Source organism: Engystomops pustulosus, chromosome 5, assembly GCF_040894005.1.
Source record: "Engystomops pustulosus chromosome 5, aEngPut4.maternal, whole genome shotgun sequence".
Taxonomy (NCBI): Eukaryota; Metazoa; Chordata; class Amphibia; order Anura; family Leptodactylidae; genus Engystomops; species Engystomops pustulosus.
In genome coordinates, this window is record NC_092415.1 from 154,420,279 (window position 1) to 154,492,367 (window position 72,089).

Sequence of the window (72,089 nt, forward strand, 5' to 3'; positions counted from 1 at the left end):
GTCACAGCCTCCAGCCAGTATATAGCTAGTCCCTGCCCCCCAGGATATAACCTGCAGCCCCTGTTCTCCAGTATATAGCCAGAAGCCCCTGCGCCCAGTATATAGCCAGCAGCCCCTGCCCCCCAGTATACAGCCTGCCAGCCTCTACAGTATATAGCCTGACTGCCCCGGTTCCCCCAGTAAATAGCCTGCCAGCCCCACCCCCTTAGTATATATCCTGCCAATCCATTCAGTATATAGCCTGCCAGACCCTGTAGTATATAACCTGGCTGCCTCCCGCCAGTATATAGCATGCCAGTCCCCATAGTATATATCCTGCAAGCCTCCCCCCAGTATATAGCCTGCCAGCCCCACCCTGTAGTATATAGCCACACTGCAGCGGTGAGAGGCTCTGGAAACACCCCCCAGAGCCCCTCAGGCTCATTAGCATAATTTTAAAAGTTTATTTTAGAAGGAAGGAGGCCATGGATAACATACATAGGAAGATTACTATAGTCATGGTCCCTGGACTGTGAGTAAGTGTCCCTTTTTTGATCCATGCTTGATTTTGATGTAAATATTCTTTAAGTTATATGTAACACTGCACATCCAGCATCTTTAGCAATAACCTTTTGTGGCTTACCCTGATTGTGGAGTGCGTCAATGACTGCCTTCTGGACATCTGTCAAGTCAGCAGTCTTCCCCATTATTGCCTCTGCTACTAAACTAGACTAAGGGACCTTTTAAAACACTTAGGAAGCCTTTGAAGGTGGTTTGGGTTAATTTTAATATGCTTAGGTAATGCCTTTCAGGTTTTACTTGGCTGTAAGCCATAATCATATACATAATTAAACACTTGAAAATGTTCACTCTGTTTGTAATGAGTTTCAATTTTTTAATTGAATGACTGAAATAACATTCTAATTTATTGAGAAGCAAGGGACCCCCCCCCATATATCATATATACTCCAGTATAAGCCAAGGCTCCTAATTTTACCACAAAAACTGGGAAAAGCTATTTACTCAAGTATTAGCCCAGGGTGGGAAATGCATTGGTCACAGCCTACCCAGTATATAGCCAGAAAGCCCCCAGTAGTATATAGCCAGCCCCCTATAGTATATAACCAGCCAGCCCTCTTTAGTATATAGCCAGTCAGCCATCTGTAGTATATAGCCACCAGCCCCCTATAGTATATAGCCAGCCAGCCCCCTATAGTATATAGACTGCCAGCCCCTGTAGTATATAGCCTGCCAACCCCATGTAGTATATAGCCTGCCAGCCCCCTGTAGTATAAAGCCAGCAAGGCCCAGGGATGCCCAGCACATGAAAAAATAAAACTGTTTACTCACCATTTCGACGACCCAGGGAAGATCCATCTTCTTACTTTATGTGCGCCAGGAGACCCCCTTATATATACATCTGAGCAGGAGGCTTCCCTTGTATTGGAGAAAAATTGAAGGAGTTCCAGAACTGGAATGAAAAATATTCAATGTTTTATTAGGTTACATTAAAAGAGTGACTACATACATATAGACAAGCTGATGCCTTTCAGACGCCCTTAGTCATAGCAGTTTTTCGTCTGAAACGCGTCAGCTGGTCTGCATGTATGTAGTCACTCTTTTAATGTAACCTAATAAAACATTGAAGATTTTTTTAGTCCAGTTCCAGAACTCCTTAAATTTTTCTCCAGTGTTTGTTTTGTAGGTGTCTGGACAACTTGTTCCATGCCACAGACCTTAAATGTGATCGGACCCAGAGCTACTGTACAAGGATCTCCAGGGGTGAGCTGTATTGGACTTTTTTTTCAATATATTCGCTTTCTCTATATATTTACTGTCCATTAGGTCCCCTTGAGAAAGACCAGCGGGTTGAAACGCGCGTTGGGGACTTTATACGCCAGGTAACTATGGTCACAGGTATCCCGCTCACAGTCACACATGTTGTGAACCCAATATACTTTATAACAGCTACCCTTATTGCAGCGACTGGGTTGATACCACTGTGTACCGGATGGGTACATATATTGTCTCGGTTGTTGTAATTGTAATAACATGCTAAAAGGTGATACCTTTTGTCATCCCAGAACAGGCAAGAAATACCAAATTAAACAATACTATACATGTATTTCAGCTTTTGTCATCTATCTGATTCAGTGTCCTTGTGGCTATTTGTACGTGGGTGAGACCACACAGGAGTGCCGCTTACGTATGAATCAGCACAAGTCCACGATCAGAACTGGCAAAACTGACTTACCATTACCGGATCATTTCACCAAGTACCATCACCATATTTCACAACTTCGATTTAGAATTATCGATGGGGTACCAAAACCCCGAAGAGGAGGTGATAGGGAAAGAATGCTCAAACGACTTGAACTTAGATGGATATATGAATTAAACACATTGGAACCTAATGGCCTAAACAGGGAATTTAAAATGGGTGGAATCCTCTAGATTTCCTGTAACTGCGTTTGCATTGTTTGTCCGTAATAATATGGTCCGTTCTTTGAAGCTGACGTGCCCGGTGACAATTTGTCTACCGTGTTTGTAACTTATTTTAACCCCAAAAAATTTTTTTTCAGCTAGTATATTTATTTGTTGATGTTTGTCTTTTTCACAGATATACCTCTATGAGCATGTTGCTCTGATTTTTTGTACGTGTACACTTATCTGTTTTCACTTTCGGACATCCATCCCTACTTGGAGCCGCTGCATTCGTCAGGTATGATTATATTATATCTTCTTGGATACCCCTATATATACCCTTTTTTTCTTTTACCATTTTTTCTATAGCTTGGAGGTGTATGTCTGGTAATTATAAATGTTCACGGAGGAGGACACACTAATAATTGGCCAATAATACTTGGACAAATACGTGGGTAGAATACCGGGGTATCGAATCCACGTGGAAGTGGTCGAAACCTGTCCCCGTGTATGCCCTACACGTTCAGTCCTATGAGCTTGCATTGAGTGCCGTTCAGGAGTTAACGTTGGGACACGATGGTGTGATTTACATCAGTGTGTAACCTGACTAGCTACTTGTGGCACGAACTATAGTCTCTTTAGGTGGCCTATACCATATAAGTACGTCTGGATATGATGAACGATTGTACCTCCGAATTAAGGATATAAAAATCCAGTACTTTTACTGAAAAACCTAGAACTATCTCTTTAATAACATAAGTTTTTTTTGTTTTTCTGTGGGGATCCATTTAGATATTTCGTTTTATTACCTACATTTGGCTGGTCCATAATTAGGGAAATATTCTTCTGTGAGATTTAAAGGTACCCTATGGACTTATGGATAGACCTGGGCCTGTGCTGTAATTTATTTAAATGTACCCACCTATGCAGACTAATCCCTCAAATCGTATCTATGCTATATAGTTCGTTCATTATACTTACCTAGAATCCTCGTCTGCCTTCTGGTCTCGGAATCCCGGAGGAGATCACATGATCGGAAAGGATGATGACGTCCAACTTGAATAGATCACATGACGAACTAGACTGCTATGGCAACCATGCCAACTACGCATGCGCACTGAAGATAGCTGGCTCGAAAATGAGGGGTGGTGTCCGATAATGAAGTTCACATGTGGAGTATTTGTATATGCATATAATGTCTGGTATTGTGAAGTATAATATAAAAATTTCACTTGAAACTCACATATATAACCTGTATTAATTATGGGAGATTTCTAACATCACCTTTTTAATGAAATTTCATGTTTTTGATCGCTCATTACGTCACTGGGGGAAATGATGTCACATATGTTTTTACTATATATATGTTTGTCTTGACCATGTTTGTTATGCTTGATAAAGATTCAATGTGAATCGAAACGTCGCAACTTTTTTTACCTGGATGAATTGTAAATAAAGAAATCGTTGGAACTTTACCCTTCCGGTGCTGTGGTCTTCTCCAATCACTACATATAATGTTGTAACATATTACATGGCTTACACCATAATGCCCTTCATTGTAAACTACTGACTTTTTGTATACTATGTTTCCTGGTTCATGTTAACTTCTGTCTCTCCTGTAGCCATCCCCTTTTTATGATGGATATGTTTTTAGCATGTATTGTAATTAATAAAGTTCATTCATTTCTTAAACACACTGCATTCTGGACTTTATTCCTCCTCTTTTCTTGTGTAATGTATAATTGTATATTTGTGAGGATAATTTTGAGTTTCTAATCATACCTTGTTTGATATTGACATAGGTTAGATTTAACCTTTGATACTTTGATATAGATATTTACCACTTGTTATGTGAGTAAATGATATAAAAGTAAATAAACTGTAAAAATCACAAACATGTTAATATGCCCAAAACACAACTTTTACACCATTTTACATAACATAAAAAATGTCTAAAAAGTTATCAGAAGGTTGCTTAGTCCTAAAAATGGTAACAATGAAAATGTCAGGTCATCTCACAAAAAATGGCACCTTAGACAGCTCCGTACACCAAAGTATGAAAGAGTTACTAGGGTCAGAAGACTCCAAAACCATTTTTTTTTCATACACATTGTTTCAATTTGTGAAAATGTATTAAAACACAATAGGGCCTATATAAATTTGGTATCACAGTGATTGTACCGAACTAAAGAATAAAGTATACGCAAATTTGAAGTAGTAAAAACTGAGCCCACAAGAAAGTTATACAATTGTGTTTTTTCACCAAATTCACTTTGTTACGCAGAAAATAAGCCCTCAAGGAGCTCTGTACACTGAAAAATGAAAGGTTATAGATTTTTGACTGTGGGGAGCGAAAAATGAGTGAAAAAAGGCTGACATACCAGTACATCAAACATTGGTTACTAGAGTATGAAAAGGGCTCAAAGGCTGAGCCTTCTACATAAAAGCTGGGTGCTGCATATTGTAGCAAACACATACCGGCTTCTAGCCCTTGGCAAAGACTTTACAGGCAGTCAAAAGCTTTGTTGCTCCCTATGACAGCTTCAGGTCTTCATAAAACCTGTTTAATTTTCGAAGATCTGTTACAATGTCATACTGTTGTACTGCGTGATTACATCAGGAAAGCTGGATCATCATAGGAAAGCTGGGTGGTTACAGTACTACAGGAAAGCTGGGTGGCTTCTACAGGAAACCTGGATGATTACAGTACTACGGGAAAGTTGGGTGGTTACAGTACTACAGGAAAGCTGAGTGATTACAGCACTACAGGAAAGCTGGGTAGTTACAGTACTCCAGTAAAGCTGGGTAGTTACAGTACGAAAGGAAGGTTGGTGATTACATTACTACATAATCCATCATTCAGTCATATGTTTCTTTCAAGCACAAGCCTCGGCATATGTAGGCAGGAGCGCACACAGTGCAGCCGGAACCTTTCTCCCTGAGCGTCTTGTTGCCGGCCGGAGGTACAGAGTGACGGACAGGAACAGCGTGGTGACATTCTCATGCCTCCGCAGAGGACAGCATTGCTATAACACTTGGATATATTCATTGCCCGTTATCGGTGGTAAAGCTGTGAGTGGCAATGGCTGCGGTGCTGGGCTGGAGGCAGTTGCCCGCACGATGTAAGGTCGTGGGCCCGAGCTGTGCTATCAAAGAATGGTAAGTGAAAGCCATAAGTGACATACTGTAGTCCTAAGTGACTGACATTGGTGAGTGCAGCAGTGGGATGCTCTGCATGTCTCTTATAGAGGGTCACCGTACCTCCTTATTAGATATCACCCTTAACAGCATAGCTGATGATACCAGGACACTGTCATTGGTGTCAGCCCGTGAACATAGATATGCAGCACTTTGCCGCGCGCCAGCCCCGTGCGCACTGTAGGAAACTGCCCAAGGAGCTCAGAGACAGAATTGTGGTAAGGCACAGATCTGACCAAGGTAACGAAAGTATTTCTGCAGCACTCAAGGGGGGATATTTATCAGGACTTCTGCGCACCGCCAGTGGCGCAGAGGCCCTGAAATAATCGCAAATGCTAGCTTATTGGTAGCTTTTGTAATTATTTTCCGTAATTCGCCACCTTCACGCCAGTGGGGTGTGAAGGGGGGGGGGGCGGCTGAGCGGAGGGCGCGGCCGGACGGGAGTGGGCTGGCGTGGGGCGTTACTGTCCCCGTCCCCGCGCACTCGCTGCTGCCGGCGACTTTTCATACGTGAAAAGTCGCCGGCTGCGTTTTATTTCTACGCCAGGCCCTGCCTGGTGTAGGATAAACGCTGCGCTGCTGGCAGCTCGAATTTGTAGCGGCGGGGCTATCATACGCTGGCGCACGAGCGCCAGCATATGATAAATATCCCCCAAGATTCCTAAGAGCACAGCGCCCTCCATAATCCTTAATGGAAGAAGTTTGGCCACAACTCTTCCTTGACCTGGCTAGTCAGCCAAGCTAAGCTATTGTGGTAGAAGAGCCTATGTGAGACGTAAAAAAACACCAAGATCACTGTGGTCGAGCTCCAGAGATGCAGTAGGGAGATGGGAGAAAGTTTCACAAAGTCACCTATCACTGCAGTCCTCCAACAGTCAGGGCTTTATGGCAGAGTGTGCCGATGGAAGCCTCTTCTCAATGCAACTCATATGAAAGCTGCATACGTATTGCAAAAAAAAACAAAAAAAAAACACATAAAGGACTCTCAGACTATGAGAAATAAAATTCTCCGTTCTGATGAGATGAAGATTGTACTTTTTGGTGGTATTTGTAAGTACAGGCGGTCCCCTACTTAAGAACACTCGACTTACATACAACCCCTAGTTACAAACGGACCTCTGAATATTGGTAATTTATTGTACTTTAGTCCTAGGCTACAATGATCAGCTATAAGAGTTATCAAATGTGTCTGTAATGAAGCTTTCGTGTTAATCCTGGTTCTTATGACAACCCAACATTTTTAAAATCCAATTGTCACAGAGACCAAAAAAGTTCTGACTGGGACTACAATGATAAAATATACAGTTCCGACTTGCATACAAATTCAACTTAAGAACAAACCTACAGACCCTATCTTGTATGTAACCCGGGGACTGCCTGTAGTATGTGTGGAGAAAATCAGACACTGCTCGTCACCTACCAAATACATTCCCAACAGTGAAACATGGTGGTGGCAGCATCATGCTATGGGGGTGTTTTTCAGCTGCAAGGACCGGATGACTGGTTTGCAAGAAAAGATAAGATGCCGCCAAGTACAGAGATATCCTGTAAGGAGAAAACCTCCTTAAGAGTGCTCTGGGCCTCAGGCTGGGCCAAAGGTTCTCAAGTCATGAATAAGAATGGGTGAACTGCTCGAAACGCGTTGACCTTTTATGTTGCTGTATACCTGGATGTCTCTTCTTGGGCCAAAGGTTGACCTTCCAACAAGACAATGACCCTAAGTACCCAGCTCTGGGTACAGACTGTACATTAATGAGCAACAAAAAAGAACTTTTTTGATTTTACCAATTGGCTGCGATGAAACGAGTGAAAAATTTAAAGGGGTCTGAATGCTTTTCGTACCCACTGTAGGTTGGAATTTTATCAAACTGTCAAGTAGCACCAGTTGTAGGAAGTATCAGCCTTTATAAATTGTTCCAAAATATTTTTATATTTAAAGTTGGATTATTTTTATTTTCACCTTTTTTTTTTTTTAGCCGCTGGGCTGCCAGTCTCTTACTAGTGAGATTCAACAGCAACAGCACTAACCCGAGCACTTGGTGGGATGAACATCTCTCTGAACAAAACAAAGAATATATGCAGCAGCTGAGTGGTCAGGAATACAAAGATATGACGGCAAGCAAGCTTTGTCCTCTGAAGGATGAGCCATGGCCTCTACATCCCTGGAAACCAGGTTTGTTAATGTATATCCATGCAATATATAATCCAAATTTATTTTATATGGCTTTTGATCAGGAAAGTCCATCAATATCTGATCAGTGAGAGGCCAACACCTGGTCCCTGCACACTCAGTAGCTTTTTAGATGCCACCAATAGCAGCCATCCCTGCCTTGTGTAGTGGCCATGTCACATTACTGCAGGCTAAATGGGACATCTGTGGCATCAATATATTAAAGGGGTATTCCCACCTGGGCATTTACATTTAATTGTATTCATTTGCCAAATGTAAACATTTCTTCAATTGGATGTTATTTTAAAAAAATGTTCCTGTTTGAAGATAATTTCTCATAAATGTTGTCCCTTAGAAACGAGATGGCTTCCACGGATACGGCCACCTCTGTCTGAGGGATTGCACAAAGAAACAAAAGGTTTTTGTACATGAAATGTCTGGGAGTTACTGCATGTCCCACAGCCGTCCTGTGGTAATGATTGCTGAATCCAGGTGGTCAGGTAGAGCTCAATAGCACATGTCTGGCCACCACTAGCAAAATGTTAGGCGGTTCATATCCGAGGAAACTATCTTGTTTCTAAGGGACAGAATAACTAAATTTATGAGAAATTGTCTTCACACAGGAACATTCTTTTTAATAACATCCAATTGAAGAAATGTTTACATATGGCAAATGAATTCAATTAAATGTAAATGCCCAGATGGGAAAACCCCTTTAATGATTAGTTTGACTGGGCATTAGGCGTGTTGGCACCTTGAGAATAAATATATAAAAAATGTGTGTAAAAATTGTAACATCCGGTGTTGCCATTTAAACCTATTTTCTTGAAAGAGACAGAGCTGTATACCGTATATACTCGTGTATAAGCCGAGTTTTTCACCACAAAAAATGTGCTGAAAAAACTCCCCTCGGCTTATACACGAGTCAAGTAAAAAATAAAAAAACTTAATACTCACCCTCCGGTGTCCGGATCGTTGGGGCGGGTCCCGATGTTCAGCGCTCGGCTCCCAATCTTCGGCGCGGGTCCCGGCGGCTCTTCTTCTTTCTTCTCTGCTCTCTCGCCGGCAGAGTCGCATCCATGCGGCGACACCGCCGCATCATAGTGTGCGACCGCCGCAGATCGCATGAATGAAGAGGAGCCGCCGGGACCCGCGCCGACCCCGCTATTTTTTTTGGCAGGGGGCTGCCTGTATACTACATTGGGGGGACTGCCTGCCTGTATACTACATTGAGGGGACTGCCTGCCTGTATACTACATTGGGGGGGGGGGGCTGCCTGGCTGTATACTACATTGTGGGGGGGAGCTGCCTGGCTGTATACTACATTGTGGGGGGGGGGGTGCCTGGCTGTATACTACATTTTGGGGGGGGCTGCCTGGCTGTATACTACATTGGGGGGGGGGCTGCCTGGCTGTATACTACATTGGGGGGGGGGGGCTGCCTGGCTGTATACTACATTGGGGGGGGGGGGCTTCCTGGCTGTATACTACATTGGGGGGGGGGGGCTGCCTGGCTGTATACTACATTGGGGGGGGGGCTGTCTGGCTGTATACTACATTGGGGGGGGGGGCTGTCTGGCTGTATACTACATTGGGGGGGGGGGGCTGTCTGGCTGTATACTACATTGGGGGGGGGGGCTGTCTGGCTGTATACTACATTGGGGGGGGGGGGGCTGCCTGGCTGTATACTACATTGGGGGGGGGGCTGCCTGGCTGTATACTACATTGGGGGGGGGGGGGCTGCCTGGCTGTATACTACATTGGGGGGGGGGGCTGCCTGGCTGTATACTACATTGGGGGGGGGGCTGCCTGGCTGTATACTACATTGGGGGGGGGGGGCTGCCTGGCTGTATACTACATTGGGGGGGGGGGGGCTGCCTGGCTGTATACTACATTGGGGGGGGGGGGCTGCATGGCTGTATACTACATTGGGGGGGGGGCTGCCTGGCTGTATACTACATTGGGGGGGGGGGGCTGCCTGGCTGTATACTACATTGGGGGGGGGCTGCCTGGCTGTATACTACATTGGGGGGCTGGTGGTGGTTGGTGGTGATTTATGTGTCACACTTAAGACTATAGGAACTGGACAGTCTTCTGCTGCGACAGATATATCTCTGTGTCTGATGCTTGATGATAAATCTGGAGTAGTTTAAGGGTACATGCAGACACCAAGATTGTGGCCACAATAGAAGTCTATGACTCCTGATCACAGTGTGGTGAGCACATGGTTTGTGACCGCACTGTGAACAAGTGGCAGCCATTTGTTTGCCTATGGATGGAGGAGGTGGAGGAGCACTCCCACCTCTCCTTTCTGGTCGTCTCAATGTACCCATAACTGTTAAGTCTAATGGTAGATAGAATGGAAGGCAAACAAAATATGACAAGGGCCAATCAGGGTTCCTGCCTCTGCTATGATGGCTTAGTAGCACATTATTTATCATGCTTGTGCCAAAAATTTTATAAGGCAAATCCAGACCCTTCAACCTTGGACACACTCTGAAGCTATAGAGATTTTCTGCTCTTCTTTAAAGGGAACCTGTCACCAGGGACCTCATTTTCACTAAAGACAGATTGTAAAAGCCCATGACACCTGCAATGCAAAACTGCCTCTCTGCCTTTTCTAAGCATTTGCATTACAATATAATTGTGTGTTATAACTTTCTATTGCATCCTGACAAAATTCTGGGGTAGTCCCAGGGGCTGGGCTTTGGTTTGGATGCATTTCAAAAAACAACAACATGTGATTTGTCTGGGCTGCAGGCTGCCTCCATCTTTGTGCTCCTGTACAGCTCGTCCCTCCCCCACTGATGTCACGCTGACCAGGCTGTGACCTCTGAGAAGGAGCAGGAGGTGGAGCTGTTGAGAGCTGAGGAGTGAGTAACACAGACAAGCCACATGTTTTTTAAATGCAGTTAAAATATGTAATAAAGTGATCAAAAGGCCGTACAGTGTTCAAAATGAAGCAATAATATAATCGCAAATAATTACATGTCACACAGTTCTGTACACAGAAGTATGAAAAAGTTAATGCCAGAAGATGGCAAAATAAATAATGTTTTTGTTGTGCAGAATGTTTTCATTTTTTAAAATGTATTAAAACACAAAGAATATAGAAGACCTGTCTTTTGGGGCAGACAGTGAATGGCGTAAAATCCAAGCCCAAAAATGACGAAAATTTTGATTTAGTTTTGTGTTTTAACCCCTTAAGGACCAGGCCCTTTTTCGTTTTTGCGTTTTTATTTTTAACTCCCCACCTTCAAAAATCTATAACTTTTTTATTTTTCCATGTACAGAGCTGTGTGATAGCTTATTCTCTGCGTAACAAATTGCACTTTGTAGTGATGGTATTAAATATTCCATGCCGTGTACTGGGAAGCGGGAAAAAAATTCTAAATGCAGTGAAAATGATGAAAAAACACATTTGCGCCATTTCTTGTGGGCTTGGTTTTTACAGCTTTCACTTTGCACCCCAAATGACATGTCTATTTCATTCATTGGGTCAATACGATCACGGGGATACCAAATTTGTATAGGTTTTATAATGTTTTCATACATTTACAAAAATTAAAACCTCCTGTACAGAAAAAAAATTCTTCATTTTGCCGTGTTCTTGCGCTAATAACTTTTTCATACTTTAGTGTATGGAGCTGTGGGTGGTGTAATTTTTTGCGACTTCTGATGACGTTTTCAATGCTTCTATTTTTAGGACTGTTCGACATTTTGATTACTTTTTATAGAATTTTTTCTATTTTTCAAAATGGCAAAAAAATGCCATTTGCGACTTCGGGCGCTATTTTCCGCTACGAGGTTTAACGCAGTGAAAAATTATATTTTGATAGATCGGGCATTTTCGGACACGGCGATACCTATTGTGTTTATGATTTTTACTGTTTATTTATATTTATATCAGTTCTAGGGAAAGGGGGGTGATTTGAATTTTTATGTTTTTTTAATATAATTTTTTTTTTACTTTTTTTTTTATTTATTTTTTTTACTATTTTACAGACTCCCTAGGTTACTTTAACCCTAGGTTGTCTGATTGATCCTACCATATACTGCCATACTACAGTATGGCAGTATATGGGAATTTTGCATACCATCTATTATAATGTGCAGATCGCACATTGTAATAGCCTCGATCATGACAGCCTCGTCATGGCAACAGATCGCCGCTCCCCGGTGACGTCACGGGGAGTGACGATCGGAGCCAAGATGGCCGCGCCCATGCGCCGCCGGCTCTTTAATGCCGCCGGCAGCTTTGCCGGCGGCAATCAAAGGGTTAACACCCGCGATCGGTGCAAGCACCGATCGCGGATGTTAGCGACGGGCGTTTGCTGCATTATGAAGCTAATGCCCGGTGAGTATGAAGAGGGCTCAGCCTGTGAGCCCTCTTCATACTTCCCCATGCGCAGTAAGACGTAAGGGTACGTCTTATTGCGCTATGGGGTTAATACATTAAAAAAAATTTTTTCCAAAATGAGTTGACATTTTCATTGCTACCATTCTGAGGACCTTTTGATCACTAAAAGTTTTTATACAGTACAGACAAAAAATTTGAACACGCCTTATCATTCAAAGGATTTATTGCGCTATAAATGGGGTTGGGACCATCAGTTGTGTTGTGCAGAAGTCAGGTGGATACACAGCGGATAGTCCTACTGAATAGACCTTTAGAATTTGTATTATCACTAGAAAAAAGCAGCTGAGTAAAGAAAATCGATTGGCCCTCATTACTTTAAAGGAAACCTACCATTTCAAATGGGTGAGCTGGTGCCAGTGCTTAGTATCGCGGTTTTAACACTTTTTAAACTGTATAGCAGAAGCTGCTTCGGCGCTGCGCGCGCGCAACGCCTGCGGCATTTCCTATGTAGGCGCACGCACGATCGTGCGCACGCAGCGCCGAAGCAGTTTCTGCTATAAAGTTTAAAAGTGTTAAAGTGCTTACACCTACCATTTGAAATGGTAGGTTTCCTTTAAGAAATGAAGGTTAGTCCACAAAAGTGGGAAAACTTTGAAAGTCTTTGTAGCGCTTGATGGGTTTTTCAACTGTACTTGGAGAGAAACTGGCTACCAGACACAAGCCCCGGACACGCTGCAAGCCGTCAAAGGCTAGTCCAGTTAAAAATTGGATTTAAGCTGCACACTTTAATGTGATGCAGGTGCTCCGGAGAGGGTCCCAATCCCATATAGTGCAAGAAAATCTTGGACTCCAGTCACACTGTATAGGTTGCAGGGAATTTTTTATTGATACAAACTATTATATGTGACGTTTCGGTCAACAATAGACCTTTATCAAGCTCTGTGGAGTATAGTACAAAAAATAAGTGGATCAGAAGTGTTATATAAACATCAAAAATGCTATTTACATATATACAAAGAGTCACAAATATATTGCGATACTGACATCTGATTGTGTCAGCAAGATCCAAAATAGGTATTTAAGTACAACGTTTGCAGTTGTCATGAAGTAACAAGTAATGTTAAAGACAAGTAATGGCTATAGATACACTAGTCTTCATAGGTCCATGAAAGGTATATCTGGTCCAATCTTAAAGTGAAGAAACACCTGTGGGAAATACATGCAAAGAATAGAGGTCAGCTTACCAGTCTGTAAAAATGGTATAGATGAAGGAAGGTTTGCATATAGCAATGTTAGCGCTGCCCTGGAGGGATGGCGGTCTGTGCCGCTTAGTGGAGTGTGGCGCTGGTCTCCTCCTATTGGCGGCGGCTATTTAAAGTCCAAGCCGTCATTATGGGAGTGTACTTCCGGTATCGTGCCGGCAACTTCCGGTATAGGACCGGAAGTTGTCATAGAGGCGTTCCATTTGCTGGAACACAAGCGCGGACATGCGCAGTAGTCTCAGAGGTATCCGGAATTGCGGTATCCGCGTTCCAGGTATGGAACGCAAAGAGGGGTATAATACAAAGTGGGAGAAGGTACCGGGTTGTAAATCATATTGGGGCATTGTGTAAAAATAAAAAGAAAAAATGATGAATGTTGGGCATCGATGATGGCTGTCAGCTAAGGGTATAAATCGGGTTTTGAGGCATAATGAACATGAAGGGAAAAGGGATATTGATAAAGAATGAAAATTAATGGAGAATTAAGGTAGACAAAAGGAAAAAATAAAAAATAAGGAAAAAATGAAAATTTGGAAAAATTGAGAGACTTAGGGTAGGGGATTCTTGGAAGAAGATTAAGGGACACACAGAGAACAGGCTTTTTTTACCCATCCTTAGTAGTAGTGTCGACGAGTCCGCATCAGGAAAATTCTACCGTCTCTGTAAAAAACAAACTAATTAGACATTGGAAATGAAGTAGGATCAACAGAAGCTTTGTATGTTATAGTCCAGGGCATGCTGAAAGCCGTGACGCACCAGCCCCGGGTGGGCTGAAACCAGCATGTCCTTGTGCGATGCAGAAAAGGTGAGCGAATGATCTCTACATGCCTGGTTCCCACTGTGAATCATGGAGGAGGAGGTGTGATGGTGTTGGGGGTGCTTTGCTAGCGACACTGTTGGGGATCAATACAAAATTGAAGGTATACTGAACCAGCATGGTTACCACAGCATCTTGCAGCGGCATGCTATTCCATGCGGCTTGCCTTTAGTTGGACCATCATTTATTTTTCAACAGGACAATGTCCCCAAACACAGCTCCAGGGTGTGTAAGGGCTATTTGACTAAGAAGGAGAATGATGGGGTGTTATGCCAGAAGACCTAGCCTCCACAGTCACCGGCCCTGAACCCAATTCAGATGGTTTGGGGTTAGCTGTACCGCAGAGTGAAGACAAAAGGACCAACAAGTGCTAAGAAACTCTGGGAACTCCTTCAAGACTGTTGGGAGAACATTTCAGGTGACTACCTCTTGAAGCTCATCAAGAGAATGCCAAGGGTGTACAAAGCAGTAATCAAAGTTAAAGGTGGCTACTTTGAAAATATGTCTAATATTCTAGGTTCTTCAGTTGTTTCACACTTTTTTTTTGTTAAGTATATAATTCCATATGTGTTAATTCATAGTTTTGTTGCCTTCAGTGTGAATCTACAATTTTTATAGTCAGGGAAAATACTGAAAACTCTTTCAATGAGGTGTATTCAAAATTTTGCTCTGTACTGTATGTTGCAAAATGAGTGAAAAGGTGTCGTTTGGTGTTGCGAAAAAGGTGTCGCTATTTTCCATTATGGGATTGAACGACGGGATTAACTTTTATATTTTAAGAGACGGTCGCCCTGGAGCCTTTTTGGCAACAATGGAAGCTCTCTCCTTGAATTCCTTGATGATGCGATAGATTGTTGAGGGTGTGTTCACATGTTGCAGTTAAAACTGCATCGCAATCAGCTTTGAGGTGGTTTTCGGTGCAGTTTTGTCAATTGAACAGGTGAAAGACATGAACTGAAGTTACAGGGTCGTGTCTGGAGGCAATTTAAATTCTTTACACCATGAGTGATGGAGACAGGTTGGACTTATATATGGGTAATGCTGCATTTTTGGTTATAACAGGGAATTAGTGATTGTGCTGTTTTGTTATCCTGAGTACATATAAGAAACTTGTGTTTGTGGGAAAACCCCTTTAACGGTTTTCTCATGTGCTCATTCCTCATCAATTTCTTATTCTGCCATATCTTCAATTGCATTTATTACCCAGTGTTATTTAAGCACCTGATGTCCACTCGTGGATCCGTTTTGTTTTTGTTAGACGTCATCGGTGACAAAACTAATTGCACGTAATTTTTTGGAAGACCCATATTTTTTTTTTTCGATGTTAGTGATACGCAAATGTGAAAAGAATAGGACGGGTTCTATGCTCTTTCAATGGACCACTGATCCTTCTAAAATAATGACAATGTCATGAACTTCAGGAGTGGAGAATTGCTTGTTGTCACACAATATAAGGTCATACCAAATGTAAAACTACAAATAAATACTTGCCTTGCTGGAATATTTGCTAAAAAGGGAAAGAATCGCTTTGATCTTAATGTTTCCTAATATTGCCTTATTCTGGAGTGTCTTTTCTGTCTCCTATTTAGAGGACGTGCCTCATTCACTGACCCCTGGCTCTCTCTATTGCCATTGACACTTTTCAAACTGCTCTACAGAGGCCAAATGCAGACCTTCTGTTACTGGAAATTGAGTTCCCCCTAATGATGTGCGTTCTAGCTTAAATGGTTCATCTGACAATACCCCTTTTAAGTTTGTCATTTTGGAAATGTTACTGGGAGAGTCAAATGATCTTTATTTTCTACACCTCCTTTCATTTGATTTATTGTGTGATTTCTGATTTGTGCGTCCTAATAAAACTGCACCTTATATTACAGGCTCCCACAGGGTTGGTATTATAGCAGTGAAACTAGGAATGATGCCATTATGGACCAAATCTGGGGAAAAGCATGCAGTTACCATGTTGCAAGTAAGTTCATATAAGCCATTTTCTCTTTTTCTGTGCCATGTTAATAGGCCTAGACAAACATGTCTGCTTTCTTCTGGAAACAGTGGCACATCTGTCCATTGCTGATCTCTGGTATCGCAGCTCGCATTTACTAAAATGATTAAGGATCGGCAGTTTGTGTAATAAAGTTGCCTTGTTTTTTAGGCCTGTAGAAACCCTTTATACCTGTCTGTTCAGGCTAAATAGTGGATGATATGTCCTTAAAGGACATCTACAACCAGGATGATTTTTACAAAAAAAGACTTTTAAAATTATGCAAATGCTCCTGAGGGGCTCCAGGCTCTACAGTATATGTGTTAATGGAGCCTGGAGCCCTTCAGGCTTATTTGAATAATTTTTTAAGCCTTTTTTGCTTAAAAAACAGAGCATAAGAAGCTTAAAAAAGAGCAAATCCTGCCAGAGGGGGCACACACCAGTATGTAAGGGCACTTGGTTTACAATCCTTCATCTTGGTGGTAATGTCCTTTAAGAGAATGCAAGAAAATAGACATTGTAAGGTTTTGGCCATGTTTATCTCGTACACTTGGAAAATGTTTGATGTTTATGCTTAAGTGGCAGACAGAGGCTTCATTTTTGCCAGAAAATGTCACATCCAGCAGGAAACAATGTAGCAGGCTTTTTTTCTATCATCCTGCTTGAAGTAAGCCGTATACGCTCAGCAGACACTGTGGGTGTTTCCCTGGTGATGTAACTGTCCAAATATAGACAGTTGTGTCAGTTGGGAGACACCTGGCATTTACTGCAGCCAGTCACCATTTGACTCCTCCCCCCACAATCAGAGAGGATGATATGGACTTGAGCTCATATCCCACTTTATAAGCATATAGTGGGACACGTTGTAGTTATCCATTGTATGGATATGTCGGGAATCCTCCTGTGGGATCCTTAAAACGGAGCGACAGATCTCGTGCTTGCACGGTAGTTCCCCAGCAATTTTTCGTGTTGACAGCAGTGACTGCCGTGGATATGGTTGAAGGGAAAAGTGATTCATTCATCACAGCATAAAAACAACGAAACTAAGTTTTCTAGAAGTCAACACTGATCAAAAGTGACACTTTTTGTTTACTGTGGAAAAAAAAACGAGGAAAAAAAAAACCTCTTTCCATCCTCTGCTGAGATGTCTCCTGCTGTAAATGATTGGCAGGCACATTTTGTCTGGCAAGTTCTCAGTGAATGCTACTGCACACGGGTTCTGGGAAATGGAAGTGTGAAATCTTCTATTGTTACCCAGCTTCATATTTTATTCTTGTTTTAATTCAGAGATACTGTATCTGTAATCGTGCTTTGTCACATTTGGTTAAATCCAAAAGGAAATTATGTACAAGAGTATACTTTAAAGCAACAGTGCCACCTACCTGTGCGATTCTCATGGTATGAAATAAGCCTCGGGGAAACCGAATCTGTGGCTTTTTGTGCTGGGATCTTTCAGATAATGGATAGAAAGTGCCTGAAAATTACCATATCTGCAGCTTTTCTCCATGCAGCTGTTTTGTCATACACGGTGCCCTAAATCAGGTCCTATTATTTCCAGGATGCTATACATTTCATATAGGCTTTAAGAGAACCAGCCACCCCACTAAACTTACTAGCCCCCTCGGGTCAGGTATGAAATATGAGATCAGTTTAGTGTTTGTAGAGGTAGTGTTACTTCAGAAACTACTTCAGAACTTTGGTTCTATACAACCGGGTAGCAGGTTCTTTTTAAAGCACTAACAAAAACCCAACAAACATACAGGGTACAGAAAGTATTCACACCCCTTTTAAATTTTTCACTTTTTGTTTCATTGCAGCCTATTGGTAAGCTCAAAAAAGTTCTTTTTTTCTAGCTTACTAATGTACACTTTGCACCCAATCTTGAGAGAAAACAAACAAATGTAGATATTTGTTAATTTATTAAACAAGAAAAAGTTAAGTATTCAGACCCTTTGCTCTGTATTGAGTAGAAGCACCTTTTGACCTAGTACAGCCATGAGTCTTCTTGGGAATGATGCAACGAGTTTTTCACCCCTGGATTCGGAATCCTCTGCCATCTTTCCTAGCAAATCCTCTCCAGTTCTTCCAGTTGGATGGTGAATGTTGGTGGAAGCCATTTTCAAGTCTCTCCAGAGATACTCAATTGGGTTAAAGTCAGGGCTCTGGCTGGACCAGTCAAGAAAGGTCACAGAGTTGTTCTGAAGCGACTGCTTTGTTATTTTAGTTGTGTGCTTCGGCTCGGTCTGAGGTCCAGAGAACTCTGGAAGAGGTTTTCATCCTGCATATCTCTGTTCTTGATGCATTCATCTTTTCTTGCAATCAGTCGTCCGGACCCTGCAGATGAAAAATTCCCCCAAAGCGTGTTGCTGCCACTACCATGTTTCACTGTCAGGATTGTATTTGGCAGGATTGAATTAACACCAAAAGTTCAATCTTCGTCAGAGAATCTTATTTCTTATAGTCAGTGAACTGTATGCAGGGGTTCTTCTTTACCTCTCTCTCTCCAAAGCTCTTATCCTATGATTGCTTTGTTTGGTTGGATGGCCAGGTCGAGGTAGAATTGTGATTGTCCCAAACTTCTTCCATTTAAGGATTATGTAGGCCAATGTGCTTTTAGGAACCTTTAGTTTTGCAGAAGTTCTTTTTTTAACTTTAGCCAGATCTGTACCTTGCCACAATTTTGTCCCTGACCACCTTGGGCAGTTCCTTTAGACCTCATAATTCTCATGTTCTCTGACATGCGCTGTGAGATCTTATATAGATAGTTGTGTGTCATTCCTACCGTATTTTCCGGACTATATGGCGCACATAAAAGCCTTGGATCTCCTTGGAAATCCAAAGTGCGCCTTATAGTCCCGTGCGCCCTATAGGAGGACAGCGGACATAGGTCCCCGCTACCGGAGACGACAGATCTCCAGCGGGAACCGCAGACCACGCGGCACGAACAACTTCTGCCGCGTCGGTCTGCAGTTCCGGCTGGAGATCTGCTGTCTCCGGTAGCGGGGACCTATGTAAGTATGGTCCGCTGCCCTCCTCCACCTTCCCCGCTCACCTTCCCCGCGTCGCCGCGTTTCGTCGGGTCTCGTCTTCGGGTCTCAATGCTTCTGTTCTCGTCGGGTATCCGCTCCGCCCCCGGACCTCCGCCACGCCCCCGGACCCTGCGCCTTATAGTCTGATGCGCCTTATATATGGAATTATGACATAAAGCTGCCATTGGCAGAGAAAATACCCATATCCGGACAAAGAAATGTGTGTCTTGTTGTAAAACGTCACTTTTATTAAACGTCAAATTAAAAAGGAGAAAAAATGTGTGTAGAACCATTGCTACAAATTGCTTTAGAGAGTGGAATTTAAAAGCACAGTAGAGTGGGCTCAATGGGTCAACGAGGGGTATTCACTCCCTATTAAAGTATCGCATTGGTATCATGCATGTAGACTGAGGTCTTCTAGGCACAGTTATAGCGTATGGGCAGAGTGTGAGACTCCGCTGGATTTCCAGCATAAGGGGTTGCTATTAGGTAGCTTGGTCTCCAGTGTGGTAACTAGGTATGCACCTGACCTCAATCCTCACAGGGAAAATACTGTATAGATTGAGATGGACATCTCACTGATATCCATGTATAGGAGTAGATGGACCAATTGCTACTGTCCCCCTGTAAGTGTATATGGGTTGGTCATATACAATGACCAGAGCCCTACACAGCAGGAGTCAGTGAGTAGATGACGTACTGCTAGTCAAACTATCTGTATCTGAGAGGTACATGCTAACTGATTGTATGCTGTAGATTTGACCCAGAGCCTATCTGTACTGCTGATTAAAAATAAGTTACACAAAAGCCCCCCGGCATGTTTCACCAGCAAGCTGGCTTCATCAGGGGTAGGGCTATTTTATATTCCGGTGCGCCTAATGGCCCGGAAAATACGGTAATCAAGTCCAATCTCGAGGAGGATCAGAAGGATATGAACAACATGTGAGTTAGTTATGAGTGTCACAACAAAGAATCTGAATACTTATGACCATGTGCTCTTATTGGAAACATTGCAAGGTTTCAAACGAGTGGCGGCAATCCAGGAGGCAGGGAAGGTATCAGGTCAACTGAGGTAAGGAGGCTGGTTTACATAACAAGGGGGCCTGGAGGGTTGGTGAGTGCTTAACTGTGGTACCCTAAACTCCACCTCCCTGACCGGTACCTCGTTGTGCATATAACTTTATTATTGAGGATAAAGGCATCTTTTGACCGTTATAAGGACATGCCAAAATAACACGTAACAGCCTCTATTAGGTATGTTTGTGGGTTTAAGAGCCATACAGCTGGTGACAGGTTTCCTTTAAATTATTTTATCACCTACCAACCAGCAAGAATTCTGGCTCTTAGGGTGCGTTCACACGTTGCAGTTAAAACTGCATCACAATCAGCTTTGAGGTGGTTTTAGGTGCAGTTTTGTCAATTGAACAGGTGAAAGACATGAACTGAACGGGAGAATGACATTTGTGGAGCAGGTTTCCCCATCAAAATCAAATTCTCCCGTTCAATTCATGTCTTTCACCTGTTCAATTGACAAAACTGCACCTAAAACCACCTCAAAGCTGATTGTGATGCAGTTTTAACTGCAACGTGTGAACGCACCCTTACAATTTTTGGTTTTCTTTTAAGAAGCTCCCCTACTCTGCACTCATTACCTATAATAATTGCATTTGTGTGAACTTGTTTCCTGTCCACACACTTAATCAGTTAACCTCTCGACTATAGCCATGACCTAAGAGGTGTCTGAAGACAAACGGAGCAAAACTGTAGACCACCACAAGACTTGCTTGGCCTACCGGACAATAGGCAAGCAGCTTGGTGATCAGACAAAAAATTATTAGAAAATGAAAGAAAACTAAGATGACAATTTTCCTCCATCTAGGGCTTTATTCAAGATCTGTCCTTGTGGTGTAAGGGTGATACTGAGAAACTTTGTGAATAAGTCCAGAACTACACAGGAGGACCTGGTAAATGACCTAAAGCCAATTGGGAACACAGTCTGAAAGATTACCATTAGTAACACACTTGCCCCATCATGGATTAAAATGCAGCAGGTGCCACAAGGTCTCCTTGCTCAAACCAGTGCATCTTCAGGCTCATTTGTAGCTCGCCAATGACCATCTGGTTGATCCAGAGGAGTAATGGGAGAATATGAGTCCAAAATAGAACCTTTTGGTATCCATTCAACTTGATGTGTTTGAAGCAAGAAGGATGAGTACAGCCTTAGAGAAGATCATCCAAAACATGAAGCATGGGGGAAAACCTCATACTTTTGGGAGTGCTTTTCAGTAGAGGGGGCATGATGACTGCAGTGTTTTATAGGGAGGACAAACAGGGCCATGTATCATGAGATTTTTGCCAACAACCTCCTTTCCTCAGTAGGAGCACTGAAAATGGGACATGCTTAGGTCTTCCAGTATGACAATGACCCCGGCAACTAAGGAGTGCCTCTGTATGAAGCATTCTAAGGTCCGGGAGTGGTCTAGCCTTTCTCATACCTGAATCTTTGGAAGATGTTGAAAGTCAATTTTGCTGAATATCTGTATGGAGAACTGAGCCAAAAACCCTGCAGTGTGTGGAAGCTTTGCCAAGAAATGCAGGATATGTTCAGTTTTTTCTATTGTATCAAATACTTATTTCATACAACATAATCCTGTCTCTCACAGTTGCGGTGTACCGACAATAAAAATTACAGACCTCTCCATTCTTTGTGGGTGGGGAATCTTGTAAAATCAGCAGTGTATCAAATACTTATTTTCCCCTCTGTATTGAGGAAACCGGGTGTGGATAGCTTTGTGTACCATTGACAGCTCTATACCATAGGGTTCTATAACCTAGAAGAATAGATTAATACAGCACTAAGATATTTGCAAGGAGGATTCCACTACAGAAGCCTATGGATATGACTCCATGAACAGTCTAATCCTATAAGCCTTCTGTTAACTTAATTTTCATTTGAAGGGTATTTTAACTTATTAAAGCTCCATATTTCCTCCTTCCTTATAGGTCCAAGACTGTCATGTGATAAAGTTTACTTCAAAAGAGGCGAGTGATGGAAAAAGTGCCGTTCTTACTATAGGAGGAAAAAATGTGTCCTCTTTCTATGTAAGTATATTGTAATTCATCAATGTAAATTACTAATGTTTTCTATGACTAGTAGTCTTAGTGTGATAAGCATGACAGTGAGTAAAGATGCAGTGCACAGTGTATCTATGGAACAGTGACATCTGCTGTGGTGCTCCAGCAGGAGATTCACAACCTTGTTGTGATCATATCCCCTAGGGTTCATTTCCAAACAAAATAATAATCATTACTGTAATATGATTTTCTTTTTGCAGAAACCACTTGTGCCAAAATATCTAATATTCTGATGGTAGTTCATGTTTTAGAGCAGGGGTGCACAACACGTGGCCCAGGGCCGCAGTGCGGCAGCAGGGCTAGAACTAGGGGCGTCAGGAGGGTGGAACTAGAACTGGGGGACAGCAGAGGGAGGGGGGGACTAAAACTGGGGGACAGCAGAGGGAGGGGGGGACTAAAACTGGGGGACAGCAGAGGGAGGGGGGGACTAAAACTGGGGGACAGCAGAGGGAGGGGGGGACTAAAACTGGGGGACAGCAGAGGGAGGGGGGACTAAAACTGGGGGACAGCAGAGGGAGGGGGGGGACTAAAACTGGGGGACAGCAGAGGGAGGGGGGGGACTAAAACTGGGGGACAGCAGAGGGAGGGGGGGGACTAAAACTGGGGGACAGCAGAGGGAGGGGGGGACTAAAACTGGGGGACAGCAGAGGGAGGGGGGGACTAAAACTTGGGGGACAGCAGAGGGAGGGGGGGACTAGAACTTGGGGGACAGCAGAGGGAGGGGGGACTAGAACTTGGGGGACAGCAGAGGGAGGGGGGACTAGAACTTGGGGGACAGCAGAGGGAGGGGGGACTAGAACTTGGGGGACAGCAGAGGGAGGGGGGACTAGAACTTGGGGGACAGCAGAGGGAGGGGGGACTAGAACTTGGGGGACAGCAGAGGGAGGGGGGACTAGAACTTGGGGGACAGCAGAGGGAGGGGGGACTAGAACTTGGGGGACAGCAGAGGGAGGGGGGGACTAGAACTTGGGGGACAGCAGAGGGAGGGGGGACTAGAACTTGGGGGACAGCAGAGGGAGGGGGGACTAGAACTTGGGGGACAGCAGAGGGAGGGGGGACTAGAACTTGGGGGACAGCAGAGGGAGGGGGGACTAGAACTTGGGGGACAGCAGAGGGAGGGGGGACTAGAACTTGGGGGACAGCAGAGGGAGGGGGGACTAGAACTTGGGGGACAGCAGAGGGAGGGGGGACTAGAACTTGGGGGACAGCAGAGGGAGGGGGGACTAGAACTTGGGGGACAGCAGAGGGAGGGGGGACTAGAACTTGGGGGACAGCAGAGGGAGGGGGGACTAGAACTTGGGGGACAGCAGAGGGAGGGGGGACTAGAACTTGGGGGACAGCAGAGGGAGGGGGGACTAGAACTTGGGGGACAGCAGAGGGAGGGGGGACTAGAACTTGGGGGACAGCAGAGGGAGGGGGGACTAGAACTTGGGGGACAGCAGAGGGAGGGGGGACTAGAACTTGGGGGACAGCAGAGGGAGGGGGGACTAGAACTTGGGGGACAGCAGAGGGAGGGGGGACTAGAACTTGGGGGACAGCAGAGGGAGGGGGGACTAGAACTTGGGGGACAGCAGAGGGAGGGGGGACTAGAACTTGGGGGACAGCAGAGGGAGGGGGGACTAGAACTTGGGGGACAGCAGAGGGAGGGGGGACTAGAACTTGGGGGACAGCAGAGGGAGGGGGGACTAGAACTTGGGGGACAGCAGAGGGAGGGGGGACTAGAACTTGGGGGACAGCAGAGGGAGGGGGGACTAGAACTTGGGGGACAGCAGAGGGAGGGGGGACTAGAACTTGGGGGACAGCAGAGGGAGGGGGGACTAGAACTTGGGGGACAGCAGAGGGAGGGGGGACTAGAACTTGGGGGACAGCAGAGGGAGGGGGGACTAGAACTTGGGGGACAGCAGAGGGAGGGGGGACTAGAACTTGGGGGACAGCAGAGGGAGGGGGGACTAGAACTTGGGGGACAGCAGAGGGAGGGGGGACTAGAACTTGGGGGACAGCAGAGGGAGGGGGGACTAGAACTTGGGGGACAGCAGAGGGAGGGGGGACTAGAACTTGGGGGACAGCAGAGGGAGGGGGGACTAGAACTTGGGGGACAGCAGAGGGAGGGGGGACTAGAACTTGGGGGACAGCAGAGGGAGGGGGGACTAGAACTTGGGGGACAGCAGAGGGAGGGGGGACTAGAACTTGGGGGACAGCAGAGGGAGGGGGGACTAGAACTTGGGGGACAGCAGAGGGAGGGGGGACTAGAACTTGGGGGACAGCAGAGGGAGGGGGGACTAGAACTTGGGGGACAGCAGAGGGAGGGGGGACTAGAACTTGGGGGACAGCAGAGGGAGGGGGGACTAGAACTTGGGGGACAGCAGAGGGAGGGGGGACTAGAACTTGGGGGACAGCAGAGGGAGGGGGGACTAGAACTTGGGGGACAGCAGAGGGAGGGGGGACTAGAACTTGGGGGACAGCAGAGGGAGGGGGGACTAGAACTTGGGGGACAGCAGAGGGAGGGGGGACTAGAACTTGGGGGACAGCAGAGGGAGGGGGGACTAGAACTTGGGGGACAGCAGAGGGAGGGGGGACTAGAACTTGGGGGACAGCAGAGGGAGGGGGGACTAGAACTTGGGGGACAGCAGAGGGAGGGGGGACTAGAACTTGGGGGACAGCAGAGGGAGGGGGGACTAGAACTTGGGGGACAGCAGAGGGAGGGGGGACTAGAACTTGGGGGACAGCAGAGGGAGGGGGGACTAGAACTTGGGGGACAGCAGAGGGAGGGGGGACTAGAACTTGGGGGACAGCAGAGGGAGGGGGGACTAGAACTTGGGGGACAGCAGAGGGAGGGGGGACTAGAACTTGGGGGACAGCAGAGGGAGGGGGGACTAGAACTTGGGGGACAGCAGAGGGAGGGGGGACTAGAACTTGGGGGACAGCAGAGGGAGGGGGGACTAGAACTTGGGGGACAGCAGAGGGAGGGGGGACTAGAACTTGGGGGACAGCAGAGGGAGGGGGGACTAGAACTTGGGGGACAGCAGAGGGAGGGGGGACTAGAACTTGGGGGACAGCAGAGGGAGGGGGGACTAGAACTTGGGGGACAGCAGAGGGAGGGGGGACTAGAACTTGGGGGACAGCAGAGGGAGGGGGGACTAGAACTTGGGGGACAGCAGAGGGAGGGGGGACTAGAACTTGGGGGACAGCAGAGGGAGGGGGGACTAGAACTTGGGGGACAGCAGAGGGAGGGGGGACTAGAACTTGGGGGACAGCAGAGGGAGGGGGGACTAGAACTTGGGGGACAGCAGAGGGAGGGGGGACTAGAACTTGGGGGACAGCAGAGGGAGGGGGGGCTGGAACTTGGGGGACAGCAAGGGAGGGGGGGCTGGAACTTGGGGGACAGCAAGGAAGGGGGGACTGGAACTTGGGGGACAGCAAGGAAGGGGGGACTGGAACTTGGGGGACAGCAAGGAAGGGGGGACTGGAACTTGGGGGACAGGAGGGAGGGGGGACTAGAACTTGGGGGCAGGAGGGAGGGGGGACTAGAAGGGAGTGAGGACGCCATCGGCTGGCGGAGACAGGTCCTCTTTAAACGAAGCTGATAATATGTGTAATTAATGTAGCTCTTTACAGACAATCACTGGATAGTCTAATTTCATCAAAGAGCTAAATCCTCAAGGTAAATTTGCTCTAATCATGGAAAAAGTTATTGATTTCTTCTTATCTTATCTGTCTGAAGTTGATGGACCTCGGAAAGCTTTCACACTGCTCACTAGAGGAGAATGAGCAGACAAAGCAGCTGCTAAATAACAATTTATAAAGTTTACTATAATCATCTAAAAGAAAAATGTTTTAAAGGTTAAGTTAACAAATGCAAGATTATGTGGAATTTTAAGACTAGAATACATAAACTAAGCAGAGGCAACAATTTCAGAAACTTCTTTGTATGTAAAAAGCTGCTAGTGGATTCTACCTTAAAGGGATTTGCCCATGACCGCAAATTCTCCAAAATTTAACCCCCTAGTGATGTTTACATAGTAAAGCTAATTTTGACCCCTTTTAATTTATGACAATGTTATTAGATTATCAGTGTCTTGGGTTTATCTACACTTTGATTTCATTTCTGAACATTCTTCGAGTATCTGACACATGGAAAAAGAGAGATGAGACATATCAGAAATGACAAATGATGAGATCCATGAGGTGGATATAAAACACAATGACACGCTCATCACTGCTACATCTTGGCTATAACGCAGTCAGCACTGCTAAAACTCCTTCCCCTGCTACAAAGATCTCATCTTGTCTGTAGCTTGAAGATTTAGTCTCCTCACACTGCTGCTTGCCGGCAGGAAGTATGTGTTTGTGTGAGGTGAGAGCTCGTCTTGGAATGCAGCAGGGAGGGGTCAATCTAGAGAGAGACTGAAGGGAGCAGAAAGGAGAAGATTTTTTCATTAGAAGAATCTGCCCTGTCCGACCCTAAGCCACAAAATTACGGTCGGATCCTGGGGCAGCCAAAATTGTGTACAGCAGGACTGATAGAAACAGGTTGGAATTATATCCGTGAAATGCTGTATTTTTGTTAATAACAGTGAATTAGAGAATGTGATATTTTGTTATGCTGAGTATATGTAAAAATGTTGTTTTTCGTGGGAATACCCCTTTTAATTTGCTGTAATGTGCTACAGCGACCATATACTAAATAATGGATTTTGTCTCCTGACACCCTCGGGTGCTAATGGTTTACAGTTTCCAGGTCAACATGTCTCCTCTTTACCTTTGTATTGGTCCCTGCGGCACATTGTCATTGTGAAAAGCCATTTGGTTAGCAGACGTAACCTGCTTACAGGTGATAACCCCTTCTGAGTTCTTGGTAATAACTCATTATCCAGCATGAGTTCTGGTGTTTCCAATGTTTTTGCCTTTTATAGGTCACTGTGGAGTTTCTGTTTTATTCTTCCTTCTACAGCATCTTGTGTTTAATAAAAGGATCTGGTGTGAATAAAAGGATTTATTTTATGTGACCTGTCCTAATAAATGGGATTAGCGAAGTGTGACACTACAGACAGCCCTCTAAATTGCTTTCCAGGAGAATAGGATTCTTCTTCCTATTCCAGTGGAGGCTCAATATCCAGCTGCAGGATCCTTAAGTGCGAATAGATATCAGTTGTAGGTAGTGTATGGTTTATATGGACATGTTATAGTGTGTGTATATAAAGTATATTGTCATGCATTGTTTTCTGCATTATAACTTTGTCAGCAGCATCTGCATTAAACATAAATTAACAGGAGGATCATGTCTTCCTGCACTTGATTGTGGTGTTATTTATGGCTGCAAACAATAGGCCCAAAATCCAATGCTTGCAGGCTTTGTCAGTCAGTCTATGGGCAGTATTTTCTACCATTGTTGGTATGTGAGTGGACCGTATGTGCTGATAATGGGAGAAAAGACTGAATAGGACCTGGTCAGAATTTGTGTCTTGGGCAGACTACTCTCAGACGGGGCTGTGACAACCAGCGACATGTGCTAGCCCTTGAAAGAACGACTAGCACACAGCAAAAAATAGTTGGCATCTATACAGTCGCCTTCTGGACACAGCTGCACCTTTAGGACCTGAGCACCAATTCTCGTAATCCACTTGAGAATCCATTCAACAAAAAAGAGAAAACCCTTTTTGATCTAGTTCTCATGCAGGCAGCATGTTTGTGTTATGTTGGGAATGTCGTTGGTGCCTTTTTCCATTTTCCTATTACTTTGGTCTAAAAGATAATCAGCATATTTGTAAAATAATGTTAAGTGTTTTTTCTTTTCACTGTCTAGAAACCAGAATCTATAATCGATTTTTACAGAGAAGCTGGAGTCCCACCTAAACAGAAAATCACCAGATGCAAAGTATCGGACAATGCCATTCTTAAGCCGGGTAAGCAATGCAGAATTTTGCTTTGAGATTACTTAAATGGACGTTCTGATCGGTAGAAAAAAAGTTTCCTAGAATTTATTTTAAAAAAGTGTCCTAGTACAATTTCTTAAAACCTGTCCCCAGGAAGGTAATTTTTATGGGGTGCAAGATTCCAATAGCCTCTGTGGTGCAGGGGCATCAACGTGCCAAAGGCATATTTAAAATCAACATGCCGAGCGTGTATTGGAACCTACTGATGCCAGGTTCCTTTTAATGGCAAGGACTAATAGAAGTTCTAAGATATGGAGGGTATTCTTCCATTACAAACAGTAAAGCCCCCATTATCGTGTCAGTTGGTGAAGCTGAGTTATGAGATAACCTAGAAGCTCTATGGAGAGGGGAGGGGGAGTAGTGAGTCCCAAGAGCAAAGTTTCTCCCAGCTGGTGAAAGTGGTCAACTAAATTGGGGTTAAGGTATCAGAGTTTCTTAAAGCTTCAACCTAATTGTTTGATTGGAACTACAGGGCTTTACACCAGATTGGAAAACTTTTTCCTACGAATTGCTTTTGTTTTCCTATCTAGGTACTCCTCTATATGCTGCGCATTTCAGACCTGGACAGTATGTAGATGTGACTGCTAAAACGTAAGCATGTTTTTTTCTGTGTTTTTTCTCATTTGTCCCATTGGGGTTTGTTGTCATTTTGTTTCGTGGTTCACGTCTAGAGTTGTACCGGAAACAATATGCAACATGTGCACAGTCTTAGAAGTTAGCCTTTAATTTATCACTGTTAAATTTAAAAAATCCATTACACAAGTTTTTTGTATAGTATTGTTCTGAGCTTTTAAAGAGGACCAGTCACCGCGGAAAACCCACAGACCAAATGTGCCCCCCATATTCCTCCCCCCAGCCCCTTTCTCCCTTGCCATTTTTATTTTTTAATTTATGTGCAGTAAATTGATTTAAAACGATCCGACCTCATGTGTGCCAGCGCACACATTGTACGAGAAGCCAACAGCATTGCAGCGCTGCCGGCTCTCCGTGCCGCTGTAAAGAAGCCCGGCTCGACCACAGCCGCTGACAGTGCGGTGCGGCCGGCTGGCAATGTGAATAAGCCAGGTTGCGGCCACAGCCGCTGTTAGAGCGGTACTCGTACAATGTGTGAGCTGGTGGGGGCGTGCTGGGGGTGTGCCGGCACGCCCCCTAATGAATAACACCTACTGCCAGCGCGCCAGATACACGATCCGACCTCTTATTTGGTAAGAGGTCGGATCGTTTTAAATCAATTTACTGCACATAAATTTAAAAAAAAAACAGCTAGGGAGAAAGGGGCTGGGGGAGGATTATGGGGGGCACATTTGGTCTCTGGGTTTTCCGCGGTGACAGGTCCCCTTTAAGTATAGATATAGTATTGCTTTTTCAATGATTTGTGGAATTTATCTTCAAACCTGTGGCAAGGTGACCATGACTTGTAGTTAGATGAATCCAGTTTTATAAAGCCACTGTCCAGTTATTTAGTCCCACTTGGGCAATTGCCCATCCCAGATAGATCTGCAGCTGTTTAATTGATCCGACTACTCGAGCTTTGTCAGTATGAGAAATCAATAATGTTCAGCAGCATTTTAATACAATACACAATAAATATGTCCACCGTGTAGCACCTTGGAGCAAAATGTTGCTTTGTGTTCCTCCTATTTAAAATGTCACTGCCTATTTAGGTTGTGTCCATATATCTTCCTGTCATGCCTAAAATGTTAGTAATTGACCAATTTAACATTTCTTGAACATTAAATTTTGCCACTGGATGAACTTGCAGGAAGGTTTTTTTCATGCTCGTATAGTTCATAGATCTGACATATTGAGTTGTGATATGAATATGGGCAATAGTGACATGTATTCAATAGTGTCAATATTTACCCTTTTTAGGTCCTGTATCATTATTAATTTTATAGTTGATCATTTTTTACAGTTTATTGTGCCATAAAATTGAGATTGTTAAAAATCTTTAACCATGACACCATGGTTCTCTGTCCTAAAAATAAGGAAGATATGGGTGCCTGAAGTGAGACTCCCCCTGCTGCCTATAAAAGAGACCCATGTCAGTGAATAAATGATTCTTCTCACTTTCTTTGGAAGTGATTGTTGTTCTTTTCATAGGTAAATTTCATGTTAACCTCTCCACAATTGCCATATAGGTATACAGGTCCTTTTTTTCACCTGCCTATGCAGCTGCCACGTATATGAATGTCATGACCGTTGCCCACGTATCTCCAGGACCATGGCACCTAGAAACACAATTCTGCAGAAACTTTTTAATATAAGGATTGTGTTTCCAAATATATTCACTGTTAGTGTTGCAATAGAAAATGTTTTTATAAAGGTACATTATATATATATCACCCCTGTAATATATAGCCCCCCATATTAGTATCCAGACCCAATATACAGATACCCCCAGTAACCTAATATACAGCCCCCACCCATTAGCATCCACCTCCCTTGTACATACATACCTCCAAGGAATATTATAAACAGCCCCTAAGTTATATTATATACAGCTCACCATAAATATATATTCCCCCCCCCAGTTATATTATATACAGACCCTTATATTAGTTTCAATCTGCTTTGTACAAATTCAGCCACAGTTATGTTACATATAGCCCCTTCCGTCCCTCCATATTAGTATCCACCCCCAATACAGATGTCCCCCATAAGTATATTATATACAGACGCCACTCATATTACAATTCTGCCCCCATATTCAGATGCCCCCTCCACAGGTATAATATGTATATTTCCCATTTCATATTGAAATAAAGCCCCATATACAGATGTCCACCAAGAATATTATATAAAGTCCCCTCTCATATTACAAAGCAGCCCCTACATATAGATGCCGTCCCCAGCAACATCATACACAGTCCCCAGGTATATAAAGCTACAAAAGCCCATCAAACCTGCAGTTCAAATCTGCCTTTCTGCCTTTTATATAAGCATTTGCATTATAATATAACTCTGTGTTATAACTTACCTTGCACCCTGACAAAATCCTGGGGTAGTCACAGGGGCTTGGCTTTGGTTTGGATGCATTTCAAAATAACAACATGTGACTTGTCTGTGTTACTCACTCCTCAGATCGTAGCCCCCACCTTTGTGAAGTAGCAGGAGGGAGCAGCTGTACTGGAGCACAGAGGTCACAGCCTGGTGAGCTGACATCAGTGGGGGAGGGAGCAGCTGCACAGGAGCACAAAGGTGGGGGCTAAAATCTGAGGAGGGAGCAGTACAGACAAATCACATGTTGTTTTTTTAAAATGCATCCAAACCAAAGCCCATCCCCTGTGACTACCCCAAGATTTTGCCAGCGTGAAAGGGAAGTTATAACACATAATTATATTGTAATGCAAATGCTTATAAAAGGCAGAGAGGCATTTTTGCACTGCAGGTGGATGGGCTTCTGCAACCTGTCTTCATTGAAAATGAGGTCCCTGGTGACAGGTTCCCTTTGAAGGCACAGATGCAATTAATTTTTTTGATGGGCGATTCGGGAAGCCATGGGCACCTGAATAAACCATGTTTTACATGTCAAAATACCGCTCCCCACAGGGCTCTAGCATCTGCCGCATAAGGCGAGATTCTCTTCTCGCCTCATGGCAGATGCGGCCTTGGTGATGGATTGAAACTTTGCACATTTATAACATATTTTGTTATGGCTTTCTAAAATTTTACTAATTTTTATTTATCAAAATGGTTTTTAATGGAAGAATTCTTAGAAATACCATTCTTTTCACATTTTTAGTTTTGTCTACTATCAATGAAAATTTTCACATGTCTTGTGGAAAAAAAAAACTAATTTAAAATTGTTGTTATATGTAAAACAGATCCAAAGATATCATCATTTAAGGAAGCGCAAAACAGAGCTGCAAAAATTAACCTGGACATTTGAACAACAATGACCCTTGGTCACTTTGGGGATAAAGAGGGAATTTTAGAAAGCAGATTTCATACCCTACTAGAAGGAGCTATAGTAGTGCAATTTTGGTAAAAATCTGTCCCTTTAAGTGCATAAGAGTGGAAGGGATGTATTACAGTGTTAAAAGTACTGGATATAATTTCTGTCAAATAGATGTGGGGCAAGAGATAGAATTTGCTTTCCAAATATTTCATTTATCAGACAGATTATACAAGCCATAATTATCTAGTTAGTAAACCAGCTCCCATCACTCACACCAAGCTCTGTAAATTTGCCATCTCTGACTCCACTTGGTCATCTGATCTGTCTATGCGCTGTAACGGTCTTCTTAAATATTATAGTTCTATTCATTATGAATTTTTAGGGCCAGCAATCCGCCTTTATCTCTGATGTGGACATTTTTGCAGCCTTTCTTGGAATATTCCTGGCTGCATGTTGTTTCCTTGATTATTATCCCTGAATTGCGCAGGATGAGAGCGGCAGTACGCGGCTCAGTGATTGATTGAGTCTGGCAGATCATTTCTATTTTATGAAGGTTTTCAGTCTTCCAGGGTGAACACTGAAAGTAGTTTTTCGCAGGCAGACAAATCATACTATAAAGATGGGAGAGCATGCACAGGACCCAAAGGAATTTATACTGTATTGTACTATGCAAAGAAAACCAAATGTGTCATGCCTGGTGCAGCATAGAAAGCAGGAATGTGGCAACTGGAAAGTAAGATTACTCCTGGCATTCTGCTACCATCAGCTGTATACTATTTTACTATAGCAATATGATGCAGATTGCAAATAATCTTATAGAGTTTCTGTTTTATCCAAAAGTACCCCAATCCTTCATATGTTCAGCAGGGTAAAAGCAAGATGCCTACAAACAACCTACTTTTTTAACCAACGATAGATGGCAACTGGTTTGTCTGTACTGTACATCCTTTTCATAGTGTTTTATAGATTAATCCTAATCAATGTACAATCTATCTATAGACTATTATTATTGTACATGAAGGGATTGGCCACTTATACAAAATTATATCAATGTAAAAGACCCATATAAGGGCTATCTACACTCACCGGCCACTTTATTAGGTACACCATGCTAGTAACGGGTTGGACCCCCTTTTGCCTTCAGAACTGCCTCAATACTTCGTGGCATAGATTCAACAAGGTGCTGGAAGCATTCCTCAGAGATTTTGGTCCATATTGACATGACGGCATCACACTGTTGCCGCAGATTTGTCGGCTGCACATCCATGATGCGAATCTTCCACCATATCCCAAAGATGCTCTATTGGATTGAGATCTGGTGACTGTGGAGGCCATTTGAGTACAGTGAACTCATTGTCATGTTCAAGAAACCAGTCTGAGATGATTCCAGCTTTATGACATGGCGCATTATCCTGCTGAAAGTAGCCATCAGATGTTGGGTACATTGTGGTCATAAAGGGATGGACATGGTCAGCAACAATACTCAGGTAGCCTGTGGCGTTGCAACGATGCTCAATTGGTACCAAGGGGCCCAAAGAGTGCCAAGAAAATATTCCCCACACCATGACACCACCACCACCAGCCTGAACCGTTGATACAAGGCAGGATGGATCCATGCTTTCATGTTGTTGACGCCAAATTCTGACCCTACCATCCGAATGTCGCAGCAGAAATCGAGACTCATCAGACCAGGCAACATTTTTTCCAATCTTCTACTGTACAATTTCGATGAGCTTGTGCAAATTGTAGCCTCAGTTTCCTGTTCTTAGCTGAAAGGAGTGGCACCCGGTATGGTCTTCTGCTGTTGTAGCCCATCTGCCTCAAAGTTCGACGTACTGTGCGTTCAGAGATGCTCTTATGCCTACCTTGGTTGTAACGGGTGGTGATTTGAGTCACTGTTGCCTTTCTATCAGCTCGAACCAGTCTGCCCATTCTCCTCTGACCTCTGGCATCAACAAGGCATTTCCGCCCACAGAACTGCCACTCACTGGATGTTTTTTCTTTTTCGGACCATTCTCTGTAAACCCTAGAGATGGTTGTGCGTGCAAATCCCAGTAGCTCAGCAGTTTCTGAAATACTCAGACCAGCCCTTCTGGCACCAACAACCATGCCACGTTCAAAGGCACTCAAATCACCTTTCTTCCCCATACTGATGCTCGGTTTGAACTGCAGGAGATTGTCTTGACCATGTCTACATGCCTAAATGCACTGAGTTGCCGCCATGTGATTGGCTGATTAGAAATTAAGTGTTAACGAGCAGTTGGACAGGTGTACCTAATAAAGTGGCCGGTGAGTGTATATCTTACTTTAACCTCATACACCCGGCCTTTATGGGGGCTGTAAACTGGTTGCAGAATTTATGGCCGGATCACGGCCCCCATTGAGGTCTATGGCCATAGCCTTTTCTTTCAACACACATTATAGAGCATGCTTCTGACCAGAGGTCACAATGACATTTTTCCAAAAGGGTAATAATATTCCTCTTACTATTTTTGAGGAGAATTTTTAGCTGAGGAGTATGACATTTTCAGGAAAAAAATATATAAATAACTAAGCGTGTATAGTGTTTATAGATGGATATTTATGAAAGAAAACCCATTGCCTCCTGTTTTCTGTGCTTACTGGCAAATAGCCAATTTAAGCAACTCTCATAATTTTATATCATGCATTAAAAAGTGATGAAATCAGAAAGATAGCATAATTTTTTAAAATTTTTACCAAATTTCCATTTTTTTTTTTTTTTTTACAAAAAAGTTCAATATATTTCAACTAGGCTATAGCCATAATGTGAGGTACAACATGTCATAAAAAAAACAGTCTGAAAATAAACTGCATATCGTTACACAGACAGATTTGAAAAATCAGGCTTTGTCCGAGGGGGTGAAAATGAGCTTAGTCCTTAAGGGGTTAAAAAACATGACTGTAGACTTTGGACCTGTGCCTGCTGCCGAGTTAAACAATGATGGTCTCTCGGCGACTGTGCTTATACAGAAGCACAATCCCATTCACTTTCCCATTTTATGCGCTCATTTAGTATGAATGGACGTTTTTGCATTGGATATATCACGCAATGTAGAAACCTATGTTGAACCTTGTAATATCTGCTTTACTATATGAAAGAAGCTGCTGTGTTCTACAGAAGGTTTACTTTTCAATATTTGTCCAAAGCTATTGCATCTTTGGTTTGGATAAGCTCCTTAAAATCGGTCCTATGAGTATGGGAAGTGATAAATGCTGTTCTGGCATGGCGCCTCCGGTTGTAGCAGCTGTTTATTTACAATGAAGTTCTAAAATGGAAAGGTCATTTCCCCGTGGTGGCTCTGTCTTTCTGGGTGAAAATGATTGTGCCAGTATCATGCCGTGCTTTGGAAACATTGTGATAGCACGGAGGTGACATTTAGCAGGTAATGTCTTTGATGTACAGTGGCACAGAATATCACTGTCCCTGCGCGCCACTGTTGGACTTGTTTACTCGGATGAAGCTGGTAAACAGCTGAGCTGGTAGAAATGAATAATTTCTGCTTGTGTAGAGCCTTTAGAGTGTGTATGGACATTAAGAAAAATATTTTTTTTCTTTTTTTCCACCTCTCCATTTATTAACATTTTTTTTTATTCACATATCTATCGTTTATTGGCCCTATATAGATTTATTTAGATTTTTTTTGGTAGAGAGCAGAAGTATGTCAAAGTATGGCTTTTATGACATGTGTAAAAACATTGGTTCTTTTAATTTAATAACACTCTAATCACAGGCCAAGTATCGGGGTAAAATCTCAATTTACATATATATTTTACTAGTCTTAAAGGGTTGGCTCACTCTTTTACATTAATTTCCCATGTTCCTTTACTGCTTTAATTATAATTCCTGATTATTCATCAAGTGATTCGCCATTCCTGCTGCTTAAATTTGTGCTGTCTGCAGACTCTCCATGCTTCTTTGTTTACATGTCTGAGCTGTGATGAATAGTAGAAACCTACAGCAGGAGATTATTCTGCTCTCCCCCTCTACTTTTCCTGTGTCGGACGGACAATGAAAAGAGAAACATAGTGGGTGACGCCATGAGGATTGGCTGGAGCAGTGGGAGAGAGAAAGCTGTATGTGTTCAGTGGGCAGCATGGTGAGAACAGGGAAAGCCATCAAAGGAGGCGAAGACACATGTACATGCAGAAACATGTCTAATGGAATAGATTTATTGAAAAGTGGCAAGCCCCTTTACTTATTACTTATGATTAGAGGGAAAATACTACTCTGCACTATATTTTCGTAGCAAATTCCACTGTTGGCGTATATGGGCATATAGTGCATTCATGATATGTAGTTTATGCTTGGCTGTTGAGGGTCAACTTTCTACCTAGTATTGTGTGAAGAGAAAAATCTGTCAGTCACTGGTGTGAGGAGAAGGCAGATCATAAATGCTTCAGACTTCTCACGGCAGCTTGCTATACGATGTAAGCGCTCCCAAACTACAACACATCAACAGGAATCTCTTGGCTCTGGGGTCACATATAAAGTACAGATATGCTGGCCTTGTAAGTCATGTTTCCTGAATCATAAGCATTATAAAAAAAAATACAAATTTCTTTCATTCAGGCCAGTTTTTCTTTAGTGGGATATGCTTAGGGCATTGAGGCCATATGTTTAATTTATATGTGACCTGCAGGCTATTGAGAATAACAGACCCTAATTTCCGCCATTGCTGTCTATGGGGATGTTTATGCATTAAAAACGTCCCTCAGACGGTCTTGTGAATGAGGCCTAAGAGACTGGGAGAGATTTCACTGGGGGAGAATAGCAATAAGCCCACAGTTGGCCTCCATAGACTCTTTGTAAAGACTGGAATAGAGCAGCTCACAAGGATTTCATCCCAGCCTTTATCCAGTCAATTCATACATTAATAATTGTGATATCATATTTTCTTTATTATGTAAATGGAACATGGAGAGAGGAAGTGAAGTCACCCGTGTTCCCCCTCCCCTCTCCTCCCCCTGCTCATGTCTGTGTGTAATGTATAGTAAAGCATTGCTAGTGCTTACATGTGTGAGAGACAGACATCAGCTACACAAGTACCTGACATGTTTTCCTATACACATGTGAGAGGCACAGATATCAGCTACACAAGTACATGACATTTTCTACTATACACATGTGAGAGACACAGACATCAGCCACACAAGTACATGACATGTTCTACTATACACATGTGTGAGACGCAGACATCAACCACACAAGTACATGACATGTTCTACTATACACATGTGTGAGACACAGACATCAACCACACAAGTACCTGACATGTTCTATTATACACGTGTGAGACGCAGACATCAGCCACACAAGTACCTAACATGTTGGTACAATGAAGGGATGGGGGCAATGCTTTCCAATGGCAGTTTCTGAAAGTATATTTGGTTTTGGGTGTTAATTTGCCTGACAGGTTCTCTTTAACACTCCCTCAACCCAATACTAAAAATGATCTTTAAAGTGTAACGAAACTTGACAAAATGTCATAAATCAATATTGCAAATTATAATAGTACAGTTAGAGACTTATTTATGCCTACACAGTGGGATATGACCTGTGATACTGTGACCTCCATTATGTTAAGTAAGACTCCAATTTACATTGTCTAGTAAAATATAAAGTCTGAATTTCAATTTAGAAATAGTTTACATGTAAAGGACATGCAGATGATTTGATTTATTATATTGAGCATTCATAATGTATGTATTGCCGTTTACATGTAACAGTAGAAAATAATAAGTTATTTCAGACCTGTTTACTGTATATCTGAATGCATGGATGGCCTCAGGAGCCTGTTTAGCCAGTCTCTTGGGAGAGTGAGGAGAGAACTTGACTGTAATTGATTGGACTTTTCTACTCTTCTCCAGGTTATATTAGATATGGATTTTTTCTTTTTAGAAATGTGACATTCTGTTCTATACTTTAACCTGTAAACTACATGTATAGCAACAGGAATTTCTTCAAACGCATCAAAAAAGTGACTAGTATTCACAGGCCAAACAATATTTTCTGCATACGGTAGTCCAATATTCTTCCATATCCAATTTTAAAAGATCGGTCCTGAAATTGTATTTTTGCTTCTGATTCCAAACAGACTTTTAGCTGAACAAAAGCTATAGAAAAGCCCAGCAGGAGTGACTTGTACAGGGAGGCTATCAATCTATTCCATGAATTCTCCGCATACAAAGGGCACAAATTGAAGTGAAAGAAACAATATATACTGCTCCTCACCCAGATGCTAGTAGGTGCTAATACATCAAAGTTTGGATGGTGGGATTTTCATCATAACCGGTTAAAGCTTTTAACTTCTATAACACAAACTAAGCCTCAAACAGATGTGCGGTTAGTCTCCTGTCTAATAGATGGCATTATCTGCTATTAGATCTTCTGTATGGAGTCCACTGAAATCCTATTGGAAGATAATCTCTATATCCCATCTTTATATGTCCCAGAGCTTCATCGCAAATAGTTCTCATGTTTTGTTATATTAAAGGGGTATTCCCACAAAGACCAGTTTCTTATATGTACTCAGGATAACAAAATAATTCACTGTTTTTAACAAAAATACTGCATTTCACAGATATAATTCCAACCGGTCTCTATCACTCCTGCTGTACACAATTTCAGTTGCCTGGGACCTGACCGTTGATTTTCTGACTTTAGGGCCGGGGAGACATATTGTCTGATATTGTCTCTCTGCAGTAGCCCTCACACTTCCATTCCAAGACGAGCTCATACACATACACAGACTTCCTTCCAGCAACAGCAGCAGTGTGAGGATAGGGGAAGGGGGGGCACAGCAGATCTGACAGTATGTTGTGCCTGAGATGTAGCAGACTGAGAATGTAATTGTGTGTAATATGCATCTCATAGATCTCATCGTCTCCTCTCTCTTTCTATGTGTCAGATAGTGCAGTGTTCAGAAGCTGTTCAGAATTTTGCACTGACCAGCCTAGTGAGTCATAGGAGCTAAAACGGCAACAAAACTCAGTAAAATTGTAAAGTTAGAGGTTGAAAATTATCTTTATTGTACAAACATCACCAGGGGATTGAAATGTGAGAATTGTCTTTAATGGGTAAACCCCTTTGATGGTAATAGTCCAGTCACTGGAGAGTTTTTATGTTTTTATGTATAGATGTGCGTTGTATTTATTTATATGAAATTTTTACTCTAGGCTGTGGAGTACAGTACAGCTGACAAGTACTTACCACTGCAACATATGAGAGACTATGGATTCAATGAAAGTTTGGTCAGCATATGTAAAAAGTAGTTTTTGCTGCATTACGGATGCCCATTGAAGAAAAGCCTATTAAAAATGTTACTCTTACATCAGAAAGAATTGTTTGAATAAGCCCTAAGATACCACTCCCTCTCTCTTCTCATGCATGGGCTCCACCAAGTGCTTCTGCTCAGCCTAGCCCCTCCTACCTCACAGTAGACGGCTCAGTCAGACACTCAATACTGCTGTTTTCCTTCAATCGGTGTCATCTCTCAGCAAACTTTTCAGTCTGATTTAGTATAATGCTGCTTACCCCCATTAGCCAAGCCCCCTCCATGTGTAACACTCACTAACTGCCAAATCTTTTGTCTCTAATATTGAGTGTGAGTAGATAAAAGAGAGATAAGAGAGTCTCTATATTTCCATATAACACAGGGGAGAGGGCAAAATCTCCTGGTATTGACAGCATTGATATGGGATCGCTGTTCGACATGCTGACGATTATGGCCCCCAAGTTAGTGAGAAGTTCCCTTCAGTACCATTGGGTGAAGCATGTTATTCCCCATACCACATAAAGGATCTTCTGATCGGGGGAATTCCTTTTTAGGAAACCCCTCCAAACACAAGATAAGGGATTGCAGCACTGAAACGCTATAAGTCAGAGCTAAAATGAAGGATGATGTATATCTACTGTATGCTTACTGTGGTATGCACACTATTGGTTGGCATCCAGCTTTTTCGGAAAAAATGCTGTAAGCAAGAATGGTTAATATTCTAGTAAAGTGCTGTTTCGGCATTTTAAGAATCAATACCTTATAGCCTGTATGTTAAACAAGCCAGAAACCAAAGCATACTGTGCATTTTTAGGTTATGATAAGAGAACAAAGCGAGAGAGAGATCCAATTAATTTGGGACATACCGTTCGCTTGCTAACCCACTTTCCAGATGATCTGTTTGTGGCATTATATAATGAGCACATTCTCTGCTTGGGCTAGCATCATCAGGTGAGCTGTCCCGGTGGGCATCATGTCTGCTAAAATACATCCAGATACTTACATAAGCAGCTGCACAGGACCCCGCTCCCCTAATTGGCAAATACTGCTGTTTGGAGGTCGTTCCATTTCGGTGCAGACTTGTTAAACACATTTGTACTGTTACACTGAACAATTAAGTGACACGTATTGTGACACTGACCTCATTTATCACACCTGATGCCAGCGTCTCTGCACCTGGGATATGTTCATATGTTGTGCCCACATAGTTACTGGACTCATTGTCATTTACATCCCGGACCGATCCCACTATGTAGTAGTATGCAATAACAGCGATATACACAATAAGAAAACAAGAAAATAGTTCTCAAGTGTTACTTTAATGGCTCCCTACTAGAAGAGAAAGTTTAAGCAGGCTTACTAGTCCCGGCAATGCTGCAGTTTTACTATAGTTAAAGGATGGGCTGCTGCAGATGAAGTGATAATGTGATAAGGTGACATATGAGACAAACCATTTGATCTGGTTAAGATATTGGGGTTGGACATTTCTGTACATTGAAGACATTCTGTAGTTCATTGCCTGGTACTAAATAATGGTATTAGTACATCCATATCATGCAGACATGACCTTATTTTCTAAGGTAAGTGGTTGGCTGCTAGATATGCAGTAAGGTTCTGACATACATTCCTTTTTATGTGTGTATGAATTTGTATTTGTAACATATGCATTGAGATGGGTGCCAACAACTTAGGGCCTTTTGTATAAAAAGTGTATATTTGTCCCTTTCTTCAAGTGATAACATTTTAAATGTATTGTTAGAAAAACAATTCCTGTATTGTACGCATTATGCACGCATGCTATCCAGGTGAAATACAAGTGGTCTAAAAAAATAACCACAAATGTCATCATTTGCACTATAACAACATGATAAGCAGTTGGCTGACAATTGGTTTTCCAAATGTTTTTCCCCTTTTTTTTTTTTTTTTTTTTGGTGTAATTTTCCTTAAAAACTTAAAACGTGAAGGTTTGTTTTTTTTCATAATTTTTGTTTTCTTTCAGGATCGGTAAAGGATTTCAAGGAGTCATGAAGAGGTGGGGATACAAAGGCCAGCCAGCATCACATGGGCAGACTAAAACACACCGTAGGCCAGGAGCTATAGCTGCTGGTGTAAGTTACTGAATAAGTTCACTACTTGTATGGCGAATGGCTTGTGTTTTATTCATTATGCAATAAAATCTACTTGTCATTTTCCCTGGCTGCCTAAATAAAGACGGTAATCCATTTGACTAGTCACCAAATTTTCAGTACTTTTAAAGGAAATCTACCACTGGTTTATAGCTATATTCGCGATTAATGCTGCTCTCAGCATTTTCCTGTAAATGATATGGTGGGCTCCGGGGTCAGAGTTTATTAGGAACTCTGCTTTTGTAGTTTGGTTGAAAATGAACTTTAAACTTTTTGTACATTAAGTGGAAGGCATCTGGGGTGGGGCCACCAATGCTGCTTCAGACCCCAGGGCTCTGAGGTGGGGTTACCAGTGCTCCTTCAGTCTCCAGGGCTCTGAGGGGGTGGTCACCAGTGCTCTTTCAGTCTCCAGGCCTCTAAGGTGGGGGCACCAGTGCTGCTTCAGTCTCCAGGGCTCTGAGGTGGGGTCACCAGTGCTGTTTCTGTCTCCAGGGCTCTGGGGGGGGGGGGGGCAACAGTGCTGCTTCAGTCTCCAGGGCTCTGAGGGGGTGGTCACCAGTGGTGCTTCAGTCTCCAGCGCTCTGAGGGGGTCACTAGTGCTGCTTCAGTCTCCAGGGCTCTGAGGGGGGTCACTAGTGCGGCTTCAGTCTCCAGGGCTGTACTAGCTGTACTACCATTATATGCCCCTTGCTGGAGCACTTCTCATTGTCCTCTCTTCCCCTTCTGTGTCTCTCCCCCCTCCCCCTTTAAAAGTAAATGCCACCTGCGCTGCTGTAATATTACAGCAGGCAGAGAGGGGAGTGGGGGAGTGCTCCAGGGGTGCTCCCCGAGTGCCCTTCCACTTTATTTACATAAAGATAAAGTTCATTTTTAACCAAACTACAAAGCTATCAACAGCATGAAGAGTGAATACAGCTAGATTTCCTTACATATTGTAATAGAGTTGTAGATAATCTTATCAGAGAAAAATACTTTCTTCTCTAATTACACCTCCTAATCGGAAATTCAGATATTGCTTCTGAAATCCCCAATCTCCACACATAACTGAGAATTAGAGCATGAAATGGAGAAAACTGCTAAAACAAGTATGATTTATCACAGATACGATACTTCAACCAAAATGCAGTTATAAGAAAAGATGTTCCAAAATATATATATAGATTTTTTTATCCTTGAAGAATACAATTATTTACTGTATATACTCGAGAATACACGTGAGGTAAAGTGGTCAACCCCTTTAAGTCGGGGACTGCTGTATCTGAGTATTATTATAGATGTTTATTTGATCAATAGCTTTGTAAGTAAATGTCTTTTGTTTTTTGTTTTTTAATGACACAGGATCCTGCTCGTGTATTCCCAGGTACAAAAATGCCGGGGCCATTAGGAAACTTCTATAGGACAGCTTATGCACTCAAGGTCTGTTTTACTTGAGACTTTTGGTCACATTTTACAAATTCATTGCTTTAATATATTGTTCACATTGCAATGTGTGATATTTTTTTATGTATATATAAATACTTGTGTATTGATATTTTATTTTCAGGTGTGGAGAGTGAATACAAAAAGCAACATCATTTACGTAAATGGCTCTGTCCCTGGACATACAAATTGTTTAGTTAAGGTAAGGTTTTTGTTTTCCTAGTGGCTATGGTATTGGATTTGGGCAAACAGGTTAGTCATTAAATGTCCCCATGAGAAGGACAGGGTCTTTTTTCTTTTTACTACATGTGGCACCGTACCGTTCCGTACCTGGTTAAAAGATAGGACATATCCTATCTTTCCCCGAAATACTGCGCCGTGTGCCATGTTTCTCTATGGAGAGGGGCGGGGGTGAGCAGGGGCACACGTTTGTGTGAATTTAAATGGATATTTACATTCAGAGATTTGCAGTTTGCAGAATTTTGTGTGGCTGAATAATAGCTGGAATGCTATTTAGACTTCTCACACTGTATCTACTTTTTCTGAACAGTAGAGATTAAAATGGTATTAGTGGAAAAGTTACATTTTGCACAATATTATTTACAGTTCGCCCCTTTGCACAGTAACATGTGGGGGACCGATATTCAGGGGCACAATTTGAAAACTGATATCGGTCCCCATAGACTCCTATGGCACCTGGCCGCTGTGTGGTTAACGCATGTTGTCTCACTGCACCATGACCATCTATGGAAAAATATTGGACGTGTCCTGTGGGAGACTTATGCAACAGTATAGGCATGTGTCCAGTTTAGGGGTGCACTAGTGGGCTTTAAAACTCCATATCAAACATTTGTATATTGCACAGCAAGTGGGACACCACCTCATAGGAGTTATCTATCTAATCAGTATAAATTTAGACTGTGCCAAATACATTTTACATCAGGCGGTGTGGAGGTCCATTAATTTGTTGCCAATTGACTTGTTATAGCAGTTGCTTTATCAACCAGCTTTGCTTTGGTGCTTCTTAATGTGCCATTTAAAAGGACTGATTGGTTTATAGGTGGATCACAGCTACTGAGATCCCTATATGTAAATGCACAGACTGATATGATACTGTTGTAAAATTTCAAGTTGCTGCATGAATGTATTCCGTGTTGATACATCTTGGACTTCGTCCTGTTGTGCTGTCTCTGGAATGGCACTTCTTTGTCTTCAACTGGGTAGGAGATGTGTAGCTCCGATGTCTTTTCACAAGAAAAATAACTTTAAACTGTACATGCCTTTGTATACAGTGAATAGCCCGTGACCTGGTTTTCTCTATTACAGCAACAATTTTCTTGCTAACAATCTTCACAGAGTTCAGCTCAGCATTCCTGTTTCTGTGTATACAGTTTTATTGAGGGGGATGTCTGTAGCTTTTCAAAGACTTCTTGTTTTCTGGAAACTGGATGCAATAACAGTATGCATTATAAAGAATTTTAAAGTGAAACTTTAATAATTTTTACTAAATTGTTATATGTGATTTCACAAACACAATGATGCCCAATTTGTGTTGCCCACCTTTTCTTTCCATAGCTACTCCATTTTACTTTTCTAAAGCTACTTTTCATAAATCTTCCTCAGTGACAGTTAAGTGGGTGGAGAATAAGTGCTTCCTTTTTGAGTTATAAGTTGTCCTCACTTTCCATGATGATTTCTGTTCTCTCATGAAGTAACTTAGCAGCAAATCCAGTGAGATTTCTACAAGTTAATACTATAAACCCAGCATAGTATATAGTACAAATCAGCAGTAAAAAGAAATGTTTAGTATAGTGTATGTTGGGTGAGAACTAGAGGTTAACAGCTTTCCTGCTGTGAAGATAGTGTCTGGAGAGCAGAGGCTAGGGGAGGGGACTGCAGAGGAGTATATAACCGCAGCTTGAGGGGCAGAGCGAGACAGACAAAATTATGCAGAATTGTAGACTGGAGTGGAGGGACTGATGGGGAATTGGGAGGTCTGACTATTGTGTAGGAGACAGCTGCAGACCCAAGACTCTCCTGCTAGCTACATACACTGAGCATCATATGACCTCCCTCCCTTCAAAATGAGAAAGGAGCAGCAGCCCGTCCTTGTAACAATTAGACTCCATAGAATTTCTTATCTAAACAAAGGACAGTGTCATAGAGATAAGTAGCCTGGGCTGTGGAGACTACTACTGCAAAGACCGGAAAAACCGAGGAAAACAGCAAAGAGACTGTTGGATATAGGTAATGAAAGTAATAGGCAAAGTTGTTCTACATCACAGCAGCTTTGGATATATGGGAAAAAATTATTCAGTTTGCTTTATGTGAGTGTTTTTTGTTTTTTTGTTAAGAAATTTCTCTATAGCCAGTGATGATGGGTAGAGCACAGTCTGCTTACAAAAACTGTAGTCCTTATAAGCTTGTTCAAGCTGCATAGTAGTCTGAATATGGTGCGAGCACTGGGGTTTGTTTTTGTTGTTTCTTTTAAGCTGGATAATATATTCCGTAGTTTATCAAACTTCATTGGTATTTGTAATGCTGATACTTTTTTAGATATCAATCTTTTTTTCCATGCTACCTCCTTTCTGGATTTAGATGGCAGCAATTTTCATAATTTAAAAAAAAAATGCCTTAAAGGGGTTTTGCTATGAAAGAATGCTTTCGAATTTTAATCCCCTAGTGATATTTACTCCATAAAGATAATTTTTAACTCCTTATTTTACTTTACTCCCTTTATTTTATTTTATTCCTGTTTTAGTTCCTATCACTCAGTGATGTCAATGTAAGATTCCAGGGTATGGACGGGGACTATAAGCAGACACTTCATGATCAGCTAGTTCTGTGAGCTGACAATGTGGTTAGATTATCAGGGTGCAGGTTTATATACACTTTCTTTTAGATTCTGAACATTCGACTTGTATCTGATACATAAAAAAGAGAGATGAGACAGATCAGAGATGAGATCCATGAGATGAATATAAAGCACAATGACACACTTCAGCACTGCTACATCTGAGCTATAGAACACACAAGAGGTGTGTGTGTTTGTCTTGGAATACAGGGGGGAGGGTCTGGAGTGCAGAGAGACTGCAGAAACTGCAGATGAGCAGAAAGGAGATTTTCATGAGAAGAATATGTCCTGCCCGACCCTAGACAGATGAAGATTTATGGTCGAAACCCAGGGCAACCAAAATTGTATACACCAGGACTGACAGCGACAGGTTGGAATTGGATAATAATAATTCTTTATTTATATAGCCTACAAATTATGCAGCACTAGATCGGTGAAATGCAGTAATAACTGTGAATGTGTTATTTTGTTATCCTGAGTATATGGAAGACTCTTGTGGGAGATTGTAGAAAAAAATGTATCCTTTGGCACCAGCTCAGTAAAACAGTGTTCCTTCCTTTATTAATCAATCCATAAAAAGATACAAAAAGTCCAAAAACATAAAAAAATGTGCACAAACATGTTAATGTAACACATTTCAGACCGCAACGATATGGTCCTTATTCATACCTAATCTTAACGTGACGAGGATGCCAACATATGTAGGAAAAGAAGTGGATTTGAAAATACAGCCCACTAGTCACATTACATGAAAACTTGCAGTGATAGGACAGATATATAGGAGAGGCAAGGTAACGAGAAGAGGCGTTAGTAACCACCCATAAAGGAGAATCAATAAATATACGTTAGATCTTTCTAGATTGAAGTCCCAGTGGATAATGTCTCCAATGTAAGTATCCATTTTGCCTCCCTTATAAACAAGTTTTTACTACGTCACCTTTTTGTTTGTCCAGTGTTGTATGATCAATGGCAATGACAGAACCTGCATGTTAATCCCTGAAATGTTTCGAGGCTCCTGTAATACAGCCAGTGCTTGCAATAGTTTTAGGATTAGCCCCTGTAATATGCTCGATATGCGGTCTTTGAGTTTACATGCGGTACAGCCCACATATTGGAGATTACAGTGTGTACATTCAATAAGATAGACCACCCAAGAGGTTTCATAATTCATGTGTCTGATGGTGGTGGAGGCTTGATGGTGTAAGATTTATAGGTGGTAGCTTTAGGCATGTGTTTGCAGATAGCTGCACCAGTAGCTGCCCTTGTCTGCAAGCCATGTTGTGACCTAAATTAAGGGACATGTTGTCCCTTTAGTTAAATAATCAGTGTAATATTTAAGAACTTTGTGAAAGACATTGTTGATTTCTTATTTTACTATGGGTGCAGTTACAGCTGGTTTATAATGAAGATGGTATATTCAGGCAGCTCACTGTATAAATCCAATTGTGCACGGAACAGTATCAGGCTGTGAGCGGTATGATCTATCTTGTGGGAGCTGAGCAGGGATATATCTTTCTGTTCAGCTACAGGAATACAAAGCTGTCAATCTCCTGTCAGCCCTTCACTTAGCGAGCAAAAGAACGACTCCTCTTCCTTTTATACCTATCTGCCTAGCAACATAAATGCATTCCTTAGGTAAATGCCACAATATTTGATTCTCTAGACGGATACATTCTATCCTTCTTTTTTGGAAATTTAAGTATTTGATCAATAGAACTATTCAATTCACCATCTCTCAGATGAGGACTTACATCCTAACATTTATTGTTAGTGAGATGAGATTTCCTGCCGATTCTATTAAGATACCGTTTTATCTCATCTTTTACATTGGATATTTCTGTGCTGTCGTCGATAAATCAAGTAATACCTCTCCATTCCTTACCTTTCCAGTATATTTTTTAAATATTTTTCCAGTATAAGTAATTTGTATTAGACCACCTGCACACAGTGTGGATATTAGAGTGGAAATCCCCTGTGTAATACAGTTCCAGCATAGCAGATGGGATGTATGCAAATCCCTTCAACACACTGCATAAGAATCTAAGGAGGACCCACATTTCTTCTCAGGATTCAGAGTTTGCAGTATGTCAGTTTATCTCTGCAGATTCTAGGTGCTATATTCGGTCTTTGCAATGCAAAAGTTAAGCTTCATAAATAGATGATACATGCCGATCCTACATCTGTGATGTGCACCTATTTCAGGTAATGGTCCACTGACCCCCTTCCCTCCTCGTGCTAAATGGAAAGTGTACCGTACATGAGCAGCCCTTCTCCATTCAGTTTTAGGGAGTGACAAAATATCCAAACCTATATGTTCTACACTGCCAGGGATGACACAAGGATGACACAGGGATGGCAAACTTTCTGTTCAGCCGGACTGTGAGAAAGGGGGTCACTCGAGGTAGCGGAAACCTCTCTCTATGACTTAAAGTGGCTTTGCTTAAATATGGAAAATTCTCAAGGGATTGGGGTAACAAAAAGAACACATACCGCTGCAGCTATATATGCTATAGCTTTTTATGCCAGGAATAAGCCGTTTCAGTAGTATAGGTCGATGTCCGTTTTCTGCACACAAAGGGAACAAAAAAGGCCATTAACTGGTTTAGTGTTATGTCTAGTGTCTAATCTCACTTCTAAGCCCCAATTAGTTGCAGGCTCTTTCTTAGTTGGTGATTATTAAATCATTTTTTCTTCAATTGTACTATAACAATTTAAAAGTATGAAACCATAAAAAGAAATAAAATTTTATTTAATTTAGTTACGTTAAGAACTTATTGTTTTGTGATTATTAAAAAAGATCTCCTGGGAAAGATGGATTTTCGTATATCCATTAAAACGATATATGCGTGTATGTGGTGAGTGTGTGTATTTGTATGTATGTATGTATGTATATATATAATTATATTGGTGTCCAATATATTTCTCTGGGCTGTGTCTTGCAGTACAAAAATAAGGTGTGTGAATATATATTTACTCCGCTAAAACAGCACCAAGCGTATAAAAGCCCTTGGTAATTTACTGGTTTAGACTTGTGCTGGTGGCTCTAGGCAGCGCTAGTGTTCACTGTGATCATGCAAAGGAGGAAAATATCACAAAGAACCATCAACAGGATTCAGCTCTCAGTGTGACAGCCCCCTGTCACAGAAGCCACTAGCCCGCTCTGTGGGGCTACGCAGGGCTGGCGCCTGCACTGGGCATACCTGGGCAAGTGCTGTGTATAAAATAACAATAAGAAGGCTGTTTGGTATGATAAACTTGGGAATATTTTGGGGAACAGGAGACTGTTTTAGTCTCTGAATTTTTTATGCTGCCACGTGAGTTCACTACAAAGGAGCCCACTGAGGCCCAGGGGCCTACTAAAACCTGGAGCCAACCCGGCCATAGCCCGCCCTGTGGGGCCCACGGTGGCCTCATTGTATTAAAACCAATGGGAGACTGAAGCAGTATGGTCGTGTGACCAAGCAACAGAGAAGGTGTAAAGACAATGTAGTGTTTATAGGAAAATTAAAAACTCTAAAACTGGCTCCCACCTACTGTGATATGTGTATGTGTATATATATATATATATATATATATATAGTAAAAAAGAATATAGCAGCACTCAAGAAATAGAAAAAATATATCACTCAGGTGCACGTTCCCAGAACCGGGATCACAGTTCATCCAACGTATAAAATAAGAAAAAATGGCAGCACTCCGAGATTCAATGTGGTCAAAAACATACTATTTGTTTCCAGCATGTGCCAAGCCTGAAAAAGGCTCCAGGCTTTGGGAGCTGAAACGTTGCTTGGCACATGCTGGAAACAAATAGTACGTTTTTGACCACATTGAATCTCGGAGTGCTGCCATTTTTTCATATATATATATCTATCAAATGTAATAATTAATATGTAATAATCAAAAACTCGCATAAAGGTAAATATTTTGTCTTTGGGCAAACAAGATAATCATTAAAAAAAATCAGTTATTGTGAGATTTAATGATGGCTAAAGTTTTTTGTTTTTGGGGAAAGAATGACAGAAGTACGTAGCGGGAATATTCATTACATAACTACTCTGGAATAACCTCTGATAAAGCTCATGTACCATAATCCTCCTTAATATTTGCATCTTATCCCATTTCTGATTTGGACAGTACATAAGTGCATTTTACAGATTTTGTACATTTAGCCTGTGGTCTCAGGTTTTGTTTGCTTTGCTATATGCTGCTCAGCACATTTGTTTTCTTGTGCCCTCATTTTTCAATAGCATTAAAACCTACAGGGAACTTTACTGAAGTTTCCATAAGGGGGAAAGAAATCTGTAGTATTCACAAACATAAAGGTTCCTGACAGACGTGAATAGATTTCAGATTGCACAAGCTGTTCTCTGGCAGCTGGGGAGAGTGGCTTCCCTTTGCTGTCGCATTCTGAGCAGTTCTTACATGAGGGCTGCTTACAGACGCAGAACAGGTGGTTGTTTAGGATTTTGGAAGCAGGTGTTGCTTTTTTGCACTTATTTTTAAACTGTAAAAATAAGCGATCCTTCTCTGTACAGGTTATGTCACATTCAGCAGGGCTGCATGTTTTCACCACTAAACTAACAGCGTCCTGTTTAGCATTTCCCCAGTTATGTTAAAAAATTGCCCAGTTCCCTGCAGAAAATAATCTGTAAAGTCAAATGAAGTTTTTTTTTGGAGGTAATTGGGTGATTTTTCACTTACAAAAGGAAATGCTCAAAATTATATTTCGTACCTCACCCAGAGGGTGCTGTTAGGTCAGCGTTGTAAATATTAGTCCTGTTTTTCCTATCCCACGTCAAGACCTCAACTTTACATATTCTTATGCATTTCAATACTTTATTTGGACGCTGTCAAGGAAACTGTGACGTTCGGGACACCTGAAGGGTACGCAAGGTCACTTAGTAATACTTTTATAGACACTCCCAGAACGCACAGGTTCTGAGAGGCGCAAGAAGTGATTTAAAGATGTCCACACAACTTCCGGATATGACACAACAATAAATCCCAGTCCTGAACTCAAGGAGCTGCCACCATTTCTCCTTTAATGTAAGCCCGGTCCGTAACAGGATTATATAGGGTGAGGAACCTACCTGGTAGCATCTATATAAGCGAGACTCGGACGTGGAAATTTGTGGATCGAAATAAGAGACACAGATTAGATTTTATATTTAATTGCCTTAAGGGCACACTAGATGAAACAATATATACAGTACAGATATATGCAGTTACACAGAGTACAAAATACAAGGTAGCACTACGAGTAACACCAGTTCAGTAAGTTTGTTACCTTGTGTATGGTGGGTCTAGTGGAACCTTTTAGTCCACACCTTAAGATCCTTCTCTGCTCTTTATGTTAAAATGGTTCCCAGACAATGTGGCCTAAGAGGTGCCTGATTATATCAGGTGGGGACACACCTCTGCCCACCCAACAGGAGGATTAATGGGTCCCTCATACCCGGTATTACAACCAGAGCCCTGGAGAAGCCATAGCTTCTCAAAAGGGAAGTCGTAGGGTCATGGTTCTTGTATCATTGGATCTGAGCGAATCCCTGGATTGCATTGATACCAAACCTGACCCATGTGCTATGGTCCTATCCCTCTAGACCCAAGTGTTCTAGAGCCCCGGAAATTGCACCAGTGTGATCTCCTGAATATCAAAAATGTATTTGCCCATTGTGTGAGATGAACCATAACTGCCCCTATTCAACCTATTGGTTTAAGAGTTTTTATGGCCCTTTCTCTGTTTGATTTCTGAGAAAATCAAAGGATTTTTTTGTGCTATGAAAAATACGGTAGCTGAGGCTGTGGGAAAGTGGTACATTTGCATACTATAAGGCCTCCCCTCCCCCTGGTCACATTTATCACAGACGCCTTTAACAATAATTATGCATCTTTTTGCACCATAATGGAAGCAAATAGTTGCAACAATCATTGTTGGCGCATTATTCGGGCCATGTAAAAGGCCCAGTAGTTGTAATCGACCTTCTAGACATTGTTATTTATTGTCTAGTAGAATGATGTGTAAAGTGGCTCTTCATTCTTTATTCATACATTCTTGCTTACCCAAAGGCTTCTACTAGTCTTCTTTTTCCAATGTTCCCAGTCTAACATGGCTAACAGCTTCCAACTCAATTCTCTCAATTTATACCCACCATCACCAAAACCAGCTATATTTATGGAACATCACTTTAAATCCATTATTTTTATAGGTAATATATCTGTTTTAGGTGGAAAAATATTTCACCCCTACTTTAACACTTTAAGAGAAAACCTTCTCTTGGCTGTAGTAAAACCTTTACCACCTTGGATGAAAAAATACATTAGAGAGATTCAATAACCAAAACTTAAATAAGCCTCTGAAAGGATCCTCAGGGCACGGATCTGGAATCTCATAACTTTAAACTCTGAGCCTGAGGAAATGCCCAGAGCAGGATTTATGTGGACAAGTAATTCTGTTCAAAGTGTTTTCAGAAAAACGGATTTCCTTTATAGTGTTAGACATGGCCTTGAATTAAAACAAAAAAACTGGTTTCTTAAATACGTCCGAAGGGGGAAAAGCACATGATTTTTATTAATAAGATTTTTTTAAAAAAACATTTATAAAGGGTTAATCCAGGTATCAGCATACTTCATATTGGGTAATGGTTACTTAAAATATAAGCAAATATGTAATTAGTTATATAAAATTTTGCTCCCCTTAGCAGAAAAATGCTGTTGAAATAATGAAGAATTAAAATGCTACTGGCCCTATAATCAGTCCGTTGATTTTCTCCCCGTGGAGCAGACATAGGACAGAAGATGGCTGCTGATCACATGTCCACATTTTTTCTTGCACTTGCCTGGGCAAGTCATGTGATCATCACCAAGTTTGCCTGTATTTGGTTGGTTGCAGTGCATCCAGTATGACCAGTGTTGTGGTGAAACCCATCTCTGTGAAATAATGTGCAATGATGACAGTTACACATCATTACTATGGTAACAGAGCAGGACAGGCTGTTACATCATTAGTGGGAGCACAGCATAAGAGGGAGGAGGAGTTACTGAGAACTAAAGGATCATGGGACTTGTAGTTTCCAGTGGCAGTCATCTTAATCATAACTCTGCATACTTTTAAAAAACCATAAAGGTTTGTGAATCATAAAATCAAACTATTTAAGCTCCATTTTGAGACTTATGATATTGAGTTTTGTTACAAAAACCCAAGATGCTATAAATTAATCGAATGTATCAGACGTTCATATTCCCAGAATACCCCTGTCATGTCTGTTAAGAGAATGTTTATACTACATGAATATGCATTATGTGAACATGTCACTACTTTTCATATGCATACCATTTATGCTCGAGTATAAGCTGAGGCACCTAATTTTACCACAAAAATACTGGAAAGACGTATTAAAGTATAAGCTTAGGGCCAAAAATGCATTGGTCACAGTTCCCCCGAGTAATGATATGCCCCATGCAGCCTTCCCCCAGTAACGATATGCCCCATGCAACCACCCCCAGTAACAATATGGCCCATGCAGCCTCCCCCAGTAACTATATGGCCCATGCAGCCTCCCCCAGTAATGATATGCCAATGCAGCCTCCCCATTAATGATATGGCCCATGCAGGCCTCCCCCATTAATGATATGGCCCATGCAGGCCTCCCCCGGTAATGATATGGCCCATGCAGGCCTCCCCCCGGTAATGATATGGCCCATGCAGCCTCCCCCCGGTAATGATATGGCCCATGTAGCCTCCCCCCGGTAATGATATGGCCCATGCAGCCTCCCCCCGGTAATGATATGGCCCATGCAGCCTCCCCCCGGTTACCATGTAAGGCAGTCCCCTTAACGTCGAGCATGACTTTTTCAGAAAGCCGAATGGTTTGATTTGGGGAAAAAAGGCAAAGCAGTATATATATATTCCCAAAGTAACAGGTTCCCAATTGTGGATAGCGCTAGCCAGCACAGTGAGGGGATCTGGTTTGATTGTAACATACAAAGGGCTGAAATTGTGAAGTTGTCGGATATTCTCTATTCTCTCCTGATCTCTGGTGTTACAGCTCGTTCATGGGTGACATGAGTGCACTGTCCATTCCCGCACTGTGCTTCTCCGCACTGTACTTGTCCGCACTTGTGCTGTCCACCTTGTGATTGATTATCTGTATATATGGTACATTTATTCATTGGCAGGTATTGGGGAATAACTTTGATGCTTTGTTGTATTTTTTTGAGAAGTTATTTTTAGGAAAGTTCTTAAATGTGTGGCCTTTTTTTCCCCTCTGGAAAACAATTTTACTATGTGACTAGAGACTAAATATGGAAATATGGACCATTCTACGTAATCACAGTAAAGTTTGTGTTGCACATGTCTTCATGACGGGTTATCTGTATTGTCCTAGCCTAGAAATAGCAGTGCCCAAACAATTATATTTATGTATTTCATTACTCCGTTTCTTTTTAGGTCAGTGACACAAAAATTGGTGTGAAACAAAAAGGCTTTGAAAATCTTCCATTCCCTACATATTTTGCTGATGGCGATGAAGAACTGCCAGAAGACCTTTACGACGAGGAGGTATTCCAGTTGAATGAGCCCTCTGTCAAATACTCTTAGCATATCTGACATCTTCATTCACATAGGTGTTGTCACCAGATCACTGTGCGTCTGTCATTTTATGAAGGACAACGGGTTTCCCTTTCTAGTGCTGCCACTTCTGTGCTTGGGACATGTCATTATCGGTGGCTATTCAGATGGATTCTGTAATGACAGTCAATGCACAGTGGATTTTATGGTTCTTGTACATACCTAAAAGCCATTGATCTATCTGTACCATCGCTTCCAAAGCACTATGATGATGAAATAAAGATATTTTGTTTGCCTTTTCATTTGTTGCATTTACATTTACTTTTCTTCAATCCTTTCAAGCATATGTGCAAATATAGGAAACCTATAGTGTTTGGAAATCCATAACCATGCGGTTTTGCCAGCTTGGTATATATGCAGAAGTGACCACTGTACCTCAATGGGATGTTTCTATGTGTAGGGGTCTATAGGGCCCATTTCACATCTCCTACAGGACAATGCCAGGAGTGCTCAGACACCTTCTCTCTGTAAGGACGTGTTATGTATCATGGAAAGACTTGCATCTGTTCTGTGTGTTTGCCTCTTCTAGTTTTGGTTCTCAATAACTGAAGACCTTAAAGACAGGTGAATTGGCCTTAAATAGGAAATGTATGTGGGCTGTGAATGTGCGGTCAATAGCATTTTATAACTTTATTTTAACGTTACTGGATTTCTATATAAAATAATGTCACAGATTCATTTAGTGACACAAACACGGAGTATAGTATAATATGCCATACAAGTGTGAGGGCAGGTATGCAGGATTCAGAATTTTACAGGTTAAATTATTGCAGACTTAGCCACAGACTTTTGAGGTTGATGTATTGACATTTTGTATTTCAGATTTCAAGAAGTTATTGTACTGCATACAATAACGTTTTAATTGCAGGTTCAGTCCACATCATATCATTTATTTATGCGAGTTTCACTTCAGTTTTTAACCTAAGCAATGTTTACTTCATGTACAGGGTATATGCATAGGGCTCCATTTATCCTGTATACAATACAGAATAATTGTATTTTTTTCTAAAGGATTCTGTTTATTATCTGCTTATTTTTGGTGCTTACCTAGAAGCCCAAATGCCTTTAAAAGTGTCTTTGACCCCTGGTGATCACTAGTGACTGGTGATCACTATCTGACATCATATTTTCCCAGCAGTGACCTCTACAGGGTAAATGTAATATTACATGGCCACTATTGTACTGAAAGTCCATTTATAATGAATGAATGGGTCAGTGACAGTACAACAGGACTCTTCTGACTTATTGGGGGTGGTCACACATATGCCTTTATAGGTTTCTACAGTGGTTATCTGCAAAACTGCTATACTAATACTTTCTTCTAAAAATAGATGATACAAATTGTTATGCATTTCTTTTGCTATAACAGCATAACTATAATCCTAGCAAATATACAACTGGTCAGTTTTGTGCTGTCCAAGACTCCTGGGACATTGGATACCAGATCTAGTTGCATACATATTGGTCACGATTCCTGCAAGTATTTAATTACCCTGACCCAGATTGCTGGAAATAAATGTATTATGGTCTTTTCTCCTTGTCCTCTGTTCCTGTGATAAATTATTGTATCATGTATACATAGGACGGCATATGTTTAAGAACATTAGAACAAATACTTAGTCGCGATCTGGCTCACTTTGACTTCATTTTAATGGTATTTACTGTAAATAAAAATAGTACAACTTAAGTTGCTTCATTAGTTTTTTTTTTTTTTAATTATTACTAATGAAGTGCCTTGAAGAGAATTTATTATGGCTTACTGATTCAACGGTCATGTCCTACATAGGTAATAAATCCCCCTCATTGTATGGCCCCAGGGGCAAATGCTGAATATTTAAGGGAGGGTTTTTAAACCCGTGTTATCTATCCCTGCTAATCCCTTCTTAAATTTTCAGAAGCCAACGGGACTAACTTCAGGGCAAGGATGATGTGTCCTATGAGTGAAGTTGTTCACTTCCCATTTTCTGTTTCTGACCCAGAACACCTGTATTTCATATCCCCATCCTGCAGCTACCCCTGATATATAATATAGAAATCCCCTTAAAATAAATTAGAATAATCTAAAAATAATGCCCTTTAATATTGCTCCAAAAAAGATATATTCTTCTAATACATTTCTAATATTATACATATTAGTTACCAGTTATTTAAGAAAATGCTCTCCCATATCTAATGCCGTTAACATTGTCCCAATATAAATAATGCTCCTTTTATCTATGAGTAAGTGTTCCTGGCTTATCATACTCTAATTTGATGGTACATTTGCTGGACATTTGTGGTGCCCCTTCTTGGTGTTTGTGGCCCTTTCAGTTTCTTAGACCTGCAGATGAGAGCGGATTTGCAGTGGTAATGGAATCTATACAACATGGATGCATTTTTCAATAGTTTCAATATGCCCTTAGTTTTATCCATGCAGAAGATCTGCTGACAAGCATCCAGTTGTACCTGTAGAATTTATCATTGCCTTGCTTGTGGAAATAATTTTCTTATTTAATAACTTACTCATCCTCTATGGTTTTTATGTGTGTATTTATGTAACTGATCTTACACATCACATCCATTATTCTTAAATATGATCATTAGATTGTATAGAACAGATCCAATTCAGAATTGTGTGCATCAGGAATTTTGATTGTATGAATAAATTGTGTATCTTGATAGTTATGTTGTCATAGGGAAATGAGTAAGAAAACAAATTCACCTGAAGGCATAGCCCAGTGTTGGAGTCTATTTCAAACATCCATTTATCAGCTGCAAATTACAGGACTTGTAAAAGCAATATTCACTATAAAGCTACACTTCAAGATATTTACAGCTATTGATTTTCTGGAAGTAGTACTCTAATGGAGAACTGTGGAAATCTTGATATTTAGCAATAGAATTACTTGGGTTTGCTAACTGCAAACTGCTGGCAGCAATCTCGGTGGTTGGGGTCTGGATTTGGTTTTGTTGTCTGATTTTTATTTTTTTTTGCATCTCCCACCCCTCTGGCTTCGCCAGATACAAAAGCACACTCATAAACAAGATCCCTCTTGAAGTATAAGTATATATATACTCACCGTCACTTTATTAGGTACACCTGTCCAACTGCTCGTTAACACTTAATTTCTAATCAGCCAATCACATGGCGGCAACTCAGTGCATTTAGGCATGTAGACATGGTCAAGACAATCTCCTGCAGTTCAAACCGAGCATCAGTATGGGGAAGAAAGGTGATTTGAGTGCCTTTAAACGTGGCATGGTTGTTGGTGCCAGAAGGGCTGGTCTGAGTATTTCAGAAACTGCTGGTCTACTGGAATTTTCACGCACAACCATCTCTAGGGTTTACAGAGAATGGTCCGAAAAAGAAAAAACATCCAGTGAGCGGCAGTTCTGTGGGCGGAAATGCCTTGTTGATGCCAGAGGTCAGAGGAGAATGGGCAGACTGGTTTGAGCTGATAGAAAGGCAACAGTGACTCAAATCGCCACCCGTTACAACCAAGGTAGGCAGAAGAGCATCTCTGAACGCACAGTACATCGAACGTTGAGGCAGATGGGCTACAGCAGCAGAAGACCACACCGGGTGCCACTCCTTTCAGCTAAGAATAGGAAACTGAGGCTACAATTTGCACAAGCTCATCGAAATTGGACAGTAGAAGATTGGAAAAACGTTGCCTGGTCTGATAAGTCTCGATTTCTGCTGCGACATTTGGATGGTAGGGTCAGAATTTGGCGTCAACAACATCCTGCCTTGTATCAACGGTTCAGGCTGGTGGTGGTGGTGTCATGGTGTGGGGAATATTTTCTTGGCACTCTTTGGGCCCCTTGGTACCAATTGAGCATCGTTGCAATGCCACAGCCTACCTGAGTATTGTTGCTGACCATGTCCATCCCTTTATGACCACAATGTAACCAACATCTGATGGCTACTTTCAGCAGGATAATGCGCCATGTCATAAAGCTGGAATCATCTCAGACTGGTTTCTTGAACATGACAATGAGTTCACTGTACTCAAATGGCCTCCAGTCACCAGATCTCAATCCAATAGAGCATCTTTGGGATGTGGTGGAACGGGAGATTCGCATCATGGATGTGCAGCCGACAAATCTGCGGCAACTGTGTGATGTCATCATGTCAATATGGACCAAAATCTCTGAGGAATGCTTCCAGCACCTTGTTGAATCTATGCCATGAAGAATTGAGGCAGTTCTGAAGGCAAAAGGGGGTCCAACCCGTTACTAGCATGGTGTACCTAATAAAGTGGCCGGTGAGTGTATGTGTATATATATATAAAACTTACTAATAGGTTGATTATATTGTGAGCCCCATCGGGACCAGGACTGATTTGGCACACTCTGTGTGCACCTTATAAATAAAGGAATTATTTTTATTATTATACTTTTTTTTTCAAATGAGCTGCAAAATGAATAGAAAAATAGTCCAGACATGGTTTTTTGTTTTTTTTTCATCTGAAAAATAGTTTTCTCCTTCATTTGCTTTCATCAAAGAATGCTCCCTTTGCTGCAATTCCAGCATTTTGCATACCTTCTAGCTGTTTATTTGGTGAGGTGGTCTGGAGAAATTCCTCCCCATGCTTCCATCAGCTTGATGGCCATTTTTGTGTACCATAGGATCAAGCTTCTCTTACAACAGCTCAATAGGGTTGAGATCTGGTGACTTGGCGGCCACTCCATCATTGTCCTGTTGTAGGATGAAATAGGCTACTATCAAAGGCTCTCCACAGGGCATGGCATGGCATTGCAAAATGGAGTGATAGACATCCTTCTTCAAAATCCCTTTGACTTTGTACAAATCTATGACCTTGTACATATCTTTGCCAGCACCAAAGCAACCACAGACCATCACATAATCTCCATCATCCTTAACAGTTGGCATCATCCAGCATCTTTTCAGTGTTATTCTGTGTGATCCAAACATCACAAACTTAGATTTATCTGTCTATAATACTTTTTCACAATCTTCCTCTGTCCAATGTCTGTGTCTTTTGCCCATATTATTATTTTCCTTTTATTAACCCCTTAAGGACGCAGGGTTTTTTCGCTCATTTCTCGCTCTCCACCTTCAAAAATCCATAACTTTTTTTTACGTGTACAGACCTGTGTGAGAGCTTATTTTGTGAGTGACAAATTTTACTTTTCCGTAATGTTATTTATTTTAACATGCCGTGTACTGCGAAGCTGAAAAAAAATTCCAAATGTGGAAAAATTGTGTGCTCAGTTTTTACGACTTTGACTGTGCACTCAAAATAACACCTCAGCTTTATTCTTTGGTTTGGTGTGATCGCGGTGATACCAAATTTATATAGGTTTTATTGTGTTTTAATACATTTTCAAAAATTAAACGTGTACAAAAGAGAAAAAAAAATTTTTGCCATCTTCTGAAGCTAATAACTTTTTCATACTTTGGCGCACGGAGCTGCGAAATGAGCGTTTTTTGCGAAATGAGCCGAAGTTTTCATTGCTACCATTTTGAAGTCTCTGCGACATTTTGATCCCACTTATCTTTCTACTCTGGTTAGAGCCCGTTTGTGCTCTCCTCTGAAGGGAGTAGTACACACTATAGGGTAACAAGAAAAAGAGAGAATGGACGGCACTCACCATTCTTCTACAATGTTCAGTATTCCTTCTCTATTCGAGTAAAAGCAGGTACATGCTCACAAAACTGACGTGCAAGGGAGGGGGGTAGAAGCAGAATGCCCAAAAGAGGCAACAGCAGTTTCGCGCCACACAGCGCTTCTTCCGGCCTCTGTCTTAGAGACTGAGTAGTGCACACTGTTGTAGGAAATCTTCAGTTTCTTAGAAATTTGTTGCATGGAATGGCCTTCATTTTTGAGAACAAGAATAGACTGTTGAGTTTCACATGAAAGTTCTCATTTTCTGGCCATTGTGAGAGTTACATAGAACAAAAAAAATGTGATCCTCCGGATTCTCAACAAGCTCGAAGGATGGTCAGTTTTTCTAATCAGCCAAACTGTTTTGAGCTGTGCTAACATACTTGAACAAGGGTTTTAAAGGATTTTCTAAACATCCATTATCCTTCTTAAACAGTTGGCAATGCACCATTTACCCCTTAGTGCTCAGTGCTGCACTAGTACGGCGCGGGCACCCGCTATTAGCGCTCAGCGCTGAACCAGCATCAGTAGTTGTCTACCGCTCACATCCCCGAGTAACACCGATGGTCGAAGTGTTTAACCCAACCTCGGCATTTAACTTGCCTTTGGGGTAAATTTTTTTTTTTTTAAATAAACGCAAAACTTATCAGCCACAATTTACCACTAAAATGAAGTACAACATGTGAGGAAAAAACACTTAGAACCACTTTGATACTGTATTTTTCAGACTATAAGACGCACCATCAATAAATGCCTGCTAAAACGTCTAGGTTCATATATGAGGTGCATCGGATTATAAGGATGAATGAACAGCAAGTGGCAGACCTGTGCACAGTTCAAGGCAGCTGTTGTTTGTAAGTACTGTTCATATATAAGGCGCACCTTTGATTTTTGAGAAAATGAAAGGATTTTTGTGAGCCTTATAGTCGGAAAAATATGGTAAGTAACAGTGTTCAAAAGTTATAACCATATAAAGCGACGCATCTCAGAATACAAAAAGTGGTGCTGAGCCTTAAAGCTATAAACTGGCTGCGTCCTGAGGGGTTAAAACACTGGAGTGGTGGTTGTTAAAAATGGCCTATATACAAAGTAATTAACCATGTAAACAGTATATAGAGTGTTTTTATGATTCATTTAAATGTTAGCTTCATTAAAAGAAATTAGGGGGGTTTATAAAAAATGTCTAAGAGCAAAACTGTTCTACTTACCCACGACAGCCAATCAGATCTTTGCTTTTATTTTCACACAGCTGTTAATAATTTTGCCCTGCCTCACATTGTAGTTACATGTTGCTAGAAGCAGAGGTGAAATTCAGAATAAAATGTGCATCACATTTGACACGGACAACCTTCGTTCTGTCAAATTTTCAATTTACCATCTTGTAGATTAAAGAAGACCTATGTGTCCTCATTCAACTGGGCTATAAGCCCTCACCGGATTTGTGTCTGATGAATGATACACAAGCCCTGCAGTTTATGTTTCTTATTGATAGGAGGTAGTGTGTACGCTCTGCCTGACAAGCTCCTGCAGGGAGGTCCAGAACACAGAGCCATCTATCACACACGCAGCTCGCTCTCACCGGACTCCAATCCTATACTGCAATAGTTTATTATTAGGTGATATAATATTATGTAGTAGGTGGAGATTAAACGGTTATGATATGTTTTAAGAATAATACCGGTATAGCTAAAAAGTAATATAAAATACAGTGATTTGTTCAAAAATGAAAGACTGAAAACAATACAATATTGTCTTTGAAATTTACCATCAAAATTTAGCATAATAAACCACGGACACTTACTCATAGATCCATGCACTGTGACCGTGGTACTGAACCAGAGAACGTATCCTACTATGTGAGAATACACTGGGATATGCTGTAGCCCAGAATACTGACCTGGCCTACATTTCATTTCTGTGCACATGGTTGGAAACTTTTTAGTAAATGTGATATGTCATGTGCTGGCTCCGGGATTATTAGGTGCACCAATATTATAGGAAATCTACCATGAAAATCCATAAAAAACCAGGGACACTTGCTCATAGATCCTGGCACTGTGAGTGTGCTAATCTTCTTATATTTGTCATCCATTTCCTCCTTTCTTCTAAAATCAACTTTTAAAATTATGTTAATGATCCACAAGGGCTACTGTGCAGTTCCCAGAGCCCCTCCGTGCTGCAGATTCACTGTTACTGTTACACTTTAACACCCTACCCCTTGCTCTCTCAGCACTTCCCCCTCCCTCTTCCTGATGCAATCTCTGCATACAGTTGGAGAGTGAAGTGCTCCTGCTCAATGTAACAGCCTGTGAATCTTCAGCACAGGCTGTGGGAACTGCCCCAGTAGCCCTTCAAGTTCATTAGCATAATGCATTTTAAACGTTGATTTTAGAAAGAAGGAGGTAATAGATAATACATTGAAATTTACCACAGTCACGGTGTTCAAATACATAACTAGCATATGTGTTGGATAAGGTGTATGGTTTTTATAGACCTAGTGTCTCTAAAAAGTGGAGGGAACTCTAAGAATGCTGTGGTCCCACCAGCTCTGTGGAAGTGTTAACTGCTTGCTCCGGCCTCCCCCCACACACATGGTAAATGACACTCTCCAGCCTGTCTTACTGACTTTATTATGTGCTTCAGATAAGGCTGGGGAAATTGAGTGACATGTCCTGGCACTGTTTAACAAAATGCCCCCTGGCTGTATGGTCTATATTTTCATCACAGATGTGCAACAGGCACAGTTTTAAAGGCTGCATTCAGACAAACGTATAGGGGACGCACAAGCTTGCAGCAGTACACACATCCCCCATAGACGGCACTGGTCGCACCATACGGCACTGTACCACTCCTTACATGGGGAAAAGATAGATCATGTGCTATCTTTCCCCGTGTGCACGGACCGTAGGCCATGCATTTCTATGGAAAGGGGAGGAATCATGCGGCAAAACGTTCGACTAAATGCAGACTTACGCAGAAATAGATTTCTCTAAGACAATAACAAGCGACATTTGCTCCACATTATATATGACACCAGTTTACCATTTAGACAATGAGTAATACATGGTCTCTTTTATTTCTTGATTCTCAATGATACCAGTGTATCTTAAAGATATTGTACTGATTCATGTAGTAAAGTGATAGTTTCACAGCCTGGGGCAGAGGCCACATGACAGATTGTAAAGGACAGAACCCCAGTTATATAGGTTGTTTCCTATTTTAAAAGCTGAATGAAAGAAAATAATAAGAAATATATATATGTATAGAATAGCAAAAAAATCATTCAATGAAAGGCCAATTGTTGCAAATACCCATGAAAGTGCCCATGCAAGAAATAAAATAACATTCAAACACCTGCACAATGAAATAAGATGTAAACATACAACATCATTTCCATGTTAGGAGCAAAACAGATTGTACACAGCGCAATGCCTCTCTACAGGTTGTCTAAGGCAGTGATTTTCAACCTGTGTGCCGCAGCACACTAGTGTGCCGCGACACATGGTTGAGTGTGCCGCGGGGAAAGTTCCCCGAACCATGGTGTCCATGTGTTTCTGCTCCCATACTTACCTACAAGCCCCGCGTCGGCGATCCGCCCATCTTCTGTAGCTCCTGCGCCGCACGGCCCATGTCACGTGACCAGAGGCGCGCGGTGCAGGAGCTACAGAAGGTGGGCGGATCGCCATTAGGAGTGAAGGTACGTGGAAGAAGACATCAAGGGTAAGTATATAAGGTTATTATTTGTATAGGGAAGGCAGCTAGGGTCTTTTTTTATTAGTAAAGAGAGGCTGGGGCTTTTTATTAGTTAAGGGGGGCCTCTAGAGACTTTTAATTAGTAAAGGGGGGCTTCTAGGGCCTTTTAATTAGTAAAGGGGGGCCTCTAGGGCCTTTTAATTAGTAAAGGGGGGCCTCTAGAGACTTTTAATTAGTAAAGGGGGGCTTCTAGGGCCTTTTAATTAGTAAAGGGGGGCCTCTAGGGCCTTTTAATTAGTAAAGGGGGGCCTCTAGGGTCTTTTAATTAGTAAAGGGAGGCCGCTAGGGTCTTTTAATTAGTAAAGGGAGGCCGCTAGGGGCTCTTAATTAGTAAAGGGACGCCGCTAGGGGCTCTTAATTAGTAAAGGGACGCCGCTAGGGGCTCTTAATTAGTAAAGGGAGGCCGCTAGGGGCTCTTAATTAGTAAAGGGAGGCCGCTAGGGGCTCTTAATTAGTAAAGGGAGGCCGCTAGGGGCTCTTAATTAGTAAAGGGAGGCCGCTAGGGGCTCTTAATTAGTAAAGGGAGGCCGCTAGGGGCTCTTAATTAGCAAAGGGAGGCCGCTAGGGGCTCTTAATTAGCAAAGGGAGGCCGCTAGGGGCTCTTAATTAGCAAAGGGAGGCCGCTAGGGGCTCTTAATTAGCAAAGGGAGGCCGCTAGGGGCTCTTAATTAGCAAAGGGAGGCCGCTAGGGGCTCTTAATTAGCAAAGGGAGGCCGCTAGGGGCTCTTAATTAGCAAAGGGAGGCCGCTAGGGGCTCTTAATTAGCAAAGGGAGGCCGCTAGGGGCTCTTAATTAGCAAAGGGAGGCCGCTAGGGGCTCTTAATTAGTAAAGGGAGGCCGCTAGGGGCTCTTAATTAGTAAAGGGAGGCCGCTAGGGGCTCTTAATTAGTAAAGGGAGGCCGCTAGAGGTTTTAATTAGTAAAGGGAGGCCGCTAGGGGCTCTTAGTTAGTAAAGGGAGGCCGCTAGGGGCTCTTAATTAGTAAAGGGAGGCCGCTAGGGGCTCTTAATTAGCAAAGGGAGGCCGCTAGAGGTTTTAATTAGTAAAGGGAGGCCGCTAGGGGCTCTTAATTAGTAAAGGGAGGCCGCTAGGGGCTCTTAATTAGCAAAGGGAAGCCGCTAGGGGCTCTTAATTAGTAAAGGGAGTCCGCTAGGGGCTCTTAATTAGTAAAGGGAGGCCGCTAGGGGCTCTTAATTAGTAAAGGGAGGCCGCTAGGGGTTTTTTATTAGTAAAGGGAGGCCGCTAGGGGTTTTTTATTAGTAAAGGGAGGCCTTTTATGACTGTTTTAGTGTCATTTTGTGCTATTTTGGTTGGTGGTGTGCCCCAGGATTTTCTAAGTATAAAAAGTGTGCTGCGGCTCAAAAAAGGTTGAAAATCACTGATCTAAGGTATTGCATGCCAGTCAGATTTACATCTGTAGAACTTAGCTGCAATATCAAACGAAAAATTATGGACACAAGACGTTTTTTCATTATGTAGACATGATATTTTAACGCTGCACATTCCCTAAAAGATGGAGCTACATCGTGACATCTTTTATACAACAGATTGTCTCATTAATAATAATACTTTATTGATATAGCGCATACAGATTACGCAGCCCTGCACAAAGCATTTCTATTTGGTCCCTGTCCCCAATGGGGCTCACAATCTAAACAACCTACCACTATGTTTAGGAGTGTGGGAGGAAACCAGAGGACCCGGAGGAAACCCACACAAACACGGAGAGAACTTACAAACTCTTTGCAAATGTTGACCTGGGTGGGATTCAAGCCCAGGACCCCAGCGCTGCAAGGCAGAAGTGCTACTCACCGTGCTGCCCAGTTGTATGTGGCATAATATCACATGATTATTATGTCATACAGTTTCCACAAAATAAAAAACAAAGAACCTCTATTAACAAAGACAAGTTGTAGTCACATATTACTTACAAGTCTATGTTGGTGTCACACACAACTCACAATGTGACTTACAACCCACAACCAAAATCCAACAGTCCGAGATGCATAATGTCACAATAACACCCCATTCTTCCTGTCACGCAGCACTGCATAGAACTATCCTAAATGAGACTCTATCTATATCTAAATGCCCAAAAAGATGGGGGTTTCACTGACAACCTCTTTTTGAAATATATAAAAAAATGTTTTTAATATCTCAGCTTTTTTATTCCATTCTTCTTTTCCCTTTATCTTATTCTGTATCATTTTACTGGAGAATTAAGACTGAGAACTGTATAAAGAAATTTGGGGTCCTAGTAGTCAGGTCTTCCCAGTCTTCTGTCCTGAGTCCCGGGGGTGGAATAATACTAACGTTACCCCATGGCTGTATTAATATTATAGACCATAGCCTGAAATTCACTTCCTACATATGGCACAAATCTGTGGTTTCAGGACCTTTAGAGGACCTTCATTGGTCCTAAAATTGCTCTTTTGTACATGTGTATAGAGAGCAGGAACAGATGTACAAGGATGGGCGAAGATCCTTCTTAGTATAAAATTTTGCGGGTGGTTTGGGTGGCCATGGGCCCCCTAGAATGCTATCTCCCAAACCGCATTTATTATGATAAACCATTGCTGGTGGCAATCTGTAACACAACTGGCTGGAAAGCAAGCCTCCTGCTTCTTCACAAAGCTTTGAGACATGCACACATCATTGAGCACTGTATTTGCTTGTTAAAACATTCATTTGAGTTTTTGGCAATGTTTTACCATTTTTTTAGCAAGAGAAAACAGTTCCGCGCTCAAAAGAGAGGTAACATCAGGTTTTTCATTCCAATTCTGCTAATGGAATTAGGATAATAGAGCCACAACAGGCATTGTATTGATCTATCTTGTTACCAGGTTTCAGTGTCATCTTTAGTTAATAACAAGTGTGAGCTCTCTCCATGAGCTAGCTAATGGGTTTACAAACACAGCCTGCTGTTTCGGAGATGTGCAGAATAAATGTCATGGTAATATCTTTCCACATTAGGATGATCAGGTTATCCGGCTGTGCCTATTAGCCTGTGTTTAACTTGTTCTTGTTTCTAGTATAGATTTTGCTGAGAATTATAACCATGAAATTATTATAGGACTTTGCAGACTTCTCCATTATTCAGCCTGGATTTTTGTGTGCCCACATATAATGTTCTCATTCATTCCTTAAAGGAAACCTACCATTTAGAATGGCAGGGGTAAGCTGTAAGTACCGAGCACCAGCTCAGGGTGAGCTGGTGCCGGTACTTACTTTCGTTAGTGTTATAAACCGCGGTATCGCGGTTTTAACACTTTTTAAACTTTAGAGCAGAAGGGGCTTTGGCGCTGCGCGCGACCGTGCACGCGCAACATCTCCGCTATTTCCTATGTAGGCACGCGCACGATCGTGCGCACGCAGCGCCGAAGCCTGTTCTGCTCTAAAGTTTAAAAAGTGTTAAAACCGCAATACCGCGGTTTATAACACTAACGAAAGTAAGTACCGGCACCAGCTCACCCTGAGCTGGTGCCCGGTACTTACAGCTTACACCGACCATTCTAAGTGGTAGGTTTCCTTTAAAGAGGACTTGTCATCCGGAAATTGGGCAGTATGAGAAACCTCGGATAATGCTGCGGAGTACAATAGAAACGCGGGACCACTCTCAATGTATGGGTGACAGGTCCTTTTTAAAGGCTGGATTCATATGGATGTATGCCAGCCGAGCCGTAGCCGGGCGGGCATACTTCCGACGCGGTGAAGAGGTGACCCCTCCACTCTCCATACAGATGCACGGTATACAGGGCGTAACATGGGGAAAAATAGGACATGTCCTATCTTTTCTCAGTGTATGGAGCAGTACGGTGCAACACATGTGCAGCCTCATATCACTCCGTGCGGCCAGTGCAGTCTATGGGGGACGTATCTACAGCCCCAAGCTTCTGGTCGTACATACAGTTGTGTGAATGTGGCCTAATCATGTTTATAATGGTTAAATTCCTTATCCAAAAACAGTGCAGTAATATATAAAAATCTGTACAATATACAGTGGGTAAGGAAAGTAATCACACCCCTTTACATTTTTCACTATTTGTTTCATTGCAGCCAAAGATCAAAACAATTCCTTTTTTCAGTTCATCAATGTACACTCTGCATGCCACCTTCACAGAAAAAACAGAAATGTACATATTTTTCCTAATTTATTAAACAAGAAAAAGTGAAATATCACACGGTCATAAGTATTTAGTTCCTTTGCTCAGTATTGAGTAGAAGCAGCTTTTGAGCTAGTACAGCCGTGGGTCTTCTTGGGAATGATGCAACGAGTTCCTCACACCTGGATTTGGGGATCCTTTCCAGTTCCCTCGGGTTGGATGATGAACTTTGGTGGAAGCCATTTTCAAGTCACTCCAGAGATGCTAAATTAAATTTAGGTCAGGGCTCTGGCTGGGCCAGTTAGGAATGGTCACAGAGTTGTTCTGAAGCCTCTGTTTTGTTATTTTAGCTATGTGCTTGTGGTCATTGGCCCAGATTTTTTAAGTACACAATATTGTGTCTTGGCGGACACAGAGCAGTTGTGACACAACACTGCCGACAAGCTTCATAAATACATGTGCAAGCTGTTTGCACATGTATTAATGTCCAAAGACCGCCAGAATGCTGACGCAGAGCTCTTAATAAATGTGAGCCATTGTCTTTTTGGAAGAGGAACCTTTGGCCCATTCTGAGGTCCAGAGCACTCAGGAAGAGGTTTTCATCCAGGATATCTCTATACTTTGTGCATGCTGCCATTTCTTTCTCATGCTCCTTGAGATAGTTCTCTTCCTTCATTGGAATCTGTGTTTAATAAAATTGATTGGACTTAATTAGGAAAGTCCAACATCTCACAGTGTATGTCAGAGCACATGAGAATCATGAGGTCTAAGAAACTGCCCAAGGAGTTCAGAGACAAAATTGTGGCAAGGCGCTAAGGCTATAAGATAATTTCTCCAGCACTTAAGGTTCCTAAGAGCACAGTGGCCTCCATAATCCTTAAATGTTTGGCAGTCCCCAACCACTGATACTGCAGTAACCTGGTCTGACCACTACACAGAGAGCTGTCTGCTTCTTTAACATCTGCTGAGAGCAGCCGCTTTAAAATGAACCTTTTCCAGCAATTTACTAAATTATTTGCACTCCATTCTAGTATTCAATTTTATGTTAAATCTTGCCCAATTACTTATAAAAATCTGACAAAAATCATATGTAAATGAGCAGAGAAGAGTCACTTTTTGCCTTACTTGTTTCAAGTCTCACATTAAATATATAAATCTCATCTTTCAAAATGTATCAGGAGTTTGCTTCTGAGAATCAAAGATACAGGCAGAAACCAGAGATACAGGCAGAAGAAGGTGTAAACTGGAACTTTTTCTGCATTTCACATTTCCAACTATGTTTCAAATAGCTGTATCTGTAACTCACAGAAACAAAAGCCTGATGCAATTTGGAAGATGATATGGATATATTTAATATTTTCATATACTGTATATACTTGAGTATAAGCCGTGACCCCTAATTTTTCCACCAAAACTGGGAAAAACTATTGACTCGAGTATAAGCCGAGGGTGGGAAATGCATTGGTCACAGACTCCCCCCCCCAGTATATAGCCAGCAAGCACCCAGTAGTATATAGTCAGCCAGCTCCCAGTAGTATACAGCCTGCCAGCCCCTAGTAGCATGCAGCCACCAGCCCCCTGTAGTATACAGCTAGCCAGCCCCTAGCAGCATACAGCCAGCCAGCCCCCAGTAGTATACAGCCAGCCTGCCCCCATGTAGTATACAGCCAGCCTGCCCCCATGTAGTATACAGCCAGCCTGCCTGCCCCCATGTAGTATACAGCCTGCCTGCCCCCAGTAGTATACAGCCTGCCAGTTCCCAGTAGTATACAGCCTGCCTGTCTCCATTTAGTATACAGCCTGTCCCTACTAGTATACAGCCGTCCCCCACAGCACTTAAAAAAATAAACTTGTATACTCACCCTCCGATGTCAGCACAGCTCACAGATGTCCCCGATGTCAGCGTGTCTTTCTTCTCCGCGGCTCCTCTTCTTTCTTCTTTCTTCCGGCATGGACGAGGCCATGTTTTCTTCTACCAGGCGCATCTATGACGCGGCCGCTGCTGATGTCATAGTATGCACGGCCAGGAAGAAAACATGGCTGCGTCCATGAGAGAAGCAAGAGAGCCGCGGAGAAGAAAGAAGATGGGACGCACTGACATCGGAGACATCGGGGAGCCGCGCTAACATCGGAGGGTGAATATATAAGTTTATTTTTTTTAATTGGGTACATTTTTTTGTAATAGACTTGTGTATAAGCCGAGGGGACGTTTTTCAGCACATTTTTTTGTGCTGAAAAACTCGGCTTATACACGAGTATATACGGTAACTATAGTTCTAGATACTGTAGAGCCCAAGAATGAGGAGTTTAAAATGGTGACCCCCTCTTTCTACCTGGTTAATGCTCAGCTCATCTGCAGCTGATTTCTTTTTAAGGGCTGGTAACAGTGTAACAGTAAATGGAATCTACCATAAAAATCCATCAGGATAAACCAGGGACACTTACTCCTAAATCCAGACACTGCGACTGTGGTAATCTTCTTATATTTGTTATCAATGACCTCCATCCTTCTAAATTCAACGTTTAAAATGATGCCTAAGAGCCTGAAGGCATCTTACAGAGCCCTCTGTGCTTTGGATTCAACGGCTGTTGTTACGCTGCAGAAGCACTTCTCAGTCTCCGCCTCCCCCTGCACTTCCTATATTCTCTGCAGCAGTAAGAACACAGTCGAGGGGGAAGTTCTCCTACACAATGTAACATCCTGTGAGGCTACAACACTGAAGGGCTCTGATAACACGACCATAGCCTCTATGGCTTACTAGCATAATTTTAAAAGTTGATTTTAGAAGGAAGAAAGCTATGGATAACAATTCTTAGAAGATTAACACATTTGTGGTGCATGGGCCTTTGAGTAAGTGTCCCTGGTTTATCTTGCTTGATTTTGATGATAGATTTTCAGGATACAGTTAAATTTTACCTTTAAAATGCTTTATAATTTCCTATTTCAGACTCTGCAGTCTGATAGCCACAGTTTGACACTTTTGGGACAGGATATAGTTATTTGTTACATTAAAATTTTGTTTAACGGTTATTTATATTTTTCTCAAGCACAACAGACACATTTTAATCTTGTTTTTATTTTATGTCTTCTGTTATATAGATTTTTCCTCTGCATTATTTTCTTTTCTTGCACACAGAAGCTTATTATACTGCACCAGAACACCAATGCATCACTGCCTCCTGAATCTACTTACATGTTACCTACATTCAGCTAGTATGTAACAAATTAAAGTCATTTCCTTTGAAAAAATGCTCATTTAAATATTGCAAGTTTTAGGGAAAATATAACATTATTCAAGGATCAATTGGACCCAGTGTATTGTATTTCATGCTAAATAAAGTGAAAGGTGACCACAATATACCGGTAATACTATTCAACAACCAATTACAATCTTACAGATATTGTAGTATATTTCACACAAACTGAAGGGAAGGTGACCCAAACATAATCTTATTTCACAAACAATTGTGACAGGTAATACAGTGAATTTCACACTAAATTAAGTGAAAGGTTAATATATAATATTATTCCACCAAAAATTGCACCCCACTCCATCATTCCAAAAGCTTATGCATGCAGGCAGATAATGAAATACATGACCCAAATATAACATTATTGTAGAAGCTATTGTACTCAGGCAGATAGTGCAGTGTATTACACTAAGGCTACATTCACACAATGTGATCCCACTGTACCGTAGTATGACTGGGAGACGTTGGCTGGGGGAGAGGAGGTGAGCACTGCTCCCCCCTGCGCCTCTCCATAGTGATATATGACGGAAAGCGCCATATTCAGGGGAAAGATAAGACATGTCCTATCTTTCTCCCGGCTACGGAACAGTACGGTGTGCTGCACCATACCACTCCCGTACGGTCCAGTGCGCCCATTGCCGTCTATGGAGGACGTATGTACGCCGTATATACACTCACCGGCCACTTTATTAGGTACACCTGTCCAACTGCTCGTTAACACTTAATTTCTAAACAGCCAATCACATGGCGGCAACTCAGTGCATTTAGGCATGTAGACATGGTCAAGACAATCTCCTGCAGTTCAAACCGAGCATCAGTATGGGGAAGAAAGGTGATTTGAGTGCCTTTGAACGTGGCA

At 42.1% G+C, this 72,089-nt stretch overlaps 1 protein-coding gene across 1 annotated transcript; it reads left to right on the forward strand.

The window, feature by feature from the left end:
- The first annotated feature begins 5,320 nt into the window (after positions 1-5,320).
- MRPL3 (mitochondrial ribosomal protein L3) lies at positions 5,321-54,753 on the forward strand. The gene is made up of 10 exons (XM_072153479.1): positions 5,321-5,562; positions 7,578-7,774; positions 16,087-16,178; positions 22,223-22,321; positions 28,158-28,257; positions 28,818-28,878; positions 41,483-41,591; positions 42,948-43,025; positions 43,153-43,230; positions 54,332-54,753. The coding sequence occupies exons 1-10, from the start codon at positions 5,486-5,488 to the stop codon at positions 54,479-54,481; spliced, it is 1,041 nt and encodes a 346-aa protein (XP_072009580.1). The 5' UTR covers positions 5,321-5,485; the 3' UTR covers positions 54,482-54,753.
- Positions 54,754-72,089: the final 17,336 nt, after the last annotated feature.

What these genes read in the sequence shown, in the direction of transcription:
- MRPL3 (XM_072153479.1), top strand. Translation starts at nt 5,486, where the DNA reads ATGGCTGCGGTGCTGGGCTGGAGGCAGTTGCCCGCACGATGTAAGGTC. An exon ending in AGCTGTGCTATCAAAGAATG is followed by an intron (nt 5,563 to 7,577) that starts GTAAGTGAAAGC and finishes TTTTTTTTTTAG; the next exon opens with CCGCTGGGCTGCCAGTCTCT. An exon ending in GTAGATGTGACTGCTAAAAC is followed by an intron (nt 28,879 to 41,482) that starts GTAAGCATGTTT and finishes GTTTTCTTTCAG; the next exon opens with GATCGGTAAAGGATTTCAAG.